This window comes from Octopus sinensis, linkage group LG11 (genome assembly GCF_006345805.1).
Source record: "Octopus sinensis linkage group LG11, ASM634580v1, whole genome shotgun sequence".
Classification (NCBI taxonomy): Eukaryota; Metazoa; Mollusca; class Cephalopoda; order Octopoda; family Octopodidae; genus Octopus; species Octopus sinensis.
Genome location: NC_043007.1, coordinates 75,356,485 through 75,419,141, shown reverse-complemented (window position 1 = coordinate 75,419,141; position 62,657 = coordinate 75,356,485). Strand labels below are relative to the sequence as shown.

The 62,657-nt window shown below is 37.1% G+C and overlaps 2 protein-coding genes across 2 annotated transcripts; both read left to right on the top strand.

Moving 5' to 3' along the window:
• The first annotated feature begins 3,084 nt into the window (after nt 1–3,084).
• LOC115217696 (eukaryotic initiation factor 4A-III) lies at nt 3,085–23,805 on the top strand. The gene is made up of 10 exons (XM_029787449.2): nt 3,085–3,106; nt 4,375–4,474; nt 6,594–6,723; nt 10,675–10,807; nt 11,063–11,285; nt 14,388–14,526; nt 18,249–18,364; nt 19,761–19,868; nt 21,841–21,968; nt 23,652–23,805. Exons 1-10 carry the CDS (start codon nt 3,085–3,087, stop codon nt 23,666–23,668), a joined length of 1,116 nt encoding a protein of 371 aa, XP_029643309.1. The 3' UTR covers nt 23,669–23,805.
• Nucleotides 23,806–42,479: 18,674 nt separating this feature from the next.
• LOC118765290 lies at nt 42,480–55,703 on the top strand. The gene is made up of 7 exons (XM_036507008.1): nt 42,480–43,321; nt 44,518–44,648; nt 46,660–46,721; nt 48,220–48,496; nt 51,013–51,214; nt 52,955–53,022; nt 55,277–55,703. Exons 1-7 carry the CDS (start codon nt 42,670–42,672, stop codon nt 55,313–55,315), a joined length of 1,431 nt encoding a protein of 476 aa, XP_036362901.1. The 5' UTR covers nt 42,480–42,669; the 3' UTR covers nt 55,316–55,703.
• The last annotated feature ends 6,954 nt before the right edge of the window (nt 55,704–62,657 follow it).

Genomic DNA, 62,657 nt, shown 5'->3' with positions numbered 1-62,657 from the left:
TATATATATAGTAACTGCTACAAAGGTAAAGGTGACGCCTAGATACAAATAATTACAGAGGTATCAAGCTGTTGGATCAGGTAATGAAGGTTACGGAGAGGGTCATAGCCCAACTAATTAGAGAGAGAGTTAGTTAGATGAGATGCAGTTGTTTGGGTCGTGCCAGGGAAAGCTGATGCTATATTCCTGGTAAGGCAGCTGCAGGAGAAATACCTAGCCAAAGATAAGCCCTGTACCTGGCTTTTGTTGACATGGAGAAAGCCTTCGACAGGGTCCCCTGATCCCTTATCTGGTGGTCAATGAGGAAACTAGGGTAGATGAATGGTGTTAGTGAGAGCTGTGTGAGCCATGTACACGGATGCCGCTAGTAAGGTGAGTGTTGGCAACGAGTACAGTGAAGAATTCCGGGTAGAGGTAGGGGTCCACCAAGGTTCAGTCTTTAGCCCCCTCCAATTTATCATAGTCCTCCAGGCAATAACAGAGGAATTCAAGACAGGATGTCACTGAGAGCTCCTCTCCACTGACGACCTTGCTCTAATTGCTGAGTTACTATCAGAACTAGAGAAGTTTCAGGTATGGAAACAAGGATTAGAATCGAAGGGCCTTAGAGTCAATCTAGCTAAAAACCAAAGTCCTAATAAGTAGGAAGGCAGGCAAACCACAAACGCCTTCAGTAGATGGCCCTGCTCGATCTGTAGAAAAGGCATAGGTAGAAACTCTATAAGATGTACCCAGTGTAAGCTATGGACACATAAGAGGTGTAGCAATGTCAAAGGAAGGCTAACTAGGAAGATAGTTTTTGTATGTGGCAGATGCTCAGGAGCAATAAACACTGAAAATGCTCTGACACCAACTTCTGCCACATTCCTGGGAGAAAAAACTAGAAATAGTTGATAGCTTCCGTTACCTAGGTGACCAAGTCAGTAGCGGGGGCAGTAGTGCTGAAAGTGTAACTGCTAGAGTAAGAATAGCTTGGGCAAAGTTCAGAGAGCTCTTACCCCTGCTGGTGACACAAAAGCCTCTCGCTCAGAGTAAAAGGCAGACTGTGTGACGCATGTGTACAAACAGCCATGCTACATGGTAGTGAAACATGGGCCGTGACTGCTGAGGATATGCATAAGCTCGCAAGAAATGAAGCCAGTGTGCTCCGATGGATGTGTATGTCAGTGTTCATACTCGACAGAGCGTTAGTACCTTGGAGAAAAGCTGAACTAAGAAGCATCAGTTGTGTGGTGTGCAAGAGAGATGTTTGTGCTGGTATGGTCATGTTGCGAGAATGGATGAAGATAGTTGTGTGAAAAAAGTGCCACATCCTAGCGGTTGAGGGAACCTGTGGTAGAGGCAGACCCAGGAAACCTGGGACGAGGTGGTGAAGCACGACCTTCGAACTTAGGTCTTACTGAGGAAATGACTAGAGACTGAGACCTTGGAAGTGTGCTGTGTGTGAGAAGACCTGGACGACAAGTGAAAACCATAACCCGTGGCCTCTACATGAGATGTGCCAGTCCACTTATGCATACCTTTCCTTCTTGGGACACAAAACACTACTTGTGAAGCTGTTGAGGCAAGTGAGAATCGAAATCGATCAACATCAATAGAAATTGCAGCTGTGATACCAGTGCCTGTGGCACGTAAGAGAAGCATCCGAACGTGGCCGTTGCCAGCGCCGCTCCGACTGGCCTCGTGCCGGTGGCACTTAAAAAGAACCATCCGTTCGTGGCCGTTGCCAGCCCCGCCTGGCCCCCGTGCCGGTGGCACCTAAAAGGCACCCACTACACTCATGGAGTGGTTGGCGTTAGGAAGGGCATCCAGCCGTAGAAACATTGCCAGATCAGACTGGGCCTAGTGCAGTCTTCTGGCTTCCCAGTCCCCAGTTGAACAGTCCAACCCATGCTAGCATGGAAAGCGGACACTAAACGATGTTGATGATGATGATGATGATGATATTATAATATTATATATATAATACATATATATATATATACATATATGTAAATATAAAATATTACATACATACATACATATATATATATAATACATATAGTAATATATATATATATATATATATTTATATGTGGGTAAATAACGCACATGCTAGCTTGGAAAGCGGATGCTAAATGATGTGATGATGATTATAAATATATATATATATATATATATATTATATATATATATATATACACACACACATATAATATGTAAATATAATTATATTAAATACTAATATATACATATATATATACTATATACATATATATATATAGATATATATATATATATATATATATATATATATATATATATATATATATATATGTGTGTAAATAATAGCATGCTGGCATGGAAAGCGGATGCTAAATGATATGATGATATTATATAATATATATATATATATATATATATATATACACACCACACCACACACACACATATATATATGTAAATAATATATATAAATAATACATTATATATATATATATATATATATATATATATATATTATATACATACATAACAATCTTTATATATAAAGTAAGGTTGTGTACTGTCTGTCTCCTACGATTTAGATTCCTAACAACTCCCACATTTTACGGTGCAGTTTAACCAAACCGGATATCTTATAGTCGTGATTCATATCAAGCCCTTCTGGGTATTAGCGCGCGTCTATGATGAGTCTACGATTTAAAAAAAATTTACCATCAATTTTTCCCATTTTAATGCATTTTGGCATATATAAGGGAAGTAACTCTCTAAAAAATTTATTATTAAATCTCAGAACGTAAAAAAGCTACAGTAACACCCCCCCTTGTGGCTAGCCATTTGAGATGGCTATATACTTTACATCTCTAAAAATGCTTATATAGTTATTTCCCTTACAAACCTAGCAAGCCGGGCGATACTGCTAGTATATATATATATTTAGGATATATATATACTAATTACTAATCCATATATATGTGAGAGAAAAAAATAGAGCCATCATTTAAAAATTATACTAATAAAAAATACTACAAAATACATATAAGATCATTTATGAATACACATATATATATGTTTGCCTGTGTGTCACTGATGCATTCCACCATGTGCATGCAAGTTGCTATATGTATGTGCATACCATATGTACCTTGATATCTAAGTGGTTGGAAAACACGGCATAAATCATATACTGTAGCAGACATGTCAAACTTTCTCTACGGCACAACCAGAAGGAAGAGAAGAAAAAAACTACTGGCTTATTAAGTCAGTATATATACATTGGTGTGAGTATTAGGTTAATAAACATGAATTGGTGTGTTTTATTTCTTTTATTTATTTCAGTCATTAGACTGCAACTATGCTAGGACATTGCATTGAAGAATTTTAATCAAATGAATCAGCCCTAGTACTTTTTTAAGCCTGGTACTTATTCTGTTGGTTCATACAATGGTGTGTCTATAAATGTACATTGGTGTGTTTTGTGCATGAGCAGGATTATATGCTTTGCATATGTGAGCAACGTGTTCATTAATACTGAAATATTATATTCCTTATTTCTTTTAGTTATTAGACTGAAAATTGGAGGGTCATTAAATTGTAATTCGATACATATCATCCCAAAAATGAAGCCATTGGACTTATCTGTACATGCACTGACACACACTCACACATGCACAGTCCATTCCAAGAGACAAAAGTAGTAACACACAAGTGTTGATGTGTTTACATCCCTGTAACTTATTGGTTCAGCAAAAGCGACTGATAGAAGTATTAGATTTAAAAGAAAAGAAAGTACTGAAGTTGATTCATTTGACTAAAATTCTTCATGGCTGCAGTCTAATGACTGAACCCAGGTTAAAGAAATAACTTACTTATGTTCCACACCATGCACAAATGCATTGCACACTCACAGAATCCACTATGTCAATCAAGCTGACATCTGCACACATACGAACACACGAACATGTACTCACATGATGCATATGCATACATTCTCTCTCACTTACATTCATATAAATATTGGCCCTGCAAGCTTGGATGATAGACAAACGGATAGACCTGGAGTAGAGAGAGTATGTTGTTGATGAAGTTGCAAATAGTGATGAAAGGACTGTGATAAACCTAACTGATTGATTGACTGAACCATTAATCAAACAATCAAGTAGTTAAATGGTTAAATTGTTAATTAATTGACTAATAAATAATAATAAAAAAGTGAAACTGAACCATTGCTTATGCTTATTATTGGCCCTCCTGAGATACAACCAAATAAGTTTCAACACATCTGTTCACATCAAGAATCTTGCAAACCAAATACAAGAGCAAAATATAGTTGTTATTTATTGATTCATTGTTTTCTCATAATAATTACAAAATATAAGAAAGAAAAATAAGACAATTGTCTCTATTCTGTATTTACAGGTTTTGAGAAACCATCTGCTATTCAACAGAGAGCTATAAAACCAATTATTAATGGCAGAGATGTTATCGCTCAGTAAGTAATGCTGTATATATATACATGTATTGGTACCTCTTAAAATGTTAGTGCTGGTGCAACATAAAAGGCATCCAGTACACTCTGTAAAGTGGTTGGCATTAGGAAGGGCATTGAGCCATAGAAACCTTGCCAAAACAGACAACTGAAGCCTGGTACAGCTCTCCAACTTACCAGCCCTTGTCAAACCATCCAACCCATGCCAGCATGGAAGATAGATATTAAATAATGATGATGAGAGGAGGGGAGATGGTTATGTAATTATTATGTAGTAAGGCAACTGGGGTAAATTAACTGTTAACTGTATCGGTGAAGTAGCAATATGAGCAGGACATTGGGAAATTTTGTTCTATATTAGGTATCACTCTAGAGCACTGTACAAGGGAGAACAGCACAGTTTGACCACACAAAAACCCACTTTTACTTGGTCATTTTCATGTCAAAATACATTTTTTTCTGTGGACAATTATATATCAGTTGAAAGTACTGGATGTAAACTTCTCATACTTTTTAATCTGTTTCCCTCAATCACCCTCATGTTTCCACCCATTCACAAAGTTCATCCTGGTTTTGATTTCTGAATGGTAGCCCTTGTTCTAGTTCAATTCGCTTGGAGTGCTATGACTCAATTTGTGTGTTGAAAACAGTAGCCATGAAGAGCACTATTTTTACTTTATCTTGATACAAAAATCAGTTGGAGTAGGTCAGATAATTGTTATGATATATGAAAGTGAAAATGTTATCACTAATAAAAATTAGTGATAACTTAGAAAAAAACATTTTCTTCAAAAATTTTATACTGTAAGAAAGAAAAATTTCTCCTGAATTTAATAAGTCAATAAAAAGGGGACTACCAGCTACTCATATAGGTTTAACTCTCACTAACGCTTCTTGTGAAACTGTCGTATTCCTATGCAGCAAGAGCTGAAACAGAACACAAATCTAAGGCTTCAAATATCAAATTTGAGCTAGAATTTCAAGAAATAGATGAGCTAATTACTATGTAAACCTATTTCTGCACTTAATTGAGCTACATAAGCCTTCTAGAACCCCAAATTAGCATGGAATCATCATAGTGAGAATGTTCTTTATTCCCTCTCGCTGTTTAACAATGTATGGAGAGCAATGTCTGAATTTTACCAAGCAGATATTCCTGTACATGTAAATATCATTTTTCTTAGAAAAATATTGGTCAAATTTCACCAATAAAAATTATATTGTGCTATGAATATTATTTTGTAGGCTTAAAATCCGGTTTTATTATTTTTTTTATTTTTCATTTTATAGTTAAGATTATTTAAAGCAAAACATTTGAACACAAGGACACTGTCGCAAACAATAATATTAAATTATAAGTTGTTGCTTTGCTTCTTTATTTCCAAAATAGCTAAAATTTAAATTGTAACAGTGAGTACTTGCACAGCAAACCATTGCCAGCTAGTATTGTAAAAGTATAGACTATGGTCGTTAAGTTAAGTTAAGTTAATTTTTTGGCTCAAAAAGAAAAAAGCAAGGCTATGTAGGGGGACATGGAGTTATGTACAAGGAGTTTGTTCATGCAAAGAGTTCTGGTCAAGAAAGACTTTGAACCGAGCTGTCGTCGGCATCTTCACTATCTCGTCCAGCAGCTTATTTCACGGATCCGCAACCCAGATGGAGAAAGCCCCTCTCCTTCGATTGAGATGAAATCGTTGCAGATAGAGCTTTTCGGAGTGACCCCGCAGCGGATGCTCTGGAGCAGGAGTGAAGAACAGCTCTTTCGAGAGGTTACACTTTCCGTCGTGATGGAATTGAAATAACTTTCCAGAATGATTCACAAAGATGTGTGTGTGTGTCCTTGTGTCTGTGTTTGTTACCTACACACATACACTGCTAGACAACTGGTGTTGGTTTGTTTACATCACCATAACTTAGTGGTTTAACAAAAGACACTGACTAAATACTAGACTTGCAAAAAACAATAAGTTCTGCAGTCAGTTTATTCAGTTAAACTCTTGATGGTGGTGCCCCAGTATGGTCACATTCCAGTGACTGAAACAAGTAAAAAATAAATAGTTGATGCTAGTATTTATTTCTTTGTGTTAAATTTGTATTTCACATTTTATCCTCTTTATTACAGAGCTCAGTCTGGCACTGGGAAAACAGCTACTTTTGCTCTGTCCATTCTACAGTGTCTTGATACACAGACCCGAGAAACACAAGCTTTGGTTCTATCTCCAACTAGAGAATTGGCTGTTCAGATTCAGAAGGTAAGGTTCAAGTAAATTTAGTTTAAAAAAAAAAAAGATAATTTGTCAAATATGGTCCATGTGACACATAGGCTGAAGTAGTTTGTGCAAAAGTGCTCACCCCCTAGCAGTGGAGGGAACCTGTGTAAGAGGTAACCCAGGAAACTGGGACGAGGTGGTGAAGCCACGACCTTCGAACTTTAGGTCTCACTCAGGAATGTCTAGAGACCGAGACCTATGAAGTATGCTGTGGCATGAGAAGACCCCCGGCATACTAGTACCAGGCCTACCCCGGGCCCTGACCTGGGACTTAGTCGTCATCGTGCATACCTTCCTTCTTGTGACACTTTCGGAAACCCTGTTGAGGCAAGTGAAAATCAAACAAATCAAATCAAACAAAACAAAACAAAAAAAACAAATCAAAATAGATGAACATCAGTGGAATTGTATTTTTGGTACCAGTGCCGGTGGCACACAAGAAAACCACCCAAACGTGGCCGTAACCAGTACCGCATCGACTGGCCTCCGTGCTGTGGGCACAACAAAACCATCCGATCGTGGCCGTTCGCCAGCCTCATCTGGCACCTGTGCCGGTGGCACATAAAGACACCATCCGAAGACCGGCGACGTAGTCAGTCCACCTGTGCATACCTTCCCTCTTATGACACTGTGAAGACTGTTGAGGCAAGTGTGTGACACTTGTGAAGACCTGTTGAGGCAAGTGAAAATCAAACCAAATCAAAATAGATGAATATCAAGGAATTTGTATCTTTGTGGTTCCAGTACCGGTGGCACACAAGAACCATCCGAAGTGGCCGTAGCTGGTACCGCATCGACTGGCCTCCGTGCTGTGGGCACAACAAACACCATCTGATCGTGGCCTTCGCCAGCCTCACCTGGCACCTGTGTCGGTGGCACATAAAAACACCATCCAAAGACCGGCGACGTAGTCAGCCACCTGTGCATACCTTCCCTCTTATGACATTGTGAAGACCTGTTGAGGCAGAGGCAAGTGTGTGACACTTTGTGAAGACCTGTTGAGGCAGAGGCAAGTGTGTGACACTTGTGGAGACCTGTTGAGGCAAGTGTGTGACACGGTGACACTGTGAAGACCTGTTAGGCAAGTGAAAATCAAATCAAAATCAAACCAAATCAAAATAGATGAACATCAAGGAAATTGTATCTTGTGGTTCCAGTACCGGTGGCACACAAGAAAACCATCGATCGTGGCCGTTCGCCAGCCACATCTGGCACCTGTGTCGGTGGCACATAAAGACACCATCCGAAGACCCGCGACGTAGACAGTCCACCTGTGCATACCTTCCTTCTTGTGACACTTGTGAAGACCTGTTGAGGCAAGTGACACTTGTGAAGACCTGTTGAGGCAAGTGAAATCAATCAAATCAAAACAAATCAAAAGAGAACATAAATGGAATTGTATCTTTGTGGTACCAGTGCCGGTGGCACACAAGAAAATCATCCGAACGTGGCCGTAGCCAGACCGCATAGACTGGCCTCCGTGCTTCCGCCAGCCTCATCTGGCACCTGTGTCGGTGGCACATAAAACACCCTCCGAGCGTGGCCGTCTGCCACCTCGTCTGGCACCTGCCAGCCTCATCTGGCACCTGTGTCGGTGGCACTAAAAAAACACCATCCGAGCGTGGCCGTCTGCCAGCCTCGTCTGGCACCTGTGTCGGTGGCACATAAAAACACCATCCGAGCGTGGCCGTTCGCCAGCCTCGTCTGGCACCTGTTGTCGGGGCACAAAATCACCCCTACAACTCTCGAGTGGTTGGCGTTAGGAAGGGCATCCAGCCTGTAGAAACACTGCCAGATCTGACTGGCCTGGTGCAGCCTTTGGGCTCCCCAACCCCGTTGAACCGTCCAACCCATGCTAGCATGGAAAACGACGCTAAATGATGATGATGATAATGATGAATTGACATCCATCATGTAGTAAACATATGGAGATCTTACATAATGTAAATAAGATGCCTCCTTGCAGAATCATTGATGGTCTGCATACAATTACATTATAAACAGCCACTACAGGGCATACAAATAGCCACAATGGTGAAACTTGTATAGGGAACAAGTGGTATTATTTGCATCTTGTGTTTATCCTTTTTCCCGTATATTTGTTTCATGCATCATGACCAGTAGTAATACCATTATGTACAGAAGTTACCACACTTCTTTACAGGAAGTAACATGCTCTACAACAGTGGCTCTTGAGGGTCCACATAGGACTTTCAGCATCATCGTTTAATGTTCGTTTTCCATGCTGGCATGGGTTGGACAGTTCGACTGGGGGTCTGGGAAGCCAGGAGGCTGCACCAGACTCCAATCTGATCTGCCAATGTTTCTACAGCTGGATGCCCTTCCTAACGCCAACCACTCCAAGAGTGTAGTGAGTGCTTTTTATGTGCCACCGGCACAGGGGCCAAAGGAAGCTGGCATCGACCATGATCAGATGGTGCTTTTTACGTGCCACCAGTACAGGGACCACAACTACAATTTCCATTTGATTGTGATTTGATGTTGATGTACTTGACTAATAGGTCTCCTCAAGCATGGCATGTCGCCCTATGATGCAAGGGTACTTTTGAGTTGGTGGATTATGCGATACTGGTGTAGGTTACAGCTGTAATCTCACTTTACTTGCCAAGCCTTCTCAGTCACAGCTTATCTTCAGAAGTCCCTGTCTTTCGTCATTTCCTCTGTGAGGCCCAACGTTTGAAGGTCATGTCTTCCTGGGTCTCCCTCTACCCTGGATTCCTTCCATTGTTTGGGAGTGGCACTTCTTCACATAGCTCTCCTCATCCATCCATAGTACATGACCATACCAATGCAAACGTCTCTCTTGCATACCACATCCAATGTTTCTTATGTCCAACATTTCTCTCGGCACTTAAACTCTGTCATGTGTGCACACTGACATTACACATCCAGGGGATCATGCTAACTTCATTTCTTTTGAGCCTACACATGTCTTCAGCAGTCACGGCCCATGTTTCATTGCCGTGAAGAATGGCAGTTCGCACACATGTATCATACGATCTACCTTTCACTCTGAGTGAGAAGCCCTTTGTCACTAGTAGGGGTAGAAGCTGTCTGAACTTTGCCCAGCCAATACTTATTCTAGTGGTAACACTCACTGAGTATCCACCCTCACTACTGACTTGGTCCCCTAGGTAGCGGAAACTATCAACTACTTCTAGTTTCTTCCCCTGGCATGTGATGGAATATATTTTCTGAACATCTGTGGTATTTATTGCCCCAATGCGTCTGCCGCACACAAAAGCTATCTTCCTGGTTAATCTTCCTTTGATGTTGCTGCACCTCTTGTGCATCCATAGCTTTCACTGGGTACGTCTTATGGAGTTTCTACCTACACCTTTTCTACAGATCAAGCAGGGCCACCTACCTGAAGGGATGTGTGATGTGTTCGCCTTCCTGTCTTTGCGACATTGACTCTAAGGCCCTTCGACTCTAAACCTTTCTTCCACACCTGGAATTTCTACTCTAGTTCTGGTAGTGATTCTGCTATGAGGGCCAGGTCATCAGAATAGAGGAGCAACCTGTCTTGAATTCCTCTATTATTGCCTGAAGGACTATGATGAATAAGAGGGGGGCTGAGGGCTGATCTTTGGTGAACCCTTATTTCTACCCAGAATTCTTCACTATATGTTCAAGCTCATCCTGTCCTGCACTAATTTTTTAATGACTTTCAACTTCTTTTAATTGATCCACCAGTTTGAGACTTCTGTAAATTGCCCCTTTCCTTTCCATCTTATTTGTCCTTGTTGTTGATGATGATGACACTGTTATATTATGCATGTAACATATCCTGTCACTTTTCAGCACCCAAAGGAATTATCCCTGATAAACTAACTTTTCCTGAAAATCCAAGAATTTCCTCTTTCAAAATTAAAACAAAATAAAGAAATTAATCGAATTTTTTTTTTCCAGGTTATTTTGGCTCTTGGAGATTACATGAATGTGCAGTGCCATGCTTGTATTGGTGGAACAAATATTGGTGATGATATTCGTAAACTTGATTATGGGCAACATGTTGTATCAGGGACTCCTGGCAGGGTTTTTGGTAAGTAGCATGTGTTGTTTCTTCAAATATAATTTTATCTGGATTTCTATGACCAATTTTGGAATTGCTGTATATTCAAGAGAAATAGAATTCTATAAAAACTTAGGGCCTACAGTTTATATTATAAAATACTGACTTTCATGTAAAAACATGTGGAATTGAATTTATTTGAAAATATAAATATTTGGTCATGTATTTTTAATGTATTGCCATATATCATTCAATTTTCTTTCTTTTTTTTTTTTTTCCCTCCAGATATGATCCGAAGAAGAAATCTACGGACAAGGTCCATTAAAATGCTGGTCCTTGATGAATCTGATGAAATGTTGAATAAAGGCTTTAAAGAACAAATTTATGATGTTTATCGATATCTTCCCCCAGCAACTCAAGTGCTACTTATTTCTGCCACCTTGCCTCATGAAATCCTTGAAATGACTGGCAAATTTATGACTGATCCTGTCCGCATTTTAGTCAAACGGTAAGGCCAACATAGATTCTATCAACGTTCTTCGAGAAATAATCAATTTCACTCTCACATCTTGATCAGTGGTGTGGTTCTGTTGTAACGCAAAAAGCAGAAACCAACCAAATTTCATGGGCTCAAGTAACACTCTGGGAAATTTCTTTCTTATTTCTGCCAGATCAAACTGGAGCCTGGTGCAGCCTTCTGGCTTCCCAGATCCCCGGTCGAACCGTCCAACTCATGCTAGCATGGAAAACGGACGTTAAACGATGATGATGATGATGATGATTTGTAATTAAAAAGCATTTTAAAAAGTCATTAAATATCACCGTCATTATTTCTGACTCGGCAAGCGCAAGTGAGACCATAACCTTGTGGCCTATGCCAGGGGTGTAACCAGTCCACTTATGCATGCCTTTACTTCATTGGACACTAAACTTTGCTTGCGAAGACCAGTTGAGGCAAGTGAAATCGAAGTCTGAATCAAACTCGATTGTGAAGACCTATTCAGGCAAGTGAAATCGAAATCAAACTTGGGGACTGGCATCCGTTGCTAGTGGAGCGCTAAGAGTACAATACGAGTGAGATCGTTGCCAGAGCAACAAGCTGGTCTTCGTGCTGATGGCACGTTAAAAACACCATTCGAGCATGATCATTACCTGCATTGCCTTATTAGCACTTGTGCTGGTGGCACATGAAAAAAACATTCGAGCGAGGTCATTCCCCGTGCCACTGGACTGGCTCCTGTGTAGGTGGCACATAAAAAGCACCATTTGAGCGTGGCTGTTGCCAGTACCACCAAACTGGCCCTCGTGTCGGTGGCACGTAATAGCACCCACTACACTCTCGGAGTGGTTAGCGTTAGGAAGGGCATCCAGCTGTAGAAACTCTGCCAGATCAGATTGGAGTCTGGTTCGCCAGACCATAGTCAAATCGTCCAACCCATGCTAGTATGGAAAGCAGACATTAAACGATGATGATGATGATGATTCATTATTATTATTTCTTCATCTGTTTTTTTCCATACTGCTCAACATTTTGAGGTCAGTCTTCACTACATCATCCACAAGTTCCATCCATGTTTAGCAATCAGTACTTCTTTACACAACTGTCCTCATCCAGCCACATCACTACCGTACTGGCCTAATACACTTTGTAATGTGGTTGGCATTAGGAGAAGCAACCAGCTGTAGAAACCCTGCCAAAGCAGACATTGGAGCTCAGTGCAGCCCTTTGGTTCATCAGTGTCCTATCAAACCATCCAACCCATGCCAGCAAGGAAAAAGGGACATTAAAAGATGGTGATGATATAGATTAGATGGAACTTCCTTGAGACAGAAGTAGCAACCAAATCTCCATAATACCACCTCCTAAAAATGTAACAACTCATTGAACAGTGTAGCCCTCTGCAAGATAGCCATCACATAAGGTGGCGAGCTGGCAGAAACGTTAGCACACTGGGCAAAATGCTTAGCAGTATTTCATCTGCCATTATGTTCTGAGTTCAGATCCCGCCGAGGTCGACTTTGCCTTTGATCCATTCGGGGTCGATAGATTAAGTACCAGTTACGCACTGGGGTCGATGTAGTCGACTTAATCTCTTTGTCTGTCCTTGTTTGTCCCCTCTATGTTTAGCTCCTTGTAGTCAATAAAGAATCACTGGATTGTCTTTTCAATGATTTGTCTACTTGATTAGAGGTAGCTAAATCTTGAATACAATGTCTGTTTCATAAAATGCTAATTTTTACTCCAAAACACAAATAGTTGAAAGGTTACTGAATCCATTTTAATAAATGCTTAACATCCCAGTTTGAAGTCCAGGAGACAAGAACTGCCATGTCTAGCTATATGACACTATCCTTCAGTGAAGAATTATTGCTTGTAACTCACTTCTGCATACACTAAATAAACACAGGCTTGGTTAAGAAGTAGACTTCCCAACCATCTTGTCCTTGAGTTCAGTCCCACTGCACAGCACCTTGGGCAAATGTCTTCTATAATCCCAGGCCAACCAAAGTCTTGTGCATGAATTTGGTAGAGAGAAACTGAAAGAAATCCATCATATGTATGTATGTGTGTGTATTTAAACACACACACGGGCAGAACCCTAAACCATGTGATTGGAAAGCGAACTTCTTTCCATTCAGCCACACTTGCGTCTGTATGTTGAAATTATTTAACCATGTTACAAGAAATCATCATTTTAACATCTTCTTTTCCATGGGTTACACGGAATTGAGGTGGATTTTCAAGGTGGCACTGGCATCGACCACGTATGGATGGTGCTTTTTACGTGCCACTGGCATAGGTGCCAGGGGAGGCTGGCAACGGCCATGATCAGTTGATGGTCACAATCAGTGCCTATCAAACCATCCAAGCCATGCCATTTAATTTATATCATCACCATCTTTTAATGTCCCAGTTTTCAAGTAAGGTAATATTTCCCCGTGGTCTGACATGTTTTCATGGAAGATTGGAAATGAAGTGCACTTCTGTATGTGAGTGACATTCCTTTGCAACTGTTGCACAGTGTCAAAACAAAGAGACACCAGCACACACACACATGCACATATATGATGCACTTGTTTGAGTTTCTATCTACCAAATCTACTCACAAGACTTTGGTAGGCCCAGGGCTACAGTAGAAAGTACAGTGCCACAAAGCGGGACTGAACCTGAAACCATGTAGTTGGGAAACAAGCTTCTTAACCCTTTTGTTACTGTATTTATTTTGAGATGCTCTGTGTTTCTTTCAATTATTTAAAGTATAACAAAATATTTAGTAAAATAACTTAGTTATCATTAAGCTAGTGTTAGGAACATAAATTGTGATGAAAGATTTTAATTCAGAACTTTTAAAAACAAGACATGTGTACTACAAAGCCAGAGCCGGTTTCAGCCGAGTTGGTAACAAAAGGGTTAAACATGCAGCCATGCCTGCACCCTGAGAATTTATGGAAACCAATTTGTAGATTTAGAATGCTTAAAATTAATTTTAGTCTTTCATGTATGATTAAACAGAAAGATCAGACTTGAATGTATAAACCTATGACATCTGAAGAAAAGGATGGTTTGATTTGTTGAACGTTGTCTTTAAGTTTTACTTCTTTCTTGCAGTGATGAGTTAACTTTGGAAGGAATCAAACAGTTTTTTGTAGCTGTTGAAAGGGAAGAATGGAAATTTGACACTCTTTGTGATCTTTATGATACTCTTACTATAACCCAAGCTGTTATATTCTGCAACACTAAAAGAAAGGTAAATTACTTAATATTGTATTTATATTGAATTGTTACTACTTTCTCACCAAATAGTTGTAAATTTTTGGTGTCATATAATAGGACCCATGCTGGTACTACACAAGAAGCTCTCATGCTGGTGCCGTGTAAAACACATCCAGGACACTCTGTAAAGTGGTGGTGTTAGAAAGGGCATCCAGCCGTAGAAACCAAGCCAAATCAGATTGGAACCTGGTGCAGCCCTCCTGCTTACCAGCTCTCTTCAAACCATCCAGATTGGAAAATGGATGATAAATGTAGTTTATAATACTCTTTTACTTGTTTCAGTCATTTGACTGCGGCCATGCTGGAGCACCGCCTTTAATCGAGCAACTCGACCCCGGGACTTATTCTTTTGTAAGCCCAGTAGTTATTCTATCGGTCTTTTTTGCCGAACCGCTAAGTAACAGGGACATAAACATGCCAGCATCGGTTGTCAAGCAATGCTAGGGGGACAAACACACTCACACAAACACACACATGCATATATACATATATACGACGGGCTTCTTTCAGTTTCCGTCTACCAAATCCACTCACAAGGCTTTGGTCGGCCCGAGGCTATAGTAGAAGACACTTGCCCAAGGTGCCACGCAGTGGGACTGAACCCGGGACTATGTGGTTGGTAAACAAGCTACTTACCACACAGCCACTCCTGCGCCTATATTCAAAATTCTTTTACTTGTTTCAGTCATTGGACTCTGGCCATTCTGGAACACTGCCTTGAAGGGATTAGTCAAACAAATCTAGTCCAGTACTTATTCTATCAGTCTCTTTTGCCAAACTACTAAGTTGCAAGAATGTAAAAAAAAAAACAGCACTGGTTGTCAAGTGGTGGGATCACAAACACAAGGACACACACATATATACATGAGTCTTCCACACAATTTCCATCTGTCAAATTCACAAGGCTTTGGTTGGCTCTGGGCTCTAGAAGACACTAACCAAGTTACTGTACAATGGGACTGAACTTGAAACCACATAGTTGCAAAGCAAACTCCTTAACCACACAGCCATCCCTGCTTCCATATACTACCATATATAAACAAAACTGAATTCAATATATTAACAAAATAACATTTCAAAATTGAAATCTTTATCATGTCAGTAATATTAAGTTAGATATTGTTACAAATATTTCTATGAAAATATTTTGTTCTATTATCTATTAGGCATGGCTGTGTAGGAAGATGTTTGCCTCCCAACTAATATGGTTCAGGGTTCTGTGCCATTGTGCGGCACCTTGGGCAAGTGTCCGCTTGTATAGCCTCAGGTTGGTCAAAGCCTTGTGAGTGGATTTGGTAAATGTATGTGTGTGTGTGTGTGTATATATATATATATATATATATATATATATAAGGCGTCGAGCTGGCAGAAACGATAGCACGCCGGGCGAAATGCGTTGCCGTATTTCGTCTGCCGTTACGTTCTGAGTTCAAATTCCGCCGAGGTCGACTTTGCCTTTCATCCTTCCGGGGTCGATTAATTAAGTACCAGTTACACACTGGGGTCGATGTAATCAACTTAATCCCTTTGTTTGTCTCCTCTGTGTTTAGCCCCTTGTGGGTAGTAAAGAAATATATGTGTGTGTATAATTAAAGGGGTACTGAAAAGTTCCTGGCTTTAAGGGTATTGTGAAAGATCTGGTTGGAGGCCCAGCCTCCAGAGTTCTTTTACCAGACTTAGAAAAACTGAAGAACCACTGCAATAAGTGTGTGAATCTGTGAGGGGAATATTTTGAGTAAAATCATAATTAAACTGATCCTCCTGTATTTTCATTTACCCAAAGCCAGAAACTTTTCACACACCCCCTTGTATGTGTGTGTGTGTCTGTCCTCATAACTTAGCAGCTTGGCAAAGGAGACTGATAAAATAAGTACCTGGCTTTAAAAAAAGTATTGGAATCAGTTCATTCAACTAAAAAAATCTTCAAGGCAATGCCCCAGCATGGCTGCAGTTTAATGATTGAACCAAGTAAAAGATAATTCCAACATCTTTTTTTTTCTTTTAACTCTTTTGTGAGTCTACTCCAACAAGAATATTCTGGCCATTATGGTTCAGTTAATTTTCAAAATAAAAACAGAAATTGGGGGATCTTACATAATATAACTGCAACTTTGTATATGTTGTAACATATTAAGATAAAGCAGTGAGCTGGCAGATTCATTACCATGTTCAGTGAAATGCTTAGCTCTTTACAGTCTGAGTTCAAATTCCATGGAAGCCAACTTTCATCCCTTCAGGGTTGATAAAATAAAGTACCAAGTATTGGGGTTGATGTAATTATATCTAATTAGGCTATGTTTAGGTTGCTCCTGTTATACCGCAAACATAGTACAATAGAGTTGTTTGGAACCCAATTGCCCCTCCTCTCAAAATTACTGCTTGAGGAGACCTTTTGAGTCAAGTATATCAACATAAAGAAATCAAATGGAAATTGTAGTTGTGATACCTGTGCCGGTGGCACGTAAAAAGCACCATCCGAACGTGACGATGCCAGCGCCACTTTGATCGTGGCCGTTGCCAGCCCCCCCTGGCTCCTGTGCCGATGGCACGTAAAAAGCACCCACTACACTCACGGAGTGGTTGGTGTTAGGAAGGGCATCTTGCTGTAGAAACACTGCCAGATCAGACTGGAGCCTGGTGAAGCCTCCTGGTTTCCCAGACCCTGGTCGAACTGTCCAACACATGCTAGCATGGAAAACAGACATTAAACGATGATGATGAACCTTACAACAGACTGGTGCCCTGTTCAGAATGTTGTGATCTCAGTTATTTAGACCTCATGGAAACTGGGTAACTGGCCTTATGAGGCTCGTGGAAAAAATTGTTAACCCTCTTAGACCTGGACCCTTGTATCTAACTTCACCTGAGCAAAAAAAATTAATAATTGCTTACACTGGACACCTGAGCAAAAAAATTCATAATTGCATACACTGCTCAAGAGTAACGGTTATAGTCAAACAAATGGACAGATTCACAAAAAAATTCAGGAGTATAACAATAATAGGCTTATCTCTCAACAACCATATTTATTCACTCGAATCATTACTTTCCTCATCTCTGTCATCAGTTTGATTGTTTAAATCACTCTCATTGCCTGCATAAGGGTAAACTTTTTGTCCAAAGAATAAATATCTTCAATAATTTACTCAACAGTAAAGGCCTTGTTTGTTTACCGGACAAAGTGCTGGGTTCCATTACATGCTTGTTTCATCATGAAATAATTGCATTTTAAATTTTTACTGCAAACGAAAATAAACAACAGCTATGGGGGACGTCGTTAAGAATGAGTCGTTAAAAACACTTGACTACAAAGCTGCAATGTGATTGGTTGTCTATTTTAAGCATTTTATCTATTTTCTATGTATGTTGTTCATTACTACTTTAACAGGAATCTAGTAGAGATTACATTTAAGCTATTCCTGCTATGCTGGGAACTCAGTATGATAAGGTTAACATAGTTGTTTGGGTCTCAAATTAAAGCAAGTTCAGTAGTTACTTACTGAAATCTATTATCATTTAGTTTCTTTATTATTAAAGTTTTGACCAAAAGCAACATCTTTTCATGTCGAATAAGATGAAACCCTAAATGAAAAATAACTTGTGGAACAAAGATAATTTCATTAAGATTGGAGTTAAGGATTTTAAGTACCGTTTTCTGATTTTAGCTCAATGTATTATATTTGGATTAATTTTCAGGTTGACTGGTTAACTGAGAAAATGAGAGAAGCCAATTTCACAGTTTCCTCAATGCACGGTGACATGCAACAAAAAGACAGAGACGACATTATGAAGGAATTTCGTTCAGGAGCTAGGTAAGTCTTTGATTGGAAATGTTTTCTGATCTGCTACAATCAAGAAAAAAAATATTTCTTAGACTGCAGATGAAGACACTTGCCCAAGGTGCATTGAGATGGAGCTTGAGACCATATAGCTACTAAGCAAACTCTATACCCGCACAGCCAATCCTGTACTTTTGTTAGTACAGAGTGAATGAAATTGTTTTAAGTCTGTACAATGTACACTAACAATTGTATCATATCTGCAGATTTCATCCGAAATTATGCAATAGTCATGTTTTTCTATGATCTTCACACTGAATAGGTGCAGATGTGGCCATAAACCACTGTGTGACACCTTTGGCAAGTGTCTTCTACCATAGCCTTTGACCAGCCAATGCCTTGTGAGTTGATTTGGTAGATGGAAACTGAAAGAAGCCTATCATGTATATATATATATATATATATATATATATATACATATATATAAAGTGGAGGTGTAATGGCCCAGTGGTTAGGGCAGCGAACTCGCAGTTGGAGGATCGCGGTTTCGATTCGCAGTGTGCGTTTATTGAGCGAAAACACCTAAAAGCTCTACGAGGCTCCGGCAGGGGGTGGTGGCGACCCCTGTTGTACTCTTTCACCACAACTTTCTCTCACTCTCTCTTCCTGTTTCTTGAATAATGCCGCAATGGACTGGCGTCCTGTCCAGCTGGGGGAGACACATAGGCCACAGAAACCGGCACATGAGCCTGGCTAGGCTTGAAAAGGGCGATGTTTATCATTTTTTATTTATATATGTATAATGTGTGTCTGTGTCTGTCTGCTACCACCACTTGACAACTGATGTTGGTGTGTTTACCTCACCATAACTTGGCTTTTCAGTGAGAGAGGCTGATGACATGAGTACCAGACTGGGGTCAATTCATTTGACTAAAAGTTCTTTGAGCTGGTGCCCCAGCTTGGCGGCACCGCCAAATGACCAAAACAAGTAAAAGAAGATAAAAGAATTAGTTACAGTCTATCATTGAAATCTAGTTTCTGTCAAGAACGGGAGATTTAAGGTGAGCTGGCAGAAACGTTAGGACACTGAGCGAAATGCTTAGCGGTATTTTGTCTGCTGTTATGTTCTGAGTTCAAATTTCGCTGCGGTCAACTTTGCCTTTCGTCCTTTCAGGGTCGATAAATTAAGTACCAGTTACGCACTGGGGTCGATGTAATCGATTTAATACCTTTGTCTGTCCTTGTTTGTCCCCTCTATGATTAGCCCCCTGTGGGCAATAAAGAAATAAGAATGGGAGATTTATACATGGAAACTACTCCAAGAATTTAAGAGTTGCTCGTGTTTTTGTATTTATTGGAAAATAGTTTTGTTGATTTTTTTTTTTTTGACAATGAGTTTTTAACTTTTTTCTTTTTTTATTATTATTAGTCGTGTTCTCATAACAACAGATGTGTGGGCCCGAGGTATTGATGTCCAACAGGTATCACTCGTAATAAACTATGATTTACCAAACAATCGTGAATTGTATATACACAGGTAACTCTATCAACTGTAATGCTTATTTGTTCACATTGTTTTGAATGCATCATTATCTTGTAGTTTCGAGATATTGATGATGCATTTGTTTATTTTTGGAATGACATTGATGAGCAATTGTGAGAGGCTTGATCTGGTCGTTTGAACGCAAAACCAGTAGAATGTTTGGGTCTGATGTGGCCAGTTTAAGTGTCAAAGGATTAATACATTTCCATAACAGAAGCTACTCAAAAAATTGCATACTGTATTCTGATAGCTAACACTCCTTAATTTTAGACAACAATAGTTAATAGTCTATCAATATGTACATGTGTGCATGCTGATATGCAGATATATGTGCATATTCCTGTGCACTTTATGTGGAATGAAATGATTAGGTGCAGCTGTTTGGCATGTTTAACTGGACATTGAAACTATTTTGGTAACACTGGAAGCAAAAATACATGCATGCACACACACACACACACACACACACACACTCTCTCTCTCTCGAAGGGCTGAAATAAATGTAAATATTGGAAAGCCTTAGCTGTGAGAGAAAATCATAAAATTGTAAACATATTCCTTCTGTTCTTTTAATGCATTCATCAAAAACACAGAAGGAATGTCTCTATATTGTCGGCTGCTCCTCAAAAATGTATCTCAATTTCTTTCTCCAGTCAGCAGCTAAAATCACACTGTTACCATAATGAATAGCTTAATTTGCATATTTGCACTTCTGACAGATTGTTAATAATGAAATATTGTTTAATTAATGTAAGAACATATTAAGTTATAATAAGGATTGTGGAACTGTAATCTTCCCATTAATAGTCCAGATTCTGCCTTTTGTAGTCTCCACCCCTACCCCCAAATGTTATGCCTGCTGGTTGACCATCTTTTACAATAATAAATATTTCAGTTCCTATCTTTTGCTGGAAAATTAGTTTGGTCTGTTGTGTTTGAATCTAGTCAATGTCTTGATAGAGACATCTTAAGAGGATGTTTTCCTTTGTGGCTTAGTACATATATAAAAATATATGTACTAGCAAACACACCCGTCCTATGAACGGTTTAACATATAAATAAATAATAAATCAAAAATATGTGAAAACAACTAAAAATATTCTGTAATGCAAAATACGACCATATAGATAAAAAAAAAAAAGTATGGAAAACGGTCTAAATTGAGAAAATCCTTTCACTTTTCTAATATTCTCTAACCAAAACCCTCAAACAATATACACATATAAAAAAATATAGAAAGTAATAATACACAGTTACATATAAATAATAAATAAAAAAATATCCTCTAATGCCAAAATACTACCATATAGATTATAAAAGTATAGGAGACCCTACATACAAAATAAACTATGTACATACAATGAATTAAAGAAAAACCCATGTAAACCACCATTTTTCCCAGTTTGTCTATTTACGCAGGAGCTCTGGGCAAAATGTTATAGTGCATGACCAACCTTGACACATAAGTAATGTGCATATAAAGTTTGGTGAGAATCAGTTGAGAATTGTGGAAATGTATGCGTTAGTCAATAAACATACACATACTGTGATTTATATATACTAGATTACTGTATTCCTCATTTCTATAACTCCTGTGTCAGTCTGTTAAGGGTTGTCCTACCTACAACTTGTTCTGTATTGAATTTTTCATAACTGTATTTAAATAGATAAAACATTGATGAGAACTAGTGTTCTGTTGATGAGGGTCCCCTGGTGTTGACAAAGAGGGACTTGACTATTTATATTCCATTAGTTTCATATAGCCAAGAACTGAATTTTTCTTTACTTTTTAGTAACATGTATCACCCATCAAGTTCATAAGTCCAACAAATTGATAATCACTATCATCACGTTAGCACTTATTTGTCTATGATAGCTCGGCTTTTATGTGTACATCTCTGTAACACACATTCCTTGTAAGTTGGTCTGAATTAATTTCTACTGTTAATTTACTGTGCATTTCTAGGATTGGACGTTCTGGTAGATTTGGGCGAAAAGGTGTTGCCATCAACTTTGTGAAAAATGATGATATCCGTATCTTGCGAGATATAGAACAGTACTATTCTACTCAGATAGATGAAATGCCAATGAATGGTAAGCTTTCTTTCTTTTCTTTTTGTTTTTTCTTCCTATTTTAATCTAGTCTGATATTGAAAGCTTTAGTGAGTATTTGGTAGAACTTATAAAGTGTTGATTTAACTATCAGCTCTTTGTCTTAGAGAAGGTGCATGTGGCCCGGTGGTTAGGGTGTTGCACTCATGATTGCAGTATCATGGTTTCGATCTCTGGACCAGGCAATGCATTGTGTTCTTGAGTAAAACACTTCATTTCATATTGCTCCAGTCCACTCAGCTGTGAATGAAAAACCATGATGGACTGGTGTCCCATTCAAGGGAAATCCTATGATCTTGATCACTTATACACTACATCATCATTTACCTTGTAACTCATGTCTCTAGTTTCCTTTGATCAAATCCCATTACATTTTATCTTTCTGTGGTTAGTAAAATAAGAATAGTTCAAGATTATTTTAATTTACAATAGAGTTTCCCCAATAATTGTCATCTTAAGCCAAAAGTCAAGATCATTATCCATCGTCTTTAATTAATAGTTTTGATAAAATATTTGTTTAGCACTTGAACATGTTTATTAAGACTTTACATGAATATATTTTATTCAACACTGCTGCATGCAACAATATTTAAGTAATTCTAGTTTGACCAAGCTTTACACCAGTGAACATACCATGTGCTGTTCTACTCACCATGTAAAGAGCAATCCACGTAAAATGCACCTGTGCTAGCGTCACATAAATAGCACCTAGTACATTCTGGTGTTAGGAAGAAAATTTTCTTTTGAGACTATTTCCAGTGGTAGGTCTTCTCATGTTTGAATGTACTCAAATGTGTTAAATATGACATGACACAAATATATTTCATTCAAAACTGCTTTATGTAATTTTGATCATTTTAAAACTTTTCTTTTCCCATGTTTTTATTTAATATTATTTTCATTTATGACCATAAATCAGTATAGCAATAAAATGAATAAAGACACAAGGTTTATCTTGATGTTTGATCAGTTGAGACCTTGTCATTTGGGAGGCTTGACATATCATTGCTGTTGGATTGTTCTAGATTACTATGTTGTATTATTTATATTTTAGAAAAAAATCTATTAAACATGAGAATAATAAATATGCAGGAGTGGCTGTGTGGTAAGTAGCTTGCTAACCAACCACATGGTTCCGGGTTCAGTCCCACTGCGTGGCATCTTGGGCAAGTGTCTTCTGCTATAGCCCCGGGCCGACCAATGCCTTGTGAGTGGATTTGGTAGACGGAAACTGAAAGAAGCCTGTCGTATATATGTATATATATAAGTGTGTGTGTATGTGTTTGTGTGACTGTTTGATTGACAACTGATGCTGGTGTGTTTACGTCCCCGTAACTTAGCGGTTCGGCAAAAGAGACCGATAGAATAAGTACTGGGCTTACAAAGAATAAGTCCCGGGGTCGATTTGCTCGACTAAAGGCGGTACTCCAGCATGGCCACAGTCAAATGACTGAAACAAGTAAAAGAGTAAAGAGTATATTGTTTAACATCCACCTTCCATGCTTATCTGTTAAAACATACAATGGTAGGTAACTCATAACCCATATCTAAAAAGGTAAGTTTAAATATCGATGTGAGTTTCAAACTAATATAATTTGTTAGATGTATTTGTGAATAATTGTCATAAACAAGTATTAAAATGGTTTCTCTTTCTCTCTTTTATAGTGGCTGATCTTATCTGATCAATTTCCAGCATTACTTCAGTAACTGGACATTTCATACATCTTTTCTTCATTATGAACACAAGAAGTTTTTTTTTTTTTCCAAACTTATGCTTTGTATTTTTAATGTTAATTTCTATTCACTTCATTGTAAAAACATTTCTCTCTAAATCTCAATAAAATATTCAAAACAATATTTCTGTATATGTTGTATTTTTGCCTGTTAAACAATATTTTTAAAAATGCACCCTTTTAAAGCCTAGCCAGGCTCATGGGCCTGGTTTCAATGGCGTGTGTGTTCCCCAGCTAGACGGGACGCCAGTCCATCACAACGTTACTCATTTTTGCCATTTGAGTGGACTGGAGCAATGTGAAATGAAGTGTTTTGCTCAAGAACACTACGCATTGCCTGGTCCAGGAATCGAAACCACAATTTTACGATCATGATGCTGACACCCTAACCACTAATCCACGTTAAACAATATAGTCATTAATTATTGATACAGAACTCTTTAAAATATTTTAAACCACAGTTGCTAAATAATTAGTTAGTTCCTGTAGATGTGGGAAGAAGTGCTTTAAAGCTCTGTATCAGCTGTTCTCAACATGCAGTCTCCACCAGTCTTACCTCTATAAATATAAATTTTTCTTCAATTGACTTGCATTTTACTATTTTTTGGGGGTGCCCCCCACCAAAAGAAATAAAATCCAGGTTTTGGATCTGGCCCAAATATTAAAAATATTAAAAAAGTTGAGAATTACTGCTCTCTGTATTTAATGTTAATCAGCTTATCAGAAAATGAATCAAGTACTAGTTTCCAGTTTGTAGACAGCAAATAGAGTAATATTTAGCTGTCTGTCCAGTGGAAAGTTTATTTAATTTTGGTTAAATAGGCATAGGAGTGGCTGTGTGGTAAGTAGCTTGCTTACCAACCACATGGTTCCGCGTTCAGTCCCACTGCATAGTACCTTGGGCAAGTGTCTTCTACTATAGCCTCGGGCCAACCAAAGCCTTGTGAGTGGATTTGGTTGACGGAAACTGAAAGAAGCCCGTCGTATGTATGTGTGTGTCTGTGTTTGTCCCCCCAACATCGCTTGACAACCGATGCTGGTGTGTTTACATCCCTGTAACTTAGCAGTTCAGCAAAAGAGACTGATAGAATAAGTACTAGGCTTACAAAGAATAAGTCCTGGGGTCGATTTGCTCAACTAAAGGCAGTGCTCCAGCATGGCCAGTCAAATGACTGAAACAAGTAAAAGAGTATGACTGACCTTCAAATTGGAATTCATAAGAAAACATAATAATAGCATGTGAAAGCAAAATGCTTTCAGTTCTTATTTTTTTATTGCCCACAAGGGGCTAAACATAGAGGGGACAAACAAGGACAGACAAAGGGATTAAGTCGAATACATCGACCCCAGTGCATAACTGTTACTTAATTTATCGACCCCGAAAGAATGAAAGGCAAAGTCGACCTTGGCAAAATTTGAACTCAGAACATAGCAGCAGACGAAATACCGCTAAGCATTTCGCCCGACATGCTAACGATTTTGCCAGCTCACCACCTTGCTTTCAATTTCGTCGGTATGCAAGCAGCCCTCAAAAAACTTTCTATGATTAAAGTGGCCCGCAATGTAATTCGAGTTGGCTGGCCAGGCCTGCTCTAAGATGTTTATAATATTACTGAACATCCGTTTCTGATGACAAGACAATATGTGACTTGACCAAAGAGTATGGCCTTTTTAGGTAATGGTCCATTGTCTTCATCATCCTCACCTTTGCTAACATCAACAAGAACTTCATCTGCTATTTCTTCTGTTAATACTTGGTATCCAAGGTCATTCCTATGATTTCCAACCAGCTTAACTAACTCCTTAGCATTCTAATTACTCTATCCAATGAATGCTTATTTATTCATATTGTTTCGATTTATTCATGCATTACCTTGTACCTTCAAGATTTCGATGAGGTGATTGTTAATTTTTATAATGACATTATTGGGTAGGTGTGAGAGGCTGGCTATTGCTGGTTTAAATGCTAAATGGATAGATTTCTAAAATTACACAAAGAAACCAAACAATTTAATCATAAATAGAATTTATTCAAATACGTTTATTGTATTTCTTAAAAATCTATTGTCATTTAACGAAATCTGTAAAAACAATCATAGACAATGATCACAGTGCATCTTCAGCCAATTGTAGCATTGTTCACTCTGCTCTTGACTGGCATGAATACTGCTTGTGAGCCAATCTTTAAACAATTTCTCATCTTTGTTTAGAACTAGGAATTGACCCAAAACCGTATAGGCCTGAGAAGAAAAGAAATACTAAATTAGAAAGTTTTATAATTTAGAATAAATTTTATTAACAAGAAAAAAAAAAGAAAACTAACTGATTCTCGGAGATGTACTTGCATAGCAAGTGATCTGATCTGAGATCGTGTGCTGGAACGATTCTGTTGCAGCATATTTAAATTTTGAAATATCAGTTTCAAATTTAGGCACAAAGGCAAGGTAAGTGGGTAAGTCAATTACATCAACCTCAATGCTCAACTGATACTTGGAAAGATGAAAGGCAAAGTTGACCTCAGCAGAATTTAAACTCAGTGTTAAGACAGATGAGAAGCTGCTCAGCATTTTGCCCTGTGCACAAACGATTCTGCCAGCTCACTGCCTTAAATTTCCCTGAAATATCAACAGTTTACATAGCAGTTCTGATTGACACTAATTTTGATAATCAAGTGTGAGTTTGTTGCATTGCCACACTAAATATTTTTCCTTATTCCTATACAAGATCAGACTAGTGAGCAATAAATATCATACTTAATCATCCATCATAATCATTTAACATCCCATGCTGGTATGGGTTGGACAGTTTAACAGGAGCTGGCAAGCTACAGAGCCACACCAAGCTCCAATTGTTTCTCTTGACATGGTTTCTTTGGCTGAATGATCTTCCTAACACCAACCACTTTACAGAGTGTACTGGTGCTTTTTACATGACACTAACAGCAGTGCTTTATATGTGGCAACAGCATGGGAACTTTATACATGGCACCAGCACGAGTGCCTTTTAATGTGGCACCAGCATAGATACTTTTGCGAATTACACACCAATGAGGACAGAGGCATTTAGGTTTAGACCAAATAAGCATCTAATTTTAGAAAAGGAGATTTTCAGCTACACATTAAAATTGCTGTAAATCAGACATTATGTATAAGTTAAGTGTTGGCAAAACCAAAAAGAAAAAAAGAACACTCAGTAGCATAGTAGAGATTAATAATATATATATGCTATTTGAACTAACAACATATGGAAGCACCAAATTTTAGTACGCAGAACACATCAAGGCCTTCTCAATCACCTATGAATTCTAATTAAAATAGAGAACAGCAGCAAGCATGCACATAAAAGCATCCACTACACTCTCGGAGTGGTTGGTGTTAGGAAGGGCATCCAGCTGTAGAAACTCTGCCAGATCAGATTGGAGCCTGGTGCAGCCATCTGGTTCGCCAGTCCTCAGTCAAATCGTCCAACCCATGCTAGCATGGAAAGCGGACATTAGATGATGATGATGAACAGCTGTATGAAGAAAATTGGTTAAAATTGAATCTTAATTGTTATTTGTTTCACATAACCTTTTTGTTACTGTATTTCTGTTGAAACGCCTTTTCTTTATTTCAATTAATTTCGAAATAACCAAAAATTTAGTAAATTAATTTGTCATCATCACGAAACTAATTTTTGGGACATGAATTAACACAAAATTTTAACTAGAAATTTTGAGACCACTTTAGAACAGGAAGTTTGTATCTGAGAACCATGGGTAGCTTCAAGCACAGTTGGTAACAAAAAGGTTAGGAGAATTCAGTTTTTTTTTTTTTCCTTACTGTAGTCATTGAATTGTACCCAGAAAGTTTGATCATACAAATTATGAGACATAAAAATGTGTTAACCTGTTTAAACTAGACCAGTATTTAAAATTATGATAACAACAATGCTGCTGCTGGTGGTGATGATGATGAGTGCAATGAAATATATTCATGCAAAATTTAGAATTTACTCCCCACTCACCACATACTGTCAGCAAGTAAATATGAATGAAAAAAAAAAGCTAAAAGAGAAAGAGAAGAAAATGACCTTTACTAAAAATAAAATAACATAAAACAGAGAAAACCTTTATATATCCTTTTTCTGTAAGTTTTTTCGCAAGAGCTTTGGTAACTCCATCCAAGTGTTTGACAGACTTATTTCCTATTGGCTCACTAGCACTTCTTTTAGAACTCTGTGAAAAAGCCATGACTTAGACCTAAAAAGAATGAGAATTAAATAACAGAGAAATCCTGGAAAATATTGTTTATTCCAAAATAAGCACCAATTTTGGTATTTATATATTCAAATAATGAGAAATATCACAAATTAACTGCTTGTTATTGTTTTGTTTCATTCATTAATTTTTGGTAAAGTACTTGGCTGGTACTCTATTTTATCAACCCTGAAAGGATGAAGGGTAAATTTGACCATAGCAGAATTTGAATTCAGAACAGAAGGAGTAAGAAGAAATGCCACTAAGCATTTAGCCTGATACCCTAACGATTCTGCCAGCTCACTGCTTTTCTACTACTACTACTACTAATAATAATAATACTAATAATAATAATAATCCTTTCTACTGTAGGCACATGGCCTGAAATTTTGGGGGAGGGGTAAGTCAATCACATCAACCCCAGTACTTGATTGGTATTCAATTTATCAAACCTGAAAGGATGAAAGCCAAAGTCGACCTTGGCAAAATTTGAACTCAGAACGTAGTGACAGGTGAAATACCTATTTCTTTATTACCCACAAGGGGCTAAACATAGAGGGGACAGACATAGGTATTAAGTCGATTATATCGACCCCAGTGCGTAACTGGTACTTAATTTATCGACCCCGAAAGGATGAAAAGCAAAGTTGACCTCGGCGGAATTTGAACTCAGAACGTAGTGACAGGTGAAATACTGCTAAGCATTTCATTCAGCGTGCTAATGATTCTGCCAGCTTACTGCCTTACTTACTACTGCAGCTACTACTACCACCACCACCATCATCATAATATAACGTCCACTTTTCCATGCTTGCATCAGTCAGACAGAATTCATTTAAATATATTTTCTACAACCAGATACTTTTTCCATCATCATCCCTCACCTGTTTCCAAATAAGGTAATATTTTCTCCAAGGTCAGACACGTTTTCCATTGGAAACTGGAAATGAATGGTTTCACCTGTATCATAATAATGCTCATTTACAACTACCGTATGATGTCAAGACAAAAGTACACACACACACACACACACACACACAAACAAGAAATTAAAATGACAAAGGAAGAGAAATTATGTCATGAACTTCATTTAGCTTACACCTGTTCCTGCCCCTCATTCTCCTGAATTCATTTCCTACATATTCTTTTACTTGTTTCAGCCATTTGACTGTGGCCATGCTGTTGCACCGCCTTAAAGGATTTTAGTCGCAGAAATTGCACCCAGGACTTATTCTTTGTAAGCCTAGTACTTATTCTATCGGTCTCTTTTGCTGAACCACCAAATTACGTGAACGTAAACACACCAACATCAGTTGTCAAGCAATGGGGTGGGGGCAAACACAGACAACCATGCATAAATATATATATATACTAGCAGAATCGCCCGGCGTTGCTCAGGTTTGTAAGGGAAATAACTATAAAGCATTTTTAGAGAGTTATAGCCAAAAAATAGCAAAAAAATGGAAAAAAAATGATGGTAAATTTTTTCTGGAGAGTTAAAAAAGGCCGAGTTGCGTCCCCTAGACAGTTTGTGGTTTGTGTTTCTGATTCTCGACCCCATTCTCACACACAGACAAACTGCCGTTTATATAGAGAGAGATATATAAAGTTAATCCAAACAAGAAAACACAGAAAAAAAGAGAAAAAAACACAGCAACGCAGGACGTGGAACAATTAAAGTATTATTGACGCTCAGGAAAGAAGGGAAGGAGGGTTTAACGTTTCGAGCTGTGCACTGAGTCAATCCCACTCACTAAGCAACAGCAGCCATAATCCGAAAAGAACAAGTCGACATCCTCAGTAACCATGAGCTGCAGGTTTTATATCGGAGTTATCCCATTTACCTGAGTTACCTTCTCCTAGAAGGATGCCCTAACAGGCTATTAGTATTGCTATGCCTAACTGAAATAATAAAATACATAAATACGAAGGTGAGCTGAAAAGTTCATAGGTTGATTATGAAGGAGTGATGCTAGAGCTGTGAAATCTTGCATGAATTAATTTCAACTCTTCTTATTAATAAATGCATGCTTTCTTTCCAGGTAAATTGACATCTGACTATTCAAAGAAGACTTCAAAAGTAACTAGTAGTGACTTCTCTTGAAAATGGACAAAATTTAGCATTGCAGTGTGATCAAGTAACTGCAGAAAAAGGGTTTAGCCCTCAAGGACATTCATGCTGACATGGTTGCTATATTAGGAGATGATGCTCCTGCTTTATCAACAGAGTCAAAGTAAGTAGCTGAATTCAAGAGGGGAAGGGGGAATCTTGAAAATGACCCATGATCTGGATGTCCTGCAACAGCCACCACTGAGGAAAACATTGTGTTCACCACATAGATGACAAGAAACTGACAATAGACTAAACAGCCAATGCTTTTAGCATATCCCACAAGAGAGTTGAGAATATTCTGCTCAATGAACCTAGCATGACAAAGGTTTCTGCTTCGTGGGTACCACCTCTGACACCTGATCAAAAGTGCAACAAGTAGATCACATCACAGGAAAATCTGATAGCTGAGGCAGATCCACCTGGTTTTCTTGAACATTTCCTAACCCAGGATGAGTGTTGGTTTCATCACTTTCAGCCAGAGACAAAGAGACAATCAATGCAATGGAAACACCCCTTCTCACCTGCTCCAAAGAATACCAAGATCATTTCATTTGCAGGGAAGGGGATGGCCTCAGTTTTTGGGGCTGCAAAAAACATTGCGTTCATTCACTATCTTTAAAAGGGCCACACCATCAATGCTGAGGCCTTTATGAAAGGCTATCAGGACCAAATTCTTAGGAAAACTGAAGAAAGTGGTCTTGTTTCATCAAGACAATGCTCCAGCACACAAGTCCTTTGTTTCAGAGGCTGCCGTGTATACTGTGGCTTTGAACTGGTTGATCACCCTCCCTATTCTTCAGATTTGGCCCCATCTGACTATTGTCTGTTCCCAAAATGAAAAGACATGGCTGAGAACCAGTATTGCAATGATGATGACGTTATATCTTCTGTTGAAGACGTTTTTGACCAACAGGATGAAAGCTTCTTCATCAATGGGATCCAACCACTGCAACACCAATAGAAGAAGTGTGTGGACCACAAGGAGAAGGGGCTATGTTGAAAAATAAACCTCATTTGTTCACATTCCATGAGAGTGTCTTAGTTAGCCAACCCCCATATATATGTGTGTGTGTGTGTGTATGTATATATATAAGGATAAGATCGTTAATTTAAATTAAATATCGATCTTATCAAGTGGCCAGCATGGAAATAAAAACCTTCAAAGGTAATAATTATTATTAAAATTATAATTTAGGGTATCTACGAGATGCCGCCATGCTGAAAATAGCAGCCAAAATCTGACTCTAAATCCACCTTAAATGTACAAACAGCACAAGGAGAGAAGACAAAATGACAAAATAAACTAGCAAAAAATTACTGGATAATGACTTCTCTCCTTGTGCTGTATGAACATTTAAGGTGGTTTTAGTGTCAGATTTTGGCTGCTATTTTCAGCATGGCAGTATCTCGTAGATACCCTAAATTATAATTTTAATATATATATTATCAGAAATGTATAGCATTAAATATCCATCACGGCTGGTCTTATCAATCGGTTTTGCGTAAAGAATATATTCCCTTCCATATTGGCTAACTCTGATGAGCATAAAGTTATATAATCAGTTTGTTACCTAATACTCCATTGTATTCTTTACGTAAAACCAATTGATAAGAGCAGCCGTGATGATTATTTAATACTATATATTTCGGAAAACATACCCACTCTACTGACAGATACACGAGTGCATCTTTTCTCCGACTTATGGTCTCTTAGACGACTCACACACACACACACACACGATGGGCTTCGCCTACGAAATCCACTCAGAAAGCTTTGGTGGGATCGGTTGAAATTTTTACAGTATAGGTAAATCTTTACACCGGGGCTACTACAGAAAACACCTGCCGGAGTGTTAGACAGTGGGACTGAACCCGAGGCAACACGGTTGGGAAGCAAGCTTCTTAACAAGCATTACAAAATAAGCACTAGAAAATCACTCATGGGAAACAGACTGTAGATGAACAATTATAATTGGTAATTTGTAACGAGGAATATATTAGTCATTTATTAATACCAGATTTAGAAATAAGTTAAGCTTGGTATCTCCCAGTCTGTAAAGACCTTAAAATAATTTATCAGCATGGCCTTCTTGTGTAATGTTTTAACAAATGTCCGAGTTATACATAGTTTAATAGCTCGCCAAGTCTAAATATAACACTTAAATATTTAAAACATTACACACACAGACACATACATATCCATACATATATGAATCACATGGAGAACGAATGTAGAAAATAAATAAATGATGAATATAAATCAAAGCTTAAAGATAATTTTTTTAAAAACAGGCAAGAAGCAAAATGTTCTTATAGTTGAGATTTGCATGTAAGTTTAATTCGCTTACACGTGTTTGATTCTATTATCTCCGGTTACATTATCTTATTTGACAATAGTAAAAGTTTTGTGCTAAACTTAAAGGCTTATCCTTATGGTATTTAAATAAAAAACGACAGTTTTTCCTGTGACTTTCTGTGACCTTTTCTCTCGTATTATTTTGGTTCACACAACTCATGCCCTACCCTTTTTTTCTTTTGTGGAAATATTGGATAATGAGTTAATCATTATCCGGTGAAAATGCAGTTTAGGGGGTTAAAAAAAAGTGGAAGTACATTCATCGGAAGTGGTGACAATACCCAATTATTTCATGCAGACAGACAATCTATAATGAATGGACAAGAACAACGCCACCACATCTCCTCGGTCCTTCCTGTGCATCTCAGTAGTTGTGCGGGATTATTGCATTGTTCTCACGTAACTGTGATGGGTATTAATGTCGTCACTTCTGGTCAATTTATTTTCCCTTTTTTGTTTTCATTTTCACTAGTTAACAAATATTGTCCCAGATACACAGTGTCTAAATTTAAGACCTGGATGGTTACATGGTAACAACTGGAAAGTGTTTGATCATAGGTCTCTTCGATTAGGGCAACTTGAGCGAACTACCACCGCTAACAACAACAACAAATTATAAATAAAATGATTTCTGATTTAGGTACAAGATCAGTAATTTCGACTTCGCTATGATTTGAACTCAGAATGTAAAGGGCCCGAAGAAATACCGCAAGAAATTTTGTCTGACGCTGTGACGATTCTGCACTATGCACCGTCCTCCCTTAGAAAACGGTCCAAAAGTGAGGCTCTGCGCTGTCGCACGATTGCTAGAAGTAGCAGCTACATTAACTTCAAATTACACCTTAGCGTCTAAAAAAAAAAAAAATAGATAACCGACATATTTTAAAAATAATTGAAAACCAACATACTGAATAATGATAACCGACATACTGAATAATGAATCTGAAAACAGATGGGATGGTCGTGGCTGGAATTCCTTTCATAAGTTAGCTTGATCAGAGCTAAACAAGAACAATAACAGTAGCAATTAAATATGTGTATAATCCTTATTATCAATTAAAATAATTACAAATACCTATTTTGTAGTATCTATTCACAGTGATATATAACGTATTACAAATAGTTCTACTAGTGGTAACTAGTAGCCCTTTATCGAAAGCAGCTGAGGGGATTTTTCTATCAAGATCCCACGCAACAGAGTTAACTTTACACGCAAATTGTTCTTGCTTAAGTGTTGCTAGCGTCTCAACACTCAACAGCTAACCTATAATCACCAGCCTCTGATCATGAACCCCCACGAGCATCTACAAGCCAGAATGAATTTATGTGAGAGAGAGAGGGGGGAGACTCTCATGCCAGTTGCTTTTTTGACTTCGTGAAGCGTTGGAGATCAAGCCAAAAATTATTGGTCTACTTCGGATTGAAAGTATAAAAGTTTTTCTGGCGAAAATAAGTAATCGGGCATAGCACTGCGATTATGAGGCTCGCCTTGAAACCGCATGGTTTGGGGTTCAGTCTCACTGCGCCGCGCCTTGGACAAATGTCTTCGACTATAGATCTGGACCAAACAATGCCTTTGAGTGAATTTGGCAAACGGAGACTATGAAAACCCGTCGTATGTCTATATGTGTGTGTGTGTGTGTGTCCTCGCCTCTGCTTGACAACAAGTGCCGATAATTTACGTCCCCATAATCCAGCGGTTTGGCAAAAGAGATCAATAGGACCATCATAAGGACCAGACTTAAAACGTTTAAATACTGGGGTCGATTTGTTCAATTAAAACTCTAGAAGGTGGTGCCCCAGCCTGGTCGCATTCCAGTGGCTGAAACAAGGCTTTCTTTCTTTTCTTTCCTTTTTTTTCTTTGCGAGAAGAGAAAGTAGTGTGCATAATCCTTCACAGGGCCGCCAAGGCGGGTGGGAGGTTTTCGCGGAACGGAGACTTGGCTAGAATGCTGCAACAAAGTGGGGTCACTTTAGGCACCCCAAAACCACGTCATCTTAAAACGGACGGTGGATTTAGTCTACTTCCCACCCCCCAAATTGCAAAGGAAAAAGAGGCATTTTTTAAAGGTAAGCATTTAGGGGGGGAATATTTAAAAGCTATCTCAAGCATGACATCAGAACATTCCTATGATTTGAGGGAGCCGAGGAAAAGGAGCAAAATAATTGAACAAAGTCACATATTATGTGAGTCACACTCTGGCGCTTTTATTTCCACCACATTCAGTGTATGACCAGCACAAGAAATTAAAATTAGCAAATTCACTAAGTTCAAGGTTCCGTGTTTATAATGAATGCAATGTCAAAAAATATTTGACATTGCTGTTTCTGATCTTTGAAAGCTGATGTATTGAAAGCAAGTTCTTTATTGGACAATAGACAATGTGGAAACCAACAAAACGCTGGTGAATATACCAGGCATTCATATTTATAAACTCACTATTCTGCAGTTTATGTTTAATATCTTGTCTGTGTTTTCTCTCCTTCAACATGAGCACAGCAAGAGTTTGAAAAATAGCTATCTTGATTTTTGACATTTTGTCGGCCCATTTAGAATCCAGTTGTCAACTGAGACGGTATCTTACGTGTTCTGTAGTTCTGAAATTGTCCGTAATAATTCTAGAAACATTCTTAAAACCACATAGCAAAACAGCCTCCATTCCAAATTATACACCGATGAGGCCAGAAAGGTGTCGAGGTTCAGACCAAATAGATTTCTCATTTTGGAAAAGGTCATTTTCGCCAACAATTTTCGGCTACACATAAAAATTACTGTATAACAGAGAATATGTATGCGTTTAGTGCTAAGTGTTGGAAAATAGAATAGTCAGTACCATAGTGCAGATTAATAATATACTTTATTTTGGTCCGGTCAGTCACTTGCTACTCGAGATTTTACCTGTAAACCCACAGGTAAAACTCAAGAGTAGCAAGAGATTCACTCATCCCAATTAGTATATATATATATATATATATAATGCAAGATAAACAGAGAAAAATATTCGATTCGACCCAGAAAAGTTCACATTGAAGAAATGTGGAATATATCTATCTCAAGGCATCCTAAGATTGGCGTACCGGATTATTGGAAGTGGAAAATGTGTCATTTAGGGTGGCACACCAGAAGAAATGAAGACAAGTTTTCATGTAGAATTTTTGTTGCACACAATAATGTATCAAAAATGACAACCTCGGTTATTGATGTTATCATTATTGTATCAACAAGAAAGAAATTCAAAATTGTAGAAAGAGTTTCGAATTGCAAATTTAGGTCATACAAAGAATGATTTTTGGTGATGGAGAAACATACCGAATCACGATCTTTCGTTTGATTGAATGAGTAGTTTAAAGGCAAATACATTGAAAAACGTTTTGAAAGTTTGCAAAGTAAACCAATTCCATTAGTTCTACAATTTTTAAAAAATAAAAAGCATAGAAACATTGAAGAATGGTATTTTATTATGAATCACAAACGAAAAAAAAAAAAATCTATTTTAACTCTACTGAGTTTTGAACTCAGATACTTTAGTTAACTTTCAGTACTGTACCTTCTTGGTGTGGCTATATTAAATAAAAAGAAAGTTTCGCCGACTAATTAATTGAAATTTGAGATATATGCGAACAGTCTTCACATATTCATAGAATTGTTTTATTATTACCCACAAGAAAACTTTGGTAAAATTACAATTATTCATTGATATTCTAAAATTTAGTATTTACCAAGGTAAAAGCAAAACTCAACAGGTTTTCTTATTTGAATATGACAGTAAGCGTGATTTAACGGTATGTAAATATTATTCTTTTTAAAAGCTAAATGGTTGCAAGCCATGTTTTTTGTTTGTTAATTTCAAAAGTTTTAGTAACACCTGGAATATCTAAATTCCGTCCTGTTTTAGTTTCCTAAATGGCCGATAATATTAGTAACTATAATCCGACGTATTATAGGACTAACTGCTTAAGAATAATCTAATTTATCTTGTGTTTTATAATTATATTTTAAACGAATGACACGTTACCAAAAATCCATTGAGCAATATTTTAGTTTAATAAATGAACATAATGCAATCTTTGTTTTAATTCTTTTTAAGCTCAAAATAGTAGAAGGGGGAAAATAATACAGTATTGTTTTTATTTTGAGAAATTCTCTTTTGGCCCAGCATAGCAGTGGAAAATGTGCGACCTAGTTTCAATTCTAGACTGTATCTTATCGAATATTTATGAATATCACAACTTCCCAATAACTCTTGTCCATAGAGGCTTCGTTTACGAAAGAAATTATTTTCTTGAAATTGTAAATAATCTTAATTATTTAGGCGAAAGTAAAGAATACCCACTCGGGGGATTAGGGTTAGGTTTTTTGTTAGGCCGAAAACGAGTGATGTACATATTCTTCACCTCCGCCAATTAATCATTAATATCAGTAAAATAGATATAAATTATCCAAGCATAGCAAAGCTTTAATAGAAACAACGTGTACAAGCTGTTTAAATTTTTCTATGAAAATTGTTTAAAAAGGTTTGATAATTTTTATTGTCGGAAAACAGGATTTGGAAGCTATCATTTTGTGTGACTGCACGTGTTAACTTTAAACAAATGAAATATCGACGGAATTCTGCGTTACGCACGCCATATAACCCCTCGTAACTTTCTTTCATTTTTTAAAAGTTTTCAGAAAACTTTTGCGAATTTATATTCTACACACGAGAATTCATGCGATGCAACCCCACCCCCAATAATTATAATAAATTGGTGCGAGATTTAAGGCCTACTAGTTATTACTTTTTAGCTCATTTCACGGCCACCTCACATCTCATGAATTTTAAGCATTTAATAAGCGAAAATGACCACATGAGTAGGCAGCTTGGTAACAGCGTGGCTTGTTACAATGGAAACAGGTATCTATATGCCGCTTTCGATTGGCTAAAATTACCCAAAATGGGCAAACTTTAAAAGCTATTAACGCTTTCTTTTTCGATTTATGACGAAAATGAATTTCATGAAAATGATTACCATACAAAACTACACCAATACACTAAATATGAAATCAATCGGAACTAAAATCGAAGAACTTGAAAAGTGACAATCAAACAAAAACAATCTATAATGATTTAAGAATATGTATATATCTGCTTTGGAATTTATAAATGATAGCAAATTTTATGTGAATTAGGTTAAACATAAACGCCATTGTAATATACATTGCCATATATAAAGTTATGAATAATATAGAGATATAAGGTACCTTTAGTATCATAGGTTGAGTGGCAGCCCTCCCCAGGTGACACTTATATAGGGGCAACATTTTGGGTTTGCTGTATAGGGTTGGGGTGGAGGACAAACCAAAGAGCTACCTTGGGTGACACACACACACTCTCCTTACATCACTGAGCACCTGTTCATAAAGTATATTATCAAAAATCCTACTTTGATAATAGTTTTGGTTTTCACTAGAAATAGAAACTATATTTCAAGCATAGGCTATTACCATAATACGCACATTGTTTATTTGTTTAATGTCTGTTTTATTCCTTTTTTTTTCCGAGACCAGCATAGGTTGGAAAAAATACATATCAATTTATGCAGTTTTTTTTCTTTACATCCGGACACCTTCCTGTTGCTGATCCTTAGCTGGTTTTTAAGCTAGGGACTTTTTATTTAATACGTCTTCAAAAGTGTAGGACTAGAAAGTCAATAAACATCCCCATCTTTGGCTCAATGCTTTTCATGTGAAGCAAAAGAATCTAAGCTTTTACCCACATATATATACACACATACACACAACAGGTTTTCATACAATTTCTGCCTGTTAATTTCAGTCACAAGATGTGTGTGTGTGTGTGTGTGTGTGTGTGCACATGCATATGTATCTTTAATTTTGTGTCTACTTTCCATAATGGCATGTGTGGGGCAACTAAGTCAAGACAAGGCCCAGGGGACTGTGTCTCATTTATATGTTTTATGTTGGCACATTTCCTATGGTTGGATGCTTTCCTAGCATCAACCAATTTACAGTGTGCCAAATGCAGTGTCCCATGGCACAAATATTTGAGAAGTTGTCCTGTGTTTTTGACAAAACAGGAGTAAATGATCCACTCAACCCTACGCTGTCTCTGCTCAGGCACCAGCCACTTTATAGGGAGTGTTAATTGTGGCACCAACACAGGTGATGTTGCATGGTATGCACCACTGTTTTTTTGTTTTTTTATTTCTATTCAGGGCAATATGATTAATTGAAAGGGCAGGGCAGAAGATAACTGCAGAAAATGTATGAGGATGGGAAAAAGGAAAGAGAAAGCAGCAAGAGTGTGGTAAGGGAGGGAGTGATCAGGTGATTGTGGAATCGGGGAAGAGAAATGAGAGGTAGTACTAGAAGTGCTGAGGTGGGACAGTAACAGCAGAGACAGTTATGATAGGGTGTAATGAGCAACAGTGATTGCAGAGTAATGAGGGCGAGAGAGAGCAATGACAGTTGTAGAGATGGACAATGGTAAAAGTTTGATAGATGTCAATAACAGGTGACTTGATGAGGAGTACTGGTTAGCAGTATAGAACTTTGTTGTTGTTGTTGTTGTTGTTGTTAAGCAACAAGACAGGTAAGGGTGATTAGGTGATGGTCTAGGGCTTAGGGGCAGGAGACACCAGACCTTGGAAAAAAAAAAAAAAAAAACTTTGGTTGTCTTGTTGTAGTTGAGGGCTTTATTGGTAGGAGAGAGAGAGAATAAGAGTGGGACATAATGAATTCTTTCATATCTGATGCAAACCTGTGTTAACTCAGATGTTGTGATGGGAAAGAGACAATGAGGTGGGCTACAGATTTGATGGAGAAAGAGAGATTGATGTATGTCAATAATGAGTGACAAGGGGGAAGTGATTTACTAAGGAGAAAGGTAATATTAGCTGTTGAGTGAGTGATGGATGTTAGTAAAGGAGTAACTTGAGGGAAAGGGAGTGTCTACAGTTTATAGGGATAGGAGAAAGGTGTGTATTGAGTACACGATCTACTGCAATCCTTCCTTACCCTAGCATTCATCATCATCATCATCGTTTAACGTTCGCTTTCCATGCTAGCATGAGTTGGACAATTTGACTGAGGTCTGGCGAACCAGATGGCTGCACCAGACTCCAATCTGATCTGGCATAGTTTCTACAGCTGGATACCCTTCCTAACACCTATCACTCCGAGAGTGTAGTGGGTGCTTTTACGTGCCACCGGCATGAAGGCCAGTCAGGCGGTACTGGCAACGGCCATGCTCAAATGGTGTTTTTTATGTGCCACCTGCACAGGAGCCAATCCAGCGGCACTGGCAATGACCTTGCTTGAATGTTTTTTTCACATGCCACCAGCACAAGTGCCAGTAAGGCGATGCAGGTAATGATCATGCTCCTTACCTTAGCATTATAATTCAGAAATGAAGTGGATTAGTGTGATAAAAATTGATATGAAGTGAGATATGGTTGAGAGAGAGGAATGAGTATAGAAATCTGATGTTTTCTTTGATTCCACAGGTGGTGGAGTAGAAGTAAGTATGGGAGGGATGAAAGAGAGATGAGAAGATATTGAATATGGCAAGAGAGGCAGCAAATGGTGACTTAGCAGCTACAAATGTTGTGAAAGGCCCAGATGTTGATAAGATATCCCAACATCCATTACTACTCCACCTTCTTTTTAATGTATGTTTCACCCAGCTTTTATCTTTTATCAGGTTTACTTCAATATAGGTGTCACCAATCAACACAGGCCCTAATCATTCCCTTTGTGAGATGCAACAACTTGAAATTGATCTTTACCATTTTATTCCAAATATTCCATTTCCACAGGCCCCATTCACTTTGAGCATCCTTCATATGCAGTACATTGTCTGCTCCTGCACACTACATTTGATTCATCAGATCTTTTCAGTTTGAATGGCAGTTTTTTCTAGCGGTGTCATATGAAATTGTCACCCATAATTATGACCCTAATATCAATCTATTGCATTTCAATCTGTTTTGGGTTTAGGGTTAGAGTTAGGGGTGGGGGGAAGGGTCTCTTTTTTTCTTCACAAATGTAAATAAACCCAATCTGTTTGTTAAACGAGGGGCATACTCATATGGCACAGAATGTTTTTTACCCCAATAGACATCAGTGATTGGTTGAAATTGCAGAAATTGAAGAAAAAAACAGCAAATATCTTACAAACTATAGAATTTTCTCAATAAAGCCAAAAGAAAAAGATGCTTTATAAACACATTCTACCAGTATACGAAGTTTAAAATTTTTTAGTTACCTAGAAATTATGTTAAAAACTGCCATTCAAACCGAAAAGATCCGATTCATCTTATGCCAAGTGTTTTGTTCAGTTTATTTGTTCTTCATTGTTCAGTCACGCTAACATTACTCAACCATCGAAGCATAGTCACTTTATTTCCTTCTAGTTTTTACAAGTCTTCTACCTTCAAAGATCACATCTAGTTGCCCTACAACATTGTATTTTACACACAAACATAATCTATTTGTGGGATAAACCCTTTATTGCCAGATGTAATAGCTCCCTGAACATTTTCCACCCAATCCCTTCTTTAGTTACTCTATTTTCGGAGGATATGTGACATTTTGGCACAGCTGTTTTGGTGCTACATATTTGCAGTTGCTGACTTGACATCAGACATTTTAATGATTTAATACATCTCTTATCCTCTACCCCTCTCTTTCTCTCTGTTTATGTCTGTGAAAATAATTCCCTTTATGTGTCTGAGGAGAGGGAATGTGTTTGTCAATTGTGTTCAATTGACAGATTGATTTGGCTCTCTCACTCTTTCTATGTGTATTTCAAATACACAAAAATTGCTGGTCAAAAATTTGGTGACTAAAAATTGCTGCCACCAAAACATGCTCAGTATCCAGCCAGCCATTCCAAATCATCAGTGTCCAATCCTCTCATTCTAGCTCTCAAAACACCCACCTTCACTATTCATTAACTCACTTATGTAACAAAAGATATTAACTGTTTTCAGGGAGCCATCCAGGCACTTGAGAGAATTTATCTTATCTTTTTTTTTCTTTTCTTTTTTTTCTTTTTTTTTTTTTTTTTTAGTGTTTGCCTCAGTACATCTGCTGCATGTGAAGATGTGAAGTCAACCCTCTTTGTCAACCTACTTGAAATTCCACCACATCTTTTGTGTGTTCAAAAGTTACCTTGGACACTTGAACACACAGTTTGGAATTTCTACTCCTTTTCTCTATATCATACGCTACCAATTCCCCCAAAGTTGCAGGATCCTCTCTTTTCTACTTATTAAAACCTTAATCTTTGCTAAGTTTACTTTAAGACCTTTTTAATTCAGGTTTTGCTTTTGTCTGGAATTTCTTCTCCAAACCTATAGCTTACAAGAGACCCTATTATAATTTACGTAAGTATAAAATGATGCATGTGTATAACTATATATGTACATGTAGCTGTACTAAATAATATAATTCTGGTTGTTGTTTACTTGGAATGCTTATATACTTGAGATAAACAATCAGTATCACAAGCAGACGTTAATCTTGAAAATTCTAAATAAATCAAGTCTGAACTAATTATTTACAAGAAATTATCATTTTCTGAATAATATAATTATCATTATTGTACTCATAAACTGGAGTGTTCAATAGAATTTTTTCATAAAATGTTATTTGCTATAGGTTTACCCAGAGTACAAAATACACAATTACTTGGATAATTCATATAACTTCTATGGAAAACATCACTGAATGGCTGTCATCTACCTTAGAGTTAAGGTACCCAACAGCAGAAATGCATAATGTTCCTAATATTGAACATTACAACTTTACTCCTGTTCAACAAATGTCAGGCATGTGTCCTGCAGAAGATTGTGAGGTGGCGGTAAATTATTCTAAGTCTGATTGTCAAGCAGAAGGATGTCATTTGAATTTTGAAGATCTGTCATCAAAGAATGTGTCTTCTTGTACACCAAAATTATTCTCTATGAAATCTGATGTAGATATACCATCATCAAGTTCATGTAACAATGCTGAAAGTTCTCTAAAAGTAAATGGTTGTTATGGTTCTAATCTAGTAAATGATGATAATATTGGCTCATTAGATATTAATGCGAACTATTTTAATTATGTATCTTTGTTTAATACATCAAATAAAGAGACTAATGAAAAAAGTGACATTATTGGCAAAGAAAGCTTACACTCTGGAAATGGTCAATATCAGAATTTGAATAAATGTCTTCATAAATGTCCTTGTGATAAAATGGTACCATTACCATCAAGTAAAACTCCTACAGCCATTAATTCTAAAGGTGTTCTTACTATACCTCCTTTAATGCATACAGTTAGTCTTACCAATTCTTCTGAGAATCTGAGATCTTTTCATGATGGAGTGGTTTTTAAACCCAGCAGATACTTGCCATATTCAGCAAGAAATATCTCTAAGAAAAATACTCTGGAAAAAATTCCTGAAAGGGTTCCAGTCTCAATCAAAGCACGAAATGCCAAATTTCTTTGTAGTGAGAAAGATTTACGAAGTTGGACAGTTCGAGAATTATTAGAAACTTGTGAGACAATTCAAGAAAATACATTAAATAAAGAAGCATTTTCTGATGGAAGAATGATGACTGGTTTGAAATCTGCTTCAAATTACAACCATTTCAATGCTCAAGAATCATTTCCAGTACAATTTATTAGAAATAATCAGTCAGAATTGTGTGAAGAAAATTTATTCAAAGCAAATTCAAAAAATTTCGATGAAGTGAACAACAGAAATGAGTTATCTTCAGGAATAAATTCAATAGACCCAACACCACCAGAGACATTATCATTTGATTATGAATTTTCAAATCCCAAGAATAACCCGGAGAGACTGCGTCCTATGCAGACTTTTGAAGATTTTGGTTCTCTTTCAAGTAAGTATAGACACTGTGTGTATGCGTGCATGTGTGTTTGTGTGTGTACTCACACACACATATATACAGCTCTTCTAGAGAAAGATTTCTCTGACATACAACTTGCAGTCATAATACTAGCACTCATCTTGAACTGCTTGTCACTGGTCCCTACTATGATGACCAGGTGAGTGGTAAACATGTTGTATAAGCTTTTATTACTTAAATCCAGTGATGTGCTGATGTCTCACTATCATTTCATTTCTTGATCTGTTTTGTATTTTATAAAGTCTTATATGACAATGGTTGCATGGCACGTAAAAAGTCACATCTGTGCACATGCAAGGGTTAAAGAAAATCATAACAATCAAGCTGAATATGATATAGTTGTATCCTCATCATTGAGTGTCCATTTTACGTGCTGACATGGGTTAGGCAACTTGGCTAGAACTGGTAAGCCAGAGAGCTGCACCAGGCTCCAGTCTGTTTTGGCCTGGTTTTTACTGCTAGATGCCCTTCCTAACACCAACTATGTCACAGAGTGTACCAGGTGCCTTTTACATATCCATATATGAAATACAAATAAAAATAGGTGCAGATGTGGCTGTGTGATTGAGTAATTCATTTCCCTTCCTCATAATTTTGGCTTCAGCTTTACTACATAGTACCTTGGGCATGTGTTTTCTATTGTGGGCCTTGGGCTGCTCAAAGCCTTGTGGGTGGATTTGGTAGATGAATACCGAAAGAAGCCCATTGTGTGTGTGTGTGTGTGTGTATGTAGGTATATGCACGCGCGCGTGTGTGTCTTTGTCCTGGCATTGCATGATGGTTATAAGCGAGTGTCATGGTGTCATTTGTTTCCAGTCATCTGTGAGAACTGAATGTAGAAAATCTTAGAAAATTTTGCCTGACCCATGCAAGCACGGAAAAGTGGTCATTAGAACGATGATGAAGTAAAAATCATGCTTGGAATGAATTTAGATTTTATGCATTTGCTGAATGTTAATAAATAGCATGGTCTAATTGGAAAGGTCATTCTGTTTTCCTGGACAGTCTCAGGCTTTTCTGTTGCTGTGTGACAAAACAAAGCATAAACAAGAATTGGTGATGCTTTATTCTAAAAAAATTACAGCAATTTTAAAGGAGCAATGTATTTATATTTTTACTCTGTTTTAAATTAATTCATTTATTACATTCCTTCTAATTTCTTTCTTAAGATGTTTCTGTAAAAATCTACCAACCTACATCAGATTATCAAAAGTTTATGAAATCTAAACATCTTTGTGAAAAGAAGATCCCTCGACCAAAGCATTTTGATTTCACCTTTTTACAAATCAGAAACTTTAAGGTAAGTTGTAAATCGTAAATTTTATTCCAATAGAGTTTATATTCCTGTGAAATAAAGACACCCATAGTTTGATATGTAAAGACATGGTCTAATAGTTAAGGGTATTGCACTCACAATCACAAGATTGTGGTTTCAATTCCTCATCCAGGTGATGTATTATGTTTTTGAGCAAAACACTTTATTTCACATTGCTCAAATCCACTCAGCTGTAAATAAGTAACTCTGCGAATGAATTGGCATTCCATTTAGTGGGGAATGTTGTGGTCTTGGTCACATATACACAATGAAAACTTGGTAACTGATCTCATGCGTCCTAGGACTTGAACCAATAATATCCATAGTGTGATATTATTTAACTTCAAGAATTGATCTATTTGATATCTTATTTATTACATATCACCAAGTGAAAGTGTGTGGCTTAGTGGTTAGGGTATTCAGCTCATGAACACAAGATCAATTCCCAGCATTACTTTATTTCATGTTGCTTCAGTCTACTCAGCTGGCAAAAATGCGTAGTACCTGTATTTCAAAAGGCCAGCCTTGTCACACTCTGTGTCATGTGGAATCTCCCTGAGAACTACATTATGAGGGTACATGTGTCTGTGGAGTGCTCAGCACATGCATGTTAATTTCACAAGCAGGCTGTTCCATTGATCGGATCAGCTGGGACCCTTGTCATTGCAACCGATGGAGTAAGACATATCACCAACATACTGCTCTAATTTTCCATGTTGGCATCAAGTGGGTGTGTCTGCAACACACCTCTTTCCATTTCCTTCATTATCTCATCTGTCAGACAGAATGTTCTTAATTCTGACATTGTTTAGTGTTAATTGACATAGGTGTAGCTTTGGCTGTGTAGTCAAGAAGTTTGCTTTGCAATCACATATTTTCAGGTTTGGTCACATTGGACAGCATGTTTGACAAGTGTCTTCTACCATAGCCCTGTGCCAACTAAAACCTTGTGAGTACATTTGGTAGACAGAAACTGAAAGAAGTCTGTCATATAAATATGTATACATGTGTGTGGTTGGTGTTAGGAAGGGCATCCAGCTGTAGAAATTCTGCCAGATCAGATTGGAGCCTGGTGCAGCCATCTGTTTCGCCAGTCCTCAGTCAAATCATCCAACCCATGCTAGCATGGAAAGTGGACGTTAAATGATGATGATGATGATGTGTGTGTGTGTGTGTTGTTTGTTTGTCACCACAAACCACTACTTGACAACTGGTGTTGGTTTCTTGATGCCCCATTAGGTTAGTAATTCAGAAAAAAAAAAGACCAATAAGTGCCAGACTTCAAAAATCATAAGTACTGTGGATTGACTTGTTCAGCTAAAGCCCTTCAAGGCAGTGCTCCGGCATGGCTGTAGACCAGTGACTGAAACAAATTACTAAATTGTTCCTTAGTCTTTAATCAAGTTACTTTGCAAAGCTTTTAGATTTTATCCTATTTGTACTAAATTTACACAACTGTAGATTGTACAATGTGAATTAAATCATTACCACAAGTTATGATGGTTCTTTCACTGAAACTCTTGTTCAATTCATCTTGGAAAGGAACAAACAGAAGATGACTGCTTAGTATTCTTGAATGCCTACTTGTTCACCAAATTCCTCGCTATGCTCACTACCAAACACCATCTTATTTTTAGGTCTTATATGACTTGGCCATTTACTTATAAACCGTTTATTTACATACACTTTACTACTTTAATTTCAGGGCTCTAAAATCCCAATATCTGTCTATTTGGTGTCACTGTAAAAAATTTTTATGTTGAATTATTGTGATCAGTAGAACCACTTCTAATTCATTCACATCTTTTAAAAACATATCATATTCATGCTTTTTTCTTTAAATATAATGACATTTTAATTTGATGATTTAATAATTTTGTTGTTATAATTTTACAGAACTAATTAGCCAAATATTAAAATTTAGGAATTTTGTACATTGAATTTGTTACTTTATTAAATTTATTAATTTTACATTTTTGATTCAATATTTCTTTAGTATTTTTGCAAAGATGGTAATTTCAAAAGAATAGCAAAATTAAAAGTAATTTTTAGCAGAAAGTAAGTTTTTATATTTGTTATATTTTATTCTTGTGAAATCTTTTACATATTCCTTCCCCCTACCATTCCATTCTCTACCACCTTCCTTTTCTCACCATCTTACATATCCATCTACATTTCTCCTTTCCTCCACCCCCTACTCTGTTATCTTACTCAGTTTTTCTCTCTATTTTCTGCTTCTCTTTATCTTATATGTGACACATTGTAAATAAGTTATGAACTGCAGCTATGTTTAAAGTAAAAAAAAAAAAAAAAAACTAAGGTTGTATACATCCAGACTAAACTAAATATAAGGCAACATAGATAATTTACATTTAATATTTTATTTTTATAGGGGAAATGTTATTTTAGATCTTCTTAACCTTGATAATGTCTGAGTTTAGTGAATTTATATAAAACTGAAAGGTCATAAGTGCATTACTTGAATGTTTAAAATACTCTGCAACTGACTAAAAAATATTAGGTCTTCACACAGACATGGCATTGTGCTGTTAGATATATCACATTACTTTTTTATTTCAACCTACAAAAATGCCATTCTTAATTGAGTCATTCAGTTTATGGAAGATCATAGAGAACGAACTAAAGCTTCTTGGTTTGTAAATATCTTCTGTACCCTGGCTACCTTACAAAGTTTTTCTTCTCTATCAGTTTGTCTGATACCCCTGGAAACAATTGCTTACATTGGCTACACTACATGGAATTCCTGCCTATTCCTTTTCCGCATAGTGTGCAGAGCCACTTTCCAGGTGGCGACAGTTTTGTCTTCTTTTCTGCCAACTAAAACTTTTGTTATTGCTAGGTTTACTGAAGTTGCATAGCTAAGAAGTTGGTGTGGGGAAGTCTGCAGTCTTTCTGTATAGGCCTGTAATAGGAAGCATGTAATGTGTGTGTGGGGCTGGGACAGCAAACTCAATATCTACTCTGGGCAACGTACTTTCTAGCTATGCCACTGGTTTGCTGTAAGAATCTTTTGATTCTAGGCTTTGCTTCCACATTTAGAATTTTCTTCTCTAATTCTTCAACAGATTCAGAAATGAAAAGCAGATCAACTGTATAGAGAGGTTCCTGTGAATGAGCTGGCCTTAGCTCTTCTGATATAGTCTGAAAAAACTTCTATAAACAGGAGGAGTCTGAAAACTGATCCTTGTTGGACACCTATTTGCATGCTAAATTCATTGCTAATCTTGTACTGAATTTTATTAATGGATTATTTCATTAATCCTTCAGCATTTAAACTGGCCATATCCAGCCCAAATAGTCAACCTGTTTTATGTTCAAATCGGCCAGATTTGGTGTCTTACACTTCATTCTAAAAATAAACAATCCCATTATTGAAATCTTGAAACAATCAGGTAATGCATGATTATTTCAAAATAATGTGAATAAATAAGCATTGCATTTGACAGTAATCTTAATGCTAAAAGGTTAAACATTTCTTTTATATTAATTAGATCACTTTCAGGACATTGTTATTTTGATAATTGTTTTATTTAAGGAAATTGGTGTACGAGTTCCAAGTGGGAGAAACAGCTGATTCCTCTGGCAGTAATACAAAACACCTAGCAATCATTGAAGTTGATTTCCACACCATTGTGGCAATATGGGGCCAAGAAGATAAATTCCGTCTCCAAGTAAAAGTTCCTCCTCGTATGCATATGGGTACCCGCTTTTGTAAGAAGAACCAAAATAGTTCTGTCCAAAATGTTCAATATGACCGTTGTCATACAACAGACCTCACTTGTGGGGAATTGTATCGGATACCTTTTCATTATGTGAGTGAAATAATTACTTTTGTTTTTGATTGTATCTAATTAAAAGGTTGTTGTTTAGTCATAAGTTGGTTCACATCAAGTTGACCTATAGTCAGAGGTATTCCAGCCATGAACATCTTATTTTACAATAGTGTATATGTTGTGTGGATAATAGTAATAATGGTACACGCCTCCCACATAACGAGTGGTATATGTTAGTCACTATAAATAGGTGACAAGGAATTAACGAAACTCACAAAAGTTTTTTGTGCGAATTCTATGAAAGAAAAAAAATTCATTAAATTATGGAAAATTTGTTAGCCTTTTTGCTCGAGTTGCAAAACCAGCAACAGTTACAACTTCAAGAACAACAACAGAAGCAACAACAATAAATGCTGCAACTAATGAAAAATAAGTTGTCAGAAAATGCTGAAAATATGTTCTTGCTAGATTAATTGTGGTCTTGATAACAGTGTTTAAGTACAAACCAGATGAAGATGTTATTGAAAAAATCTTCAGTAAGGCATAGGAGTGGCTGTGTGGTAAGCAGCTTGCTTATGAATCACAAGGTTCCGGGTTCAGTCCCACTGCATGGCACCTTGGGCAAGTGTCTTCTACTATAGCCTTGGGTCGACAAAGCCTTGTGAGTGGATTTGGTAGACGGAAACTGAAAGAAGTCCATCGTATATATGTATACATATATATATGTGTGTTTGTCCCTCCAACATTGCTTAACAACCGATGCTGGTGTGTTTACGTCTCTGTAACTTAGCGGTTCTGCAAAAGAGACTGATAGAATGAGCACTAGGCTTACAAAGAATAAGTCCTGGGGTCGATTTGCTGCCCCACCCCACAACACCATTGCCAAAACAGAACTGAAGTTGGTACAGCGGTTCACTTATCTTGGAGGTACTATTTCATCAGATGCGAGTATCAACAAAGAAATTGACCACAGACCTGCAAAGCAAAGAAAGCATTTGGCAGACTGTATAAGCATGTGTGGAACAACAAGCATCTTAAGATCAGCACAAAAGTCAGCATCTATAGGGCCGTCATTCTCACAATGCTCCTATTTGGCTCTGAGTCTTGGGTCCCCTATTGCTGTCATCTCAGGCTCCTCGAATATTTTCATCAATATTTGCATCACCAACAGTGAGGTCCTTGAGTGAGCAAATATCACTAGCCTAGAAGCCATTTACTTGAGACACTACTGCGTTGGGCAGGGCATATTGGCAGGATGAGAGACCACCTCTTACCCAAGATCATCATGTACAGTGAGCTCACTGCAACAGGAGGGCAGCAAGGAAGTATTACAAGGACTGCCTGAAGCAGTCCCTTAGTGTTTGTGACATTGATTAGCATGAGTGGTCCACTCTAACAGCTGACTGCATCGCTTGGCGCCATACCATCAGCAATGTTGTTTCCTCCTTTGAGATCTCTCACAGTTTCTCTCTTGAAGACAAATGTTAGAGATGTAAAAATAATGCAGCTGCATCCTGAGACCCTATACAACCAAACCCCTGTCATCACTGCAATTGGATATATCAATCCCACATCCGCCTTATCAGCCATGAATGAGCATGCAGATAACATGGACAACAAACATCCTTCCTAATCTTTGTCAGCGAAGCAATGCCAGGAGATATATATATATATAAAAAATAAAAAAGAGTGAAAAAACTACAGAAGGCTTGTGTTATAAGCTTAAAGAATATATTTAAGTTGTTATATTAGAAAAATGTTTTAAAATTTTCTGTATAGTAACAGTGTTTGAAGAAACCTATGTTACTATACGCAAAATTTTATAGCATTTTCTAACATAATGACTTAAATATATTCTTTAACCTTATAACACAAGCCTTCTGTAGTTTTTTCACTCTTTTTTATTTTTTATACATCCAACCATGTGCTTTCACACACCAACTCTCTCACCTTTATATACAATATATATATATATATATATATATATATATATATAAGCAGGCATTGCTGCGTGGTAAAAAACTTGCTTCCCAACCACATGATTTAGGGTTCATTCCCACTGTATGGTGCCTTGGGCATGTATTATCTAGTGTTACCTTGGTCCAATCAAAGCCTTGTCAATGGATAGAAACTCAAAGATGGAAACACAAAGAAACTAGTTGTGCGTGTGTGTGTGTGTATATATGTCTATTTGTGTGTGTCTTTCTGTCTGTATTTATCCCGCCACCACTGCTTGATGACTGGTGTTGGTGTGTTTGCATCCTCATTACTTAGCAGTTTGGCAAAAGAGGCCAATACAATAAGTACCAGCTTTGAAAAAAAAGTACTAGGATCGATTCATTAACTAAAATTTCAAGGTATTGCCCCAGCATAGCTACAGTCTAATGATTGAAAAGATAAAAGAAAAAATAGATATATGGTGTAAACATTAAGCACTCAATACATACTTGAGGGAGAAACACATTATCAGTTGTGCAAATCTGTATGCAATGTGAACCTGCACACAGTAGAGATATCTACAAATACTTGCCTATTTTGTTTATTTTTCTTTCTAGATCCAGCTACGTTCCATGTCTGTGAACAAGCTGTTAGCTTGTCTTTCACAGTTCAGTCCACAATTTGAATTAATGTTGCGATGTCCATTTATAGAAACTTTCATGAAAATGCTCCCTCAACAGAGGCCAGAAACCTCTGATTACATTCCAGGCTGCTATGGTGAAGTACTTTCTTCTACTTGCCAAAATTCTCAAAATCAATGTAAGTGGCAATATCATTTTTCAATTTTTTTTTCTTAGATCAAAACTTCATATCATAAACTATAAACAAAGAAGTTATAGACATGACGGCGTATTTAGGAGCTCACTTTGCAGTCATGTGGGTTTAGGTTCAGTCTCACTGCATGATACACCTTGAGCAAGTATCTTCTCTTCTTCTATAACCCCAAGTTGATCAATAACTTGTGAGGGAGAGTATGGTAGACAGCATCTATGCAGAAATTTGTATGGTTACATATATCATCACCACTTTTTTAACATCTTCTTTTCTATGCTTGCATGGGTTGGCTAAAGTATGCTGAGGTAGATTTTCTATGACTGGATGCCCTTCCTGTTTCCAATTCTTACCCGTTTCTGAGAAAGGTAATATTTCCCCCTTGGCCAGACATGTTTTCATATTAGACAGGAAACAAACAACATTGCTTGTTTGACAATGGTGCTCATTTACAACTATCATGTGATGTCAAGACAAACCCTATACACATACCTATATATATATATGAGAGAGAGAGACCCCCTTTGGTCATAAATGACCATGTGATTGCACCTAAAATGTTCCTCTTCGAGACACAAATCCTGGCAAGGTTGTTTGTGGAAAACCAACAATCATCCATGCATACCAGTCTCCCCTCTCCACGTCACCAATGTTATCCAAGAGAAAGGCAAAGGCCAATACAGCTTGGCACCAGTGATGTTGCAACTCATTTCTACAGCTGAGTGAACCGGAGCAATATGAAAATAAAGTGTCTTGCTCAAGAACACAACAAGCAGCCTGGTCCAGGATTCAAACTCACAACCTCACGGTCGTAAGTTTGATGCTCTAACCACTGAGCCATGCACCTTCACAGAAGCAGAAAATAATGGCTGAGATATATATGTACACACGCGTGCGCACACACACACAGAAACTGAAAAAAGCTTGTCATATAGTGCATGCGTGCGTACATCTTTTTTTCTGTGTTTGTCCCACACCACTGTTTGACTACTGGTGTTGGTATTTACATCCCCATAACCTTGTAGTTCAGCAAATAGAGATCAATAGAATATACCAGGCTTGAAATAAAAATAAGTATTAACATATGTTGATTAATTGAAAGAGAAGATTGATTTATGGCAAAAAATATTCTTTTTCTTCATTCTAGAATCTACTGTTTATCTATTACTTGTTTCAGCTATTGAAGCATTGCCTTGTTGGGACACTGCCTTGAAGGAGTCAGCTGAATAATTCAAGTTCAAAACTTATCTTTTTAAGTCTGGTACTTATTCTATCAGTCTCTTTATGGGGATACAAACAAACCAACATCAGTTATGTGGTGGGAAAGACAAACATACACTCAAAGACAGACACACACATATTTGTATATATATACGCAATCTAATTTTTTGTCTACTAAATTAACTCACAAGGCATTGGTTAACCCAAATCTATAGTAGAAGACACCTGCTTGTTATGCTGCACAGTGGGACTGAACCCAGAACCATGTGCCATGTGGTTGCAAAGCAAGCTTCTTAACCACACAGCCATGCCTGTGCCTGGCTAGGAATCTTTCATAGATCTTTTCATTTTTCTCTGGGATAATCAAAGTATAAAACTGACATGAATTAAGTTTTTCTGGGTAAAACAAATTTTAAGACATACTGTTTCACAATAAGTTTTCTGTTAGTGTATAACTATTTTTTGATAACTGTTTTAAATTTCGTCATTGTTTTTCTTTTTTTTCAGATGTTGAATTTTCTGAAAATATGTCAGAATGCTCCCATCATATGGATTCTTCCAAAAGTAGCTGCAAGGTAAGTTATATGATATATATGTGAAATTTTTTAAAGGTTTTATCATCATTTAACATCTGTTTTCCATGCTATCTTGGATTGGACAGTTCAAACAGGAATTGGTGAACTAGAGGACTGCACCAAGTTCCAGTGTTTGTTTCGGCATGGTTTCTATGACTGGATGCCCTTTCTATTGCCAACCACTTTACAGAGTGTACTGAGTATTTTTTTTTTGTTTTTTTTTTTTACATGGCAAATAGTAAATAACTTATAGTTTCTGAAATAGCATTATAATGTTTATTAGTAATTTAACATTGTGATAAATTTCAACCCAAGATTACAATAGAAAACACTAACGCTGATATGACTGTGTTGCATATTTCATGGGATTTATAAGTTTTCTACATCATGTGACTCTGTTTGGTGGTCAGGTGATCACTACTATTTAAGATAGTGACTTGGATGTCATTTGTCTTGAAGATTCCAATATTATGGTGAGATTACAATACAAGCTATTCAATTACAACTTCACTAGTTATGCTGGTTCACACTTGAAAGAAATGGCTCAGTATGCTTAAAATGTATTTTGGGTAGCTGCTGCCTTCAAGACAACATTCCAATAACTGAAACAAATAGGATAAAAAGTAGATTCTAGAATGAAGAAAAAGACAATGTTTTTTGCCATTTATTGAACAAATTTCCAGTCATAAATCAATCTTCTCTTTCAATTAATCAATATATGTTAATACCTGTATTTAAAAATATTTACTATGTTTTCTGTAACCATTCACATCCTAATAGGGTTAAGTTTACCTTTCAAACATTTTAGATCAACAGAATATGTTGCATATACACGTTACATTTTATCTTTAACTTGTTTCAGTTATCAGACTGTGGCCATGCTGGGGCACCACCTTGAAGAATTTTAATCAAATAAATAGACCCCAGTACTATATTTTTATTTTAAGCCTGGTACTTATTCTATCGGCAGGAAAAGAATAATTTTATACATACATATACACATATGCACATATACAAGAATAAACACTGGTACAGCAGTGATCAGATAAAGTTTTTATTTGAATTCAATATAAAAATGAAAGGAAAAGATACAACATTGATATGGTTGCATTGCATGCTTCATATGATTTATGTATATGCTTATTTGATCACATGACTCAACATAAGGGTCAGATGATCAGTATTATATAACATGGCTACTGGTTCAATGGGGAGAAATTTGTTATTGAGTTGAAGAAATCTTTTTGAAGTACAGAGCCTCTTGCAACTATGGCTTTGTTTTGGATAAATACTTTACTGTGGGATTACATTATTGGGCTTTAAATAAGTATATTGCAGGAACATATAATATCCGTTCATGGCAATGGTGCCAGAGGCACATAAAAGGCACCATTCGAGTGTGATCGTTGCCAGCTTCGCCTTACTGGCACTTGTGTCCCATGCTAGTAGGGTGCTAAGAGCACCATCCGAGCATGATCGTTGCCAGAGCGGCTAACTGGCTTCCGTGCCGGTAGCATGTAGGAGGCACCATTCGAGCGGGATCATTGTCAGCATCACCTTACTGACACCTGTGCTGTTAGCATGTATAAAAACATTCGAGCGAGGTCGTTGCCAGTACCGCTTGACTGGCCCCATGCTGGTGGCACGTAAAAGCACCCACTACACTCTCGGAGTGGTTGGTGTTAGGAAGGGCATCCAGCTGTAGAAACTCTGCCAGATCAAGACTGGAGCCTGGTGCAGCCATCTGGTTTACCAGCCCACAGTCAAACCGTCCAACCCATGCTAGCATGGAAAGCAGACATTAAACGATGATGATGATGATGATGGCACTGCATGATGGAACGTAACCTGGGACCATGTGGTTACAATACCAACTTCTTAATTACACAACCCTGTTTATATTTTCAAAGCATAATTTTCAAATTTGAATTATTTCTATTTGTGAGGTTTAATAATTCAGAATAATCATTTAAAAAAAAAAATCATTGTAAACATTTTTGAAGTACTTTCTTGTATTTGATGGCTTACAAGATTCCCTTTTCTCCCAAATGTCTCAAAAAATCACTTCAGGTTCTATACAGAGTTGGACCTATGTTACATGCTTTAATGCATTAAAACCTTTTTTTTTTTCTCCTGAATATGTACTGTTGAAATTGGGGTGTGTGTCTAATATACACATTTGTCTTTTATGCCACTAAATATGGTGAATGAAACGTAAATTGCAGATTTTAAATGATATCTATTTATTCCACAGATGTGCTCTACCATGGTTAAATCCTTTGATGATGTCTAATGTGAAATCAGAAATATTCTCATTTCTTTAAGATTATTATTTACATTAAGCATCAGATGGTATCTATATACATACCAATTATTATTTTGCTGCAAACAAACACTACCATTCATTATGAAATATAAAAAGATTGGTTTTGTTGTTCATTTTCCAAATTAAAAATCAGAATATTTTGATATTATTTTTTTTCTTTACAAAAACAAAGAAAATATCACTGCTTAATTAGTAAAATTTAATTATCTTGCAAGGACAAGAATGAAATATTGCCAGACATTTGATGAAAAACTGCAATATTGTTTGAAACTGTGTTTATATCTGAATTTACCAATTTGTTATTGACAGATTCCTTGCCAATAAATACTCTCTTCAGAAAACATTTGTTGTTTAATTAATTCCATTCCAAAATACAGATTTTCATTAAAATATGATTTTGTGTAATTAATGTTTTAAATCATTGAGTTCTGTTGACCAGATACGCAACTAATTATTGTAAGAAATATATAATCGATTGAACCGGTTTTAGTACATAACTGGTACTTAACAAATCAATGGGGCTAGGGAACCATTGATAACAGATAACTAAGGCTTGAAGTACTCAGACACCGTGAGGAAAATAAGGAATCATTAGTTTTACAAATGCACAAGTTATGTAGCTTAAATATGTTGGCCTTGAGGCTTAAACCATTCTTGCCATATGAGTTTTAAGAGGTTTTATATGTGGAAATCTTTAAAATTGAATATAAGCAAAATTTTGGTTATGGGCAAGATATTCCCCATCTCTACAATACATGGTTACTCAATCTGCTAGGATAGCAACTAAAACTCCCTCCTATCACACTACAAAATTGATGTACACATCAAACAATTTGTTATCTATCCTAGACAATTCAAGTCTAAAGTTTGTGAGAAAACTATATAAATCTACATTATATTTTGCTTTTAAATACTTCAAGAGGCTTATTTTTTAAAATTAGTAATTTATGAAAATCTCAAGCCAATTTTGAATGATAGAAACATTAGGCTCTGCACAAGTCAGACTGATGTGGTCATTTGTGATTTCCGTCTTTTTATGTGCCAGTGAGACTTGGATATTAACAGCAGAACTAGAAAAAAAAAAAAAGGTGTAGGAGTGGCTGTGTGGTAAGTAGCTTGCTTACCAACCACATGGTTCCGGGTTCAGTCCCACTGCATGGCACCTTGGGCAAGTGCCTTCTACTATAGCCTCGGGTCGACAAAAGCCTTGTGAGTGGATTTGGTAGACAGAACCTGAAAGAAGCCTGTTGTATGTATGTATGTGTGTGTATGTTTGTCCCCCCAACATCGCTTGACAACTGATGCTGGTGTGTTTACGTCCCCTTCACTTAGTGGTTTGGCAAGAGAGACCGATAGAATAGGTACTAGGCTTACAAAGAATAAGTCGAGTTGCTCGACTAAAGGTGGTGCTCCGACATGGCCACAGTCAAATGACTGAAACAAATAAAAGAATAATGGAGATGAGATGCTATGGCTGGTTCATATGTATTCATACAGAGAGCATCTGAGAAATGACGGAGTAAAGATGAGACTGACCCAGACTATTGGACCACACAGGGATCTGCTGACAATTGCAAAGACAAGGAAACTGAAATGTATGGCCATATCACAAGAAGCTCTGGTCTTACAGAGACAACAAAGGGTGAATATATATCTGTCTACCAGATATATATTCACAAAAGTTGTAGATGTCATATGACAAGAAAGAGGAGGAGATACGGAGTTATAGGTCTCTATCTCCTCTGGAAGTTTTTATAAAACAACCTACTGTGAGCTACAGACCAGAACTTTGGCTAGAACAAAGCACTTGTGTGTGGCGGTGACACGGTACAATAATTAGAACAAACAATACAAAAATACAGGCCTGGAAAATTTAGCACTTAGGGAATCAATGCTGCAAAGCATATTGTCAGAAGCACTAACAATTCTGCTAGTTTGCCAACTAGTCAATACAATTGACTATATTGAGTCCCAATATACAACTATACAGCAGGACGACAAGCTGGTAGAACCATTAGCACACCAGGTGAAATGCTTCACAGCATTTCCTATCTCATAATCTGAGTTCAAATTCTTTTGCAGTCAACTTTGCCTCTCATCCTTTTGGAGTCAATAAAATAAGTACCAGTTGAGCATTAGGGCTGGCATAATCAATTTACCTCTCCCCAGAAATTACTGGCCTTGTATCAAAATTTGAAACCAATATATTACTATATACTATGATTCAATGCAATGACAATAACAAGTCAATTACAGTTATTGATTTGAGAGTCAACTCACTTCCATTCTCTCTCTCTTAGTGGAAATGTCAGTCTAGAGCAGTGATTCTCAACCATTTTTAATCTATGGACCCCTTTGATCTCTATTGTACTCAATTGGATCTTCCTTGCCATTTGATGTTTATATAGATATGTAAGCTCTGGTTGTAGACAAAACCAGATGTTACATATTACGTATATTTGTGGCTCTGTATTTCCCCAATCTACAAACCATTGATCTTTCACTTGACACTGTTTCTAATTGTGGTTGTGTGGTAGGAAATTTGCTTCTTAACCACGTGGTTCCAGGTTCAGTCCCACTGCATGGCACCTTGGGCAAGTGTCTTCTGTTATAGTCTCAAGCTAATCAAAGCCTTGTGAGTGGATTTGGCAGATGGAAACTGAAAGAAGCCTTTATATATATGTATATATATATATATATATGTAGCATTGTGTTTGTCTCCCACCACCGCTTGACAACCAGTGTTGGTAGGTTTATATCCCCATAACTTGGCAGTTTGGCAATAAAGACTGATAGAATAAGTACCAGGCTTTACAAAAACAATAAGTACTAAAGTCGATTCATTCAACTAAAATTCTTCAAAGCGGTACCCCAGCTTGGTTGCAGTCTAATAAATGAAACAATTAAAAGATCAAAGATATCCTGATAAATCTTTAATATGAGTACTGCTGTGTTTCAAAGATGTCCCGATGAGAAAGAACTTGAAAAACTAGTATTATATGATCATTGTGAAGGTGCATGACCTTGTGTTTAGGGTGTTGCCCTCACAGTAGCAAATTGTGATTTCAATTCCTGGTTTATGCAGTACATTGTGTTCTTGACCAAAACACTTTCATTTCACATTGCTCCATTCCAACAGCAGTAAACAAAGAACACTGCTGTGGACTGGAATCCCATTCTGGGGGAATGTTATAATCCTGGTCATTTATATACCACGGAAACTGTGTAAGCAACACTCAGACTCCTCAGAGTCAAGGCTACTTTTTTTTTTCTGAAAGTGTTATAAAAGCTTAACTTAAACAGAAAAATATTAATCGCTTGAGAAAGAAAACAATAACCTCAGTTGATAACAAAAGGAAAACAAACATTAAAAAGAAAGTTCTCATGTTGCATATACATAAAAGCATACTAGCTTCATTCCTCACCAGCTGTCTGCAATCAGGTCTCATGTCTCACTACCATGAAACATAGCTATTTGTACCAGCATTATACAATCTACCTTTCACTGTGAAAGAGAGAGGCCTTTTGTTACCGACAGAAGTAACAGCTCTCTAAACTTCCTCCATCCTATTTTTATTCTAGCAACAATATTTTCAGTTCATCTTTCACCACTACTAATTTGAATACATAAGAAATTCTACAATTTCAAGGGAGCCTCTGGGGCAGGGCCAGCCTTAAGCCGATTGGACTGATTGCTTCCAATCAGGCCCCATGCTGAAGGGGGCCCTGCACATAAATATATACATAATTTGTGTATGTATATATATGCATATCATCATCATCATTTAACATCTGTTTTCCATGCTGGCATGGGTTGGACAGTTTGACAGGAGCCAACAAGCCAGAGGCTACATCTGGCCCCTGTCTGGTTTGGCATAATACACATTTTTATGATTTTATAGACCTTGGTGCAAGTTGACTGGGAACAACCAAAATTGTTCCCAATTGGCTCCACACCTCCTAAGGCCAACCCTGCTCCTGGGTTTCCTTTATGCTTATTGTTCATACACATCTGTCACATACAAAGAGAACTTGTGAGAACCATTTAGTGAAGTGTTCATCGTACAACTGTTACAAAATCTTTTCTAACAGTTTGTTTTGTTGTTATAGTTGCTGGTGTTGTTTATTCCCATAAATTCAGAAAACAAATACAAACGAATTTACACAGCGACATCAATTGGTTCACATTGCTAAGTTTGTTCTCATGTGTATAGTAAATCAATTTGCAGATATCTTATTTTTCATCAGATATAAAGAGGTGATAGGAACTTTTCTGTGTAAATTTAGAGTAAGAAAATAAAATCAGCATAGAGTATAAATAGTCAAATATTTGATAAGTTACAGAAAGTGTTATTGCTTTTTCTATGTCAGAAATAAATATGATATTATGTAGGTTTGTCGAAATGTATTGTGAAAATTGATCAAACTTTGGGTAGATGTCAGCTATTTAAAAATTAATGCAAGTAGTTAATGTTTGATATTAGTTAGTGTATAGCTAGCAAAGGACAGTACAATACTAACCATCAGAATAGATAAGGAATGGCTTTCCAGTTCCACCTTAAATATCAAGGAAGCAAATCCAGCTTCTTGTAGCTGAACTCTGTTAAAAATAATAGAATAGATTTTATCCTTGCTTGCAAGGAGCTTGAGTCAATTGTCTTTAATATATATTATTCATGTATTGACTTTATATGACGTATTTCCCAATATCTTTGTTGATATATTGTTAACTTCAATGCTGAGGATGACTGTCCTTGAGCTTCTCTACATATCTCTATCATCCATGCCCCTGTTGCTCATCTCTCAATCATTCTCTCTTCTTTTCAGCCTTACTGCGCTTACTTGAATGTGTGACTGAAAATGGCAGTGGATTTTCTCTGTTCATCAGACATAGCTTCCAATGAAACTAAAGATGCCATGGCACCTATTTGACCCACTCATTAAAATCCACTCCTTACTCCTCCTTCACTCATCATAAGGTACATACTTAAGGAACCTCTTCAGATATACTATATGTTCTACCTGTATTCCTCAGTGATGTTTTGTATTGACATTCATTATTCACTCTCACCAACTCTAGCCACTTCTTGCTATCTGTTGCATTTTCACTTTTAGTTGGCTGATATTAGAAAGGGCTGGATACCTGCTTTAACATCAACCAAAAAATGCAACAAAGCCCAAAATTAAATTCTCATTTCATTTGAATACCCTCTCATATCTACCACCAATGTACCCTCCACCCATTATACCCATCCCTACATACCTCTCACATCATCTCTATCACTGTGCATCTTCTCTCCTATCCACAAGTTATATTTCTAAAATCTGTCACAAATAAAAAATAAATAATAGAAGCAACATTAATTTTATGATCCTTAAGTTTAGAACATTACTTTTACTTTTATCATTATGTTGGTGGTCTGTGATAAGTTTTTCAAATCTTTCTGGAAGCATACAGGTGACCAACTTGTCGTGGGCCTAAAACATTTAGTGTTATCGTCAATTTTTGGCGTTCTTAAATACACACACACACATAAGTAGTATGCATATTTGTGTGTACCTATGTATATACATACATATATATAACAAAATTAAATGTTCTGGTAAAATTATGTATATAGCTTATCAATTACTTTGTGGAGAGTTGCTAAATACTGAAAGAGGAATTCATTCAAAGCATTCACTGAAACTGTCAAATATTATGAATGGTTAAATAACAGTAACACATGCACATTTCCAGTTTTGTAATCTTGTGTAAATTTTCTGTAAATGATAATCATGTTCATTGTCTCATTTTAAACATTTTGTTTTTCCACAAATGCACTTGGTAATAAGCTGTCTTAATATTTGATAATAACTGAAGGTAAGTATACTTCCGAAATCTTATTCAAACTAAAACAACATGTTAATTTGATTTGCCCTAGGTACAGAAGTAAAGACCAGAATAGGATACAGAGAGTTTGTAACAAAGCAAACAGGGAATACATGGTGCAAGGTCAACAAATGTCAAGGAATGATGTTTGTAGAGGCCACAGCTCATGGAGAACTTGCCTGTAGATTTAGGAAAGCTCTGAAGGAGGCCAAACTCAACATTATGATCGTTGAAAAGCCAGGGAGCTCCATCAGATCACAATTATGTAGGATGTATCCCTTTGAGAATACCACATGCATCAATGAGAATTGCATGGTCTGTAAGATTAACTCTCGCATTAACTGTATTCTGCAGCATAAGGTGCATAGAGGGTGCTTGTAAAGACAAGAACATGACATACATTGGTGAGACATGTAGAAGCATTGCGGAAAGATTAAGTTAACATTTGAGACAATATGATGGCATAAAAGAATCCTCTATGCTCTATCAACATGCCAAGGACCAATATGGAAGCACACTGGGTCGACTTGACATCCACATTTTATCCAAGCATCCAAAGGACCCAACACTCAGACAAATACAGGAGTACATCCTAATAAATGAAACATCCTCAGTACTAAATAGGAGATATATGTAGAAGGTAGTGATACCCCAATGCCTACAGTTCATACATACACAGGTAAATTTGTTAGTAGGCTGACATCTAGACTCATATATATATATATATATATGTAAGTAGGAAAATGGATATTTAAGTAAACAGATTTAAATATAAGAGAACATTATTATTCCTAAAAATAATAATGCTAGTGGCTGTGAGCATAAAAGCCGCATAACCAAAATTAATAATTATATATAAGCAGGCACGTCGTGTGACTTTTAGAGATCCCCTGCAACTTTTTGTTTCGAAGCCCCATCCCTTCAATAAAAATTCATAATCTATGCACCTTTTATTGATAGATATATTTTACTCTATTGTCTGAAGTTCAATATTTCCCGTTATCTTAACATATTTAGGCAGGGACGTTCATGGTACAATGCAATATTTTTACAAGAACTTTTGCAGGTACAATGTATTACCATTTTATTTCTTGAAATTTTCAATTAACATAGAGGTCGACTTTGCCTTTCGTCCTTTCGGGGGTCGATTAAATAAGTACAAGTTACACACTGGGGTCGATGTAATCAACTTAGTCCCTTTGTCTGTCCTTGTTTGTCCCCTCTATGTTTAGCCTCCTGTGGGCAATAAAGAAATAAGTTGAATTCTTGTTCAACATCTTAACCAGAGTAAATAGATGACTCATCTATGTAATTTAATCTTCACATGGAGCCCCTCAACTGCGCAGACCCCCTGTGACTGTAGGGCTTGCAGGGACTTAGCGACGGCCCTATATATAAGATATATAAATATATTTATATATACTAGAATACTACATA

Excerpts from the sequence above, each read along its gene's own strand:
- LOC115217696 (XM_029787449.2), top strand. The coding sequence starts at position 3,085 with ATGTGCATGCAAGTTGCTATAT. Across the intron at positions 10,808-11,062 it reads GACTCCTGGCAGGGTTTTTG|ATATGATCCGAAGAAGAAAT; the intron begins GTAAGTAGCATG and ends TTTTCCCTCCAG. Across the intron at positions 18,365-19,760 it reads GAATTTCGTTCAGGAGCTAG|TCGTGTTCTCATAACAACAG; the intron begins GTAAGTCTTTGA and ends TATTATTATTAG.
- LOC118765290 (XM_036507008.1), top strand. The coding sequence starts at position 42,670 with ATGGTACCATTACCATCAAGTAAAACTCCTACAGCCATTAATTCTAAA. Across the intron at positions 46,722-48,219 it reads AAAGTAATTTTTAGCAGAAA|GAAATTGGTGTACGAGTTCC; the intron begins GTAAGTTTTTAT and ends GTTTTATTTAAG. Across the intron at positions 48,497-51,012 it reads ATCGGATACCTTTTCATTAT|ATCCAGCTACGTTCCATGTC; the intron begins GTGAGTGAAATA and ends TTTTCTTTCTAG.